General features: G+C 39.5%; 1 pseudogene; it reads left to right on the top strand.

The window, feature by feature from the left end:
* Positions 1–39,615: 39,615 nt before the first annotated feature.
* Positions 39,616–71,156, top strand: LOC106840470 (phytanoyl-CoA dioxygenase, peroxisomal-like; annotated as a pseudogene).
* Positions 71,157–72,089: the final 933 nt, after the last annotated feature.

Raw genomic sequence — 72,089 nt, 5'->3', positions numbered from 1 at the left:
CTCCAGGTATTTTTCAATTAATCCTTTAGTTTCTTCATTGACCCAATTGTTGTTCAGCATCATTTTGTTTAATCTCCACATTTCTGTGGCTTTTCTGATTTTATTGCTGTAGTTGATTCCTAGTTTCATACTATTGTGGTCAGAGAAGATGCTTGGTATTATTTCAATCTTCTCGAATTTATTGAGGTTTGTTTCGTGGCCTAATATATGATCTATCCTGGAGAATGTTCCATGTGCATTAAAAAACAATGTGCAGGGGCCAGCCCTGTGGCTGAGTGGTTAAGTTCATGCACTCGACTTTGGCAGCCCAGGATCTTGCCAGTTTGGATCCTGGGTGCAGGCCTAGCACTGTTCATCAAGCCAAGCTGAGGTGGCATCCTGCATAGCAGAAGCAGAAGGACCTACAACTAGAATATACAACTATGTACTGGGGGGCTTCAGGGAGAAGGAAAGAAAGAAAGAAAGAAAAAAAGAAGATTGGCAACAGATGTTAACTCAGGTGCCAATTTTTTTTTAAAGAAAATAAGGATGTATATTCTATGGTTTTTGGCTGGAATGATCTGTATTTATCTACTAAGTTCATCTGGTCTAATGTATCCTTTAAGGCCAGTGTTTCCTTATTTATCTTCTGCTTGGATGATTTATCTGTTAGTGTCAGTGGAGTGTTAAAGTCCCCTACTATTATTGTGTTACTGTCTATTTCTCCTTTTATGTCTGTTAATAATTGCTTTATATATTTAGGTGCTCCTATGTTGGGTGCATAGATATTTACAAGTGTTCCATCCTCTTGTTGAATTGTTCCCTTTATCATTATATAGTGCCCCTCTTTGTTTCTTGTTACAGTTTTTGTGTAAAAGTCTATTTTGTCTGATATAAGTATTGTTACCCCAGCTTTCTTTTCATTGCCATTTGCATGAAGTATCTTCTTTCATCCTTTCACTTTCAATTTGTGAGTGTCTTTAGGTCTGAAGCGTGTCTCTTGTATGCAGCATATATATGGGGCTTGTTATTATTATCCCATCAGCCACCCTAAATCTTTTGATTGGAGCATTTAGTCCATTCACATTTAAAGTAGCTATTGATAAATATGTACTTATCTCCATTTTTTTGCTTTTTTTCTGTGTGTATTAGTAGTTATCTGTTCCTTTCTTCTTCTCTTTCTTCCTTTGCAGTTTGATGGATTTCTTTAGTATTATGTTTGGGTTCCTTTCTCTTAACTTTCTGTGCATTTATTATAGGTTTCTGGTTTGTGATTACCATGAACTTCATATATAATAACCTACATATATAGCAATCTGTTTTAAGTTGATGGTCTCTTAAGTTTTACCTCTTGCTAAAAGCTCTATTCTTTTATTCCCCTCCTCCCACATTTTATATTTTTGATATCACATTTAACTTCTTTTTTGTGCATGTATATCCATTACCTTCTTTTCATGGAAATAGATAATTTTAGTACTTTTATCTTTTGCCCATCATATTACCTTCATAGGTGGTTGATCTGCTACCTTTACTGTATATTTGTCTTTACCAGTGATTTTATTGTTTTGTTTTGTTTTGATAATTTTCTTATTCCTATTAGTGGTCTTTTCATTTATACTTAAATAAGTTCCTGTAGCATTTCTTGTAAGGCTGATTTATTGGTGATAAACTCCTTTGTTTTTGCTTGTCTGGAAAACTGTTTCTCTCTCCTTCCATTCTGAATGATATCTTTGCCAGGTAGAGTATTCCTGGCTGTAGGTTTTTTGCTTTTAGCACTTTAAATGTATCATGCCACTCCCTTCCAGCCTGTAAGATTTCTGCTAAGAAATCAGCTGATAGCCTTATGGAGTTTCCTTTGTCTATAACTTATTGCTGTTCTCTTGCAGCTTTTAGGATTCTCCGTTTATATCTACTACTTTTTTTTTCTTTTGCTGAGTAAGATTAGCCCTGGGCTAACATCTGTACCTGTCTTCCTCCACTTTATATGTCGGTCACTGTCACATCATGGCTGACAAGTGGCATACGTCTGCACCTGGGATCTGAACCCGCGAACCAAGACCACCGAAGGAGAGTGCACCAGATTTAACCACTATGCCATGGGGCCGGTCCATATCTTTAATTTTTGACATTTTAAGTATAATGTTTCTTGGTGTGGACCTCTTTGGGTTCATCTTCTTTGGTGTTCTCTGGGCTTGCTGAACCTGGATGTCTGTTTCCTTCCTTAGGTTAGGAAAGTTTTCAGCTATTATTTCTTCAAGTAGATTCTCTGCCCCTTTGTTTCTCTCTTCTTCTGGGACATCTGTAATACAGATGTTGGTGTGCTTGATGTTGTCCCAGAGGGCCCTTATACTGTCTTCATTCTTTTATCTGTTCAGCTTGGGTGATTTCCTCGTCTTTCGTCCAGCTCACTCATCTTTTCTTCTGTATCATCTACTCTGCTATTGAGTCCCTCTAGTGAATTTTTCATTTCCATTATTGTATTCTTCATTTATGATTGGTTCTTTTTTACGTTTTCTAATTCTTTGTTAAAGTTCTCACTAAATTCATCCATTCTTCTCCCAAGATCAGTGAACATCCTTATGACTGTTAGTTCATACTCTTTATCAGGTAGATTGTTTATTTCTGTTTCATTTAGTTATTTTTCTGGGGTTTTGTCCTGTTCCCTTATTTGGAACATACTCCTTTGTCTCCTCATTTTGCATCTTTCTCTGTACTTATATCTATGTTGTTAGGTAGATCAGCTATGTCTCCTGATCTTTGAGAGGTAGCCTTATGTAAGAGATGCCTTATGAGGCCCAGCAGTGTGCTTCCCTCTCATCACCAGTTCCAAATGTTCAGGTGTATTCTCTGTGTGAGCTACGTGTGTCCTTCTGTTGTCTCAGGGTTGTTCTTGCTGTAAGTGCACAGGGAGGCTAGGCTGTCCCCCTGACTGACTGGTTGTAATGCTTAGCTCTCTGTAGCTGCTATGGTCCCTTCAGTCACCTTATCTGGCTTGGGGAGGCCCAGCACAGTTGGCAGCAAGATCTAATAGCACATTTGTGCTGCACTTTTTCTGTTAAGTGAGTAGGCCCCCAGTGTGGCTGGTAGCTAGGCTCAGGGGCTTATAATTGCTGTAGGCCTCCAGCCTGCAGGACTGTCATCAGCTTTCTCAGGACTGCAGCTGGGTGGGGCCAGTCCCAGGGGTGGCAGCACATGATCTTTCCAGGTGTTAGAAGGTGGGGTCCATCCCCTATGTGGCTTAAGATTGCTCCCAGCCATGGAGCGCCATGGCTATAATGTGGCTTTTTCCTCTCCAGAAAGAAATTTCTCCTTCCTCTACCTCAGCAAGTGCTGTCCTTTGTTATAGGGGTTGTTTTTATCCAGTTTTCAGTTTTCTATCAGGGATAATTGTTCCAAGGGTAGCTGTAAATTTGTTGTGTGCATGGGAGGAGGTGAGTTCAGAGTCCTCCTGCATCTTCCCGGCAGTCCCTGGACTCAGTTAATTTTAAAACCAAAGCTGTGGAGTCTCTTTGGATGTGTGTACATAGATGTGTGATATATTTTCCCTCCTCTGGATGGTGTAATTTCTAAAACAGCTTCATTTAATTGGCTCAAAGTAAGCTCTTATATAAATGTAATAAAAGCTAATCCAAATGTCTTTCAAATGAACATGATTAAAACAAACTTTGGTAAATTACAGCTTATCTGTTTGTTGGTTTGATTAAAGTAAACATGTTTCCAGAGTTATCAGCAGTGGATATGATACAGATATGTTATCTCTGTTACTAAATTTGTCAACAAGGAAAATAACTTAAAATAATAGCTGATTTTTCCTAAGGCCTCATGAATTTTTGTAGTCAATCTAGATAAGTATTGGGAACAAGTAAACTAAATAGATCTGAAAAAAATAAAAGTTCTGGGTGAATTTTTTTTAACAATAATTATGTATTATGGTATATGTACTTAAAATAACTTCAAAACCTTTGGTAACTTCAAACCTTAGAATTTTACTAAATTAAATGATAAAATTTATTGAATATCTAGGTCATTTCCATATAAGATAAAATATTAGATACTAATTACTAAACGTAGATTTATCCATCTTTTACTTCTTATTACAGAGAAACTAAAAGATCTTTTGGCCTACTAAGATTGTACTATGAAGTAGCATGTTTCTAGAAATTATAAAAGTATTTCTAAATTTGGCTAATGTAAAAGATTGATCATAATTACTTATTTCTTAGTTTTCACCAAAAATTATGGTTACTAGTGATTAAGAATTCTAATAACATATGTGATGAATGCTTCTAAAAATTAATAGGGAAAACATCTTTGTATTCAAGGAAAGTAAGATGTGTATTTTCATTAAGAAAGTATTAGGAATGGAGATACTTTCATTTGTTTTGTTAAAAAGGTAAATTTGTCCTAAGGTAGAAAGAGTAGAAGCATGGGACAAATTCTGAATGTAAAAAAGAACCCAAGAAAAGCTTTTGCAGGTTCAAGTCGGCTAAGATTAAAAGGAATTTAATTAAGTAAATAAGTTTTAATAGCAAAAGTAAGCTGGTACAACATTAGAATTCAGTTTTCTCTTTCTTAAGAAGATAATTTTCTTGAACTTTTAGTCTGCTCTTGATAAGCAAATGATAAAAGATTTTATTTATCTTTAAGTAAATCTGCCTAAAAGACAGAAATTCTATGTTTTGATGCTTGGATGGATGTATACATTGTGAAATAATCACCACAATCAAGCTAATTAGCCTATCTATCACCTCAACCTCTAAGTTTCTTTTTTTTTTTTATTGAGGTCATAATAGTTTACTTAAGTGTGGGATTTCAGTTGTACATTATTTCTTGACTGTCATCACATAAGTGCTCCCGTTCACCCCGTGTGCCCACCCCCACCCCCCTTATCCTGGTAACCACTGAACTCTTTTCTTTGTCCATGTATTTGTTTATATTCCACATATGAGTGAAATCATCTGGTGTTTGTCTTTCTCAGACTGGCTTATTTTGCTTAGCATAATTCCCTGTAGGTCCTTACATGTTATTGCAAATGGGATGAATTTGTCTTTTTTTTCTGACTGAGTAGTATTCCATTGTAAATATATACCACATCTTCTTTATCCAGTCATCAGTTGATGGGCACTTGGATTGCTTCCATGTCTTGGCTATTGTGAATAATGCTGCAATGAACATAAGGGTGCATATGTTATATTGGATTGTTGATTTCAAGTTGTTTGGGTAGATACCCAGTAGTGGGATAGCTGGGTCATATGGTATTTCTATTTTTAGTTTTTTGAGAAATCTCCGTACTGTTTGCCATAGTGGCTGCACCAGTTTGAATTCCCACCAGCAGTGTGTGAGGGTCCCTTCTCTCCACACTCTCTCCAACATTTATTAGTTTTAGTCTTAGTGATTATAGCCATTTTAACAGGCATAAGGTGTTATCTTAGTGTAGTTTTGATTTGTATTTCCCTGATGATTCCAACCTCTAAGATTCTTGTTCAGTTTGTCTGGGGTCTGGTCATCAGTATTTTTTATAAATACTTGAGGTGATTGTAATGAACAGCTAAGGTGAGAACCACTGATACAAGTATGTATATACTGATTGTACAGTTGCACATGTGCATGTGTCTGTATATATATGTATATATATATATATATATATGCATTCATTCACAGACTTATGCAATTTTTTATTAAAAAATACATATACATGCATTGAAAAAAAAACTTGCAGTAGGGGTGGTCTTTATTTTCTTCCTTTAGTTTTGGGGGTTTTTTGTATGTTTCAAGTTTTGTACAGTGACCATGCAGACATTTTATAATCAGGAGGAAAAAAGCCAAAAGTGCTATTTTTTAAAAAATATCTTTACTAATCCTTCTAGATACAGCTTAGCTCTTTATGAGCCATTCTGTAGCGACTCCAACACCCAGCTGTCTTCTCTCCTCTGAATTCCTTCCAGCCTATGATCATTTCAGCACATCTAGCACTTTGTGGAGACTAGCAGATGCCTGCTCTTTGTTCCACTGTGGTATCTGGCTCCCCACCAGCCGAGGAGTGCCTGGGGGGTAGGGTCTGGCACATCTTTTCAGGGACAGAGGTATTACTGATAACCTGGGCCTGAGCTGGTACCAGGAGAGTCGGCCATTTTTCTGGACAAAGGCGCTCTCTTTCTCTCTGGAGATGAAACATGAGCTGCTTTCTGGTTTCAGGATGGGCTGTCTAGGGGAACAGAAAGGAAAGGATGCATTGTCAAGGCCCAAGCATGTAATGAGATCTGTGGAATAAGAAAAAGTATGAGCCAAGCTGGCTAGGGACCCTGGCCATCCAGGAATCAGGTGAATGTATTGCTTATATTCTGAGCTCTCCACAGTTCTGAGCAGCTGCGCATGGCTTGAGGCACGCCCAGGGAGGAGAGGACCTGAGTCACCTCAGGAAGCCTGGGCAGGGGCTGAGCCGTGCCAAAGGAAAACAGGCACACAGACCCCCGTCTTGCCCTCCTCACGGGGATGGCATTGAAGGCAAGCCTGTGTGTGGGGTCTGGGGCTAAGTCCTCCACAACAGGCCTGGGGAACCCAAAGGTACTGGAAAATGGCAGGTAAGACCCCTGGCCTTCTTCCTCCTACTAGATGCCAAAATGCATCTTACTTGGAGGGAGAGAGCGTCATCTATGTGACTTCCCAGTTGCACCTCAGCCCTGAGAAATATATTAGGGTGTAGGTTTGCCAAAGTTTGGACATACTAGTACTACAAGATGCTCCGAGTTGAAAGGGTTCCAGGGCCACGTAAGTTTGGGAAATACTACAGACTATCCCCCTCCTCCCCAACAGATTCACAACGTAAAGGAGCATGTTAAAGGCTCTGACAGGTCCTGCCTTTGGAAAATCTGGTTTTTGTTTAGCACTTTCCAAAATAATTGACCATGCCATCTTTATTCATGGAGCATCTATTAACAGCCCATGGACCATTTTGAGGAGATCTGAACTGGTCATTTTATGGCAAGAGAGTCTATAGTTCGAATGGCATTTGTCAATAATCCAATTCAATTTTCAGGAAAAAGCACAATTTAATAAGTATTACCTATTTGGGCTGCTGCCCTCAAGTAATATACAGTCCAATTGGGGAGATAATATTCACTGGAAGTAGTTTTTCGAAATGACAACATAATAAACTGTGAGCACCAAAGGCATTGGTAGAGACAAGGAACTGTCCAGGAAAGAGAGCAGTCAGTGCAGGCAGGAAGCCCTGGTATAAAGGAAGACTCGAGTTCCTGAAGGATGAACACAGTGTGCCTCAGGAGAGACAGCAGGGGAGACATTCTAAACTGGGGTCATTGGTGTTTTGAGAAAGCAAAAAGACCAGCAAAGGAAGGATAAATATACAACTCACACATGAAAGAAGGAAAATCATCTCCCTCATGTGTCCAACTTTGGGCCAAATTGGAAAGATTCTGGATTCAAGGTCATCTGTTCTGACCAGAGGGAACTTCAGGAAAATTGGCGTGTTGTCCCATGACCTAGTGAGACTCCGATTAGCACAGTTTTGAAAAACAACTGAGCTTAGGGCACGGAAGCTCAAAAATCATTCTCCATTTGCTTATAACCAAAGCATTAAGCATATAACGAACCTGTCCTAAAAACAGCAACGCTTGGCACCTTGTTGCAGAAGCACCGTCCTTCACGTCATCAGTTCTCCTGATGTCCCTGGTAGGACTCGGGGCATGTGGCCACCTCTGTTGCCAGGGCAGGCTCCATGCAAGCTCTGTGCTGCCGGACAATCCCCAAGAAAGGCTGGCTGCCTTCTCGCTCAGGAACTCAAGTCTTGTTTCGATCTGATTTGGTTTTTGTTTTCACTGAAGTAAAGCAAGGAAGTGGGCTACTCCAAGATCTTACAGTACCTTAACAACGTGAGTTGTCAATTCTGGTGAAATTATTGTAATTGGAAAAAAAGAAAGGCTCCCACATCCTTGCCACTTGCTCTTTTTGGCACAGCTAATTCCAGGGAGGGCAGCTCGTGATAGACGGGCAGAGAAGCAGCCACTGGAAGGCCGGGCAGGAGAGATACTGATCTTTGAGGCTCTCATCCTTCTGGAAATAGCTGGGGAGCAACAGAAGCAGGGACTGGCTGTCATGTGACATGAAAGGGGCAGACAGAACTTTCCAAACATAGGGCCAGCTGTTCAAGGAAAAAGATGGAAGGGACCTTATGAATGATTGATTGTTTTCAATGTCCCAGGACCCGAATTACCACATCTGATTCTCAATGTAACACCATGAGGGGATCATCACCATTTCAGAGATGAGAGAAGAGTTGGGGGACCCTTTCTTGTCACAGCAATCCTGGACAAAATTAAAGAATAAAACAGAGTGGATGATGAAGAGTAAACTGTCACCTTTATGACTCAAAAGCTGGAGTGTGAGGGGGCTGGTCCGGCGGTGCAGCAGTGAAGTTCATGCGCTCCTCCGCTTTGGCAGCCCGGGGTTCGCTGGTTCAGATCCTAGGTGCGGACCTATGCACCGCTTGTTAAGCCATGCTGTCCCACATATAAAATAGAAGAAGATGGGCACAGATGTTAGCTCAGGGCCAATCTTCCTCAGCAAAAAGAGGAAGAGCGGCGGTGGATGTTAGCTCAGGGCTAATCTTCTTTTAAAAGAAAAAAGAAAAAAGAAAAGCTAGAGTGTGAGAGCCAGCACTGTATAAGAGTTCCCGTTGCTCTGCATCTTCACCAGCATCTAGTGGTGGTAGGGTTTTTAATTTAGCTGTCGAGTGAGTATTATTGGTATTACCTTAGGGTTTTAGTTTGCGTTTCTGCAAACTGCAAGTCTGCATCTGATGACTAAGGATATCAAACACTTTTTCATCTTCTTATTGGCCATTTGTATGCATTCCTTTGTAAAGCTTCTGTTCAAGTCTTTTGCCCATTTTTTATTGGTTTGTCTTTTTATTATGGCTTTTCTATGTTCTTAGTATAATGCTTTGTCAGATGTAGGAATTGTGAATATTTTCTGTAGGACTGTGCCTTGCCTGCTCATTTTCATAACTATGTGTTTGGACAAGCAGCAGTTTTTAATTTTAATCAAGTATGATGAGTGGGGTTTTAAAAACTGGTTTGTGCTTTCGGTGTTCTATCTAAGAGCTGTTTACTCCAAAGTTTCAAACATTCTTCTTTATCTTCTTATCCATGTTTTTTGTTTAGATCTGTGATTCATCTTGAATTGCTTTTTCTGTGTGGTAGGAGATAGGAGTCAACATTCATTTCTTTTCCTTTTGGATATCCAATGGTTCCATTTGATGAAAAATTTTTCTTTTCCATATAGGATTGCTTTGATGCCTCTGTCAAAAATCAGTTGACCTTGTATCTGTGGGATTATTCTTTTCCATTGATCTGTTTGTCTCCCCTTATGTCAAAATTGCCTTGATTTCTGTAGCTTTATAGTAAGTCTTAGAGTCAGGTAGGGTCAGATCTCCAACTTTGTTCTTCCTTTTGGTATTCTAGGTTCTTCTACACTTCCGTAGACATTTTAGAAACACTTCAGGAAGGTGAATTTGGGGAGAATTGCCATTTTAACAACAATTAGCTCTTCCAATCAATGGGCATGATATCTCCCTCCATTTATTTTTATCCTTCATTTCTCTCAGCAATATTTTACACTGTTCAGTGCAGAGGCCATACACAGCTTTCATTAAATTTACCCCTAAGTATTTTATGGTTTTTTAAATGGAATTTACAACTTTTATTTTCTAATTGTCTGCTGCTACTACATAGAAATGCTATGTATTGTTGTGTATTGTATCTTGCAACTTTGCTAGATTCCTTTATTATAGTAGTTTTTTGTAGCTTCTTTAGTATTTTCTAGGTACACAGTCATGTCGTTTGTGAATAAAATAGTTTTCCTTCTTCCATTTTAATATGTATGCTTTTTATTTATCTTCCCTTATTGCAGCAGCTAAAGCCTGTATTGCAATGTTGAATAGAAGGGGGAGAGAATCATCTTAGGGAAAAGTTCACTCTTTCATCACTAAGTATGATGTTAGTGGTTGGTTTTTAGCAGATGTCCTTTATCAGAATGATAGTTTATTTCTATTCCTGGTATGCTGAGACACTTATTGTTGTTACTGTTATTGAATTCTGTCAAATTCTTTTACTAAATCTATTGAGATAATCATATGATTTTTCTTTTATTCCGTTAATGGGATGAATTACATCGATTGACTTTCAAATGTTAAACCAACCTTGTCTTCCTGGGGTAAATGCTACTTGGTTATAACTGAATTATCCTTATTATTTATTGCTGAATTCTACTGCTCATATCTTGTTTAGGATTTTTCATCTATGTTCAAGGACATTGGTCTGTAGTTTTCATGTAATATCTTTTACCGGTTTTGGTATCAAGGTGATGCTGGCATCCTAAAACGAGTTGGGGAGTGTTCTCTCCTCTATGTATTGGGATTACTTTCTCAAAGAGTGTGTGTAAGATTCATATTATTTCTTTAAACATTTGATAAAATTCACCAGGGAAGCCATCTTAGCCTGGAGTTTTCTCTGAGCCTCTGGTTCTGTGGGAAGTTTTAAATTACAGTTTCAATTTCTTTAACAGATATAGGGCTATTCAGATTTTCTATTTATGCTTATGTCAGTTTTGGAAATTTGTATCTTTCAAAGAATTTTTCCATTTCATCTAAGCTGTCAAAATTTATTAGTGGAAAGCTGTGCATAATATCCTATTGTTAACTCTTTTCTGTTTCTATGACGTGTATTGATGAGTCCCCCTTTCATTCCTAATATTGCAAATTCGTATTTTCACTTTTTTTCATTATCAGTCTTGGTAGGGTGTTTATTGACTTTATTAATCTCTTAGAAGAACCAACTTTTGTTTTCATTGATTATTTTACTGTTGCTTGTCCATTTTCTATTTAATTCACTTACTCTCTTCATTATTCTTTTCTTTTACTTATTTTTTGTTTAATTTGTCTTATTTTCTCTAACTTCTTAAGAAGGAAGTTTAAATCACTGATCTCAGCTTCTTTTCTTCCTTCTTTTCTAATATAAACATTTAAAGTTAGAGATTTTCCTCTCAGCACTGCTTTAATTGCATATCCCAAATTTTGATATCTTGAGTTTTTACTGTCATTCATTTCTAAATGTTTTCTGATTTCCCCTGTGATTTCTTTGATCCATGCTTTATTTAAAAGTGTATTGTTTAATTTCCATGTAGTTGGGTATTTTCCAGATATCTCCTCCTGATAAATTTTATGATCAGAGAATATACTTAGTATGATTTCAGTCCTTTGAAATTTTTTGAGACTTTTTGACCAGCATATGGTGTGTCTTGATGAAAGTTTGGGTTCACTTGTAAAGAAAAAGGGATTTCTGCACTTGTTGGGTGTAATGTTCTATAAATGTCAGTTAGCCTCTAAAAGAACCTTGAAAAATATTATTTTTTTCTCACACATTTTAAGTTGGTATTAAGTTTTGTTGTAAGTTTAAATAATTACAAATGATTTTAGGCATAAAACATTTTTAAGTAAAGTTGTTGTATTGCTTTTTTAAATGTATCCAAGGGAATCCAAAAACAGTCGTGATTTTGGAGCCACCATCATCCATTTAAAAAAAAAATACAGGAACAGACTCTTCTTTAACAGTTGTAAATTTGACATATTTTCCTTTCTCCTTGCCCTCTTATTTCCAGTATGCTGGGATGAAATAGCAAGCGCCAAGTCCTTAGGGCCTGTCCATTCCACTTCTTCACAAAATATTTTCCTAATGCAATATATCTTTAATCTTGGAAGTCTTTCATTTATCGCTCTGTCATACTTCTCTGTCAGTATATTTGTTTTCCGAAACCATAATTCCTAGTGTTCAATTTTTTTCTTCTGGGTTGAGTTGTCATTATAGTTAATATTAGTGCCTAAGTGGTCAAGCAACATAATTAATATATTAAATTATAAACAAATGATTATTTATAGATGTTAAATATACATTAAACATTTCTTCATGACATGAGCGTAGTTTACAAATTAGATTATATATATGTGGATGACATTACTTATTCTAGATTGAAGCAAGATTCATCAACAATATACTCATTATTTTTTCATTTTTAGGTAGAAGAGGTGACAAAGCTTTTCTCATAAAGAAATAGATGAGGTAAAGAGTTTAATATAGATTCTTACTCAATTCTTTGAAAGTTTTCTGAGTTATATGCCAAAAATCACTTAGTGATATATAGCAAATATTATTTGTAAGGACCTATCAGCTGACATGTCTATTAGATTGTTTTTGAATTTTGATGAAAGCAGAAAATTGGAAACCACCAGAGTTGGAAAAAGATTTGTTACCTGTCATTAAAGTCATTTGCTTTCCTAGGTTCTGGAAAATACATGAGAAGGATTTTATCAAGACTTCTAAAATTGTTTATTACTAAACATTTGCTAGTAAAATATTTTAACAAAAATTTCATCACAAGCGTGCCTTACATTAATTTTATCAAACACTGGAGCTGCATATTTTGTTCATTGCTTTAGGAAAAGCCTGCCACCTAAGCAGGTTTCAGAGTGCATTGTGACGTTGCCCCATCTGAAAGTCAAACCAGCCCACACTGATGTTCTGTCATCAAAAGTCTGACTTTATTTTTCAGATTAAATAAATCTGCTAACACACGTCCTGGGACAACTATCTCACTTCTGAATTCTGCTTCTAAGGTAAATAAGTAAGGCAGAGCCTCGCCTTGAGTTTGTCTCTGTGATGAGATCAAACCCCTTGCCTATGACTTTTCCCTCTGACGTTCTCTTTGCTGTATTCTCACCAGACTTACCTCAGAAGCAGATATCCCTGGAGTATTTTACTCACGGGAGCAATAAGGCTCAGAAACGTTGGGGAAGGGGATGCTGGTTTTTTGTTAAAATGTGGGGTGAGGAGAGGAGAACCCACACCTCCATCTGGGCACATTCTTGGATGGAGCAGTTTTGGGAAGGGAATGTGTGGAAGTTGAGGAGCTGGGTCTTGATCCCCTTAAAACTCTTTGTGACCACACACTTAGAAAGACCTCAGGCATATCCGTCTGAAGTGCTCCGTTCTCAAGAATGAGTAGAGAGAGAAGAGAAAAGGTCTGAGGAGCCTAAGGCAGGTACAGATTTAGAGATCAGGGACGTGAAGAAGAACCAGCAAAGGAGATTGAGTAGGAGCTGCCAGTGGGTTAGAAGATTCTAAAGACCATGGTGTTGGGGAACCAGGGAGGAAGGTGTTCAGAGAAGAGAGGGGTCAGCCACTGAGTCAAGAGCTGCTGCTAAGCCAGGAAGATGAGGTGATGGCAGAAGGAACCACATACATCCAGGGAATGTGGGTGCTCCTTGTCAGTGGGACCTCTAAGGGTTTGGAAAGCCCTTCTTTTGGAGAGTCCCAAAGTGGCTTTGCTGAAGTCTCTCAGGTGAATTTGGCAGAGGGACGTGGCAGTGCCCCTGAGGGACCACGGCTCACCCAGGCTCCTCCTCCTCCCTCATCGTTGTATCTAACTCCCATCACTTGCATGTCTGAAATACCATCCACTTTTGTCCAAGTTCACCTGCTCTTATAGAGGCTATCATTTCAAACCCTCGGACACTGGTTTTCCTGACTCTCAGCTCATCCTTCTCAATCTTATGTATCCTGCAAACTTCTGTCGGATTCATCTTTCCACAGTGCAAATCTGATCATATCACACCACCACCTAAAACACTCCAGAGATGCCCAGCATACTGACGACGGCTGCCACCCCTTCCTTTGCCAACAGAGCCAACGTTTTGTCCAGTTCTCTGTCAGCTGTGGGCTTCTGGCACCACTGGACTCCATCTCCAGCCCCAGGGAATGGGTATTGATTGGTCAAGATAATCAAGTAAATCCTCTTGCTTATCATGGACTTAGGAAAGGGCATATGAGCTTGACGGGGTGAGGGGAAGCCTGCTGGAGTCGGATAGTCTGGGAAAGGATTCTTGGTTTTTAAAAACAGACAAAAAGAAAAGGAGACACAAAAAAGAGATATAATTCTTTTATTCCACTGGATGTTGCTGTGTGAGGATGCAGTGCCTGATGCCACTGCAGCCATTTGGTGGTCATGAGATGAGCAAGCAAGGTGATAAGGATAGAATAGGGAACAGGTGAAAATAACTAGAGTCTTTGAGGACATTGAGTGTATTGGGCCCTTACTCTGGGCTTCCAGTTATATGAACCCATTTTATTGACTAAACCTCCAGAATCATCTTTTTCTATCACTTACCACCAAAAGCATCCTGAGTGACTCACTACTGAATATTGAATAAATTCCAGATTTCTTTGCGTGGCATAAAAGTGTTTTCATCATCTGTGCCTGTTGACGTCTCTGACCCCATCTCCCACTGTCTTCCCCTCTGTGCTCTGGCGTATCACACCCTGCCAGGCCTTGCAGATTCTCCCTTTCTTCACATTCTCTCTCTGGTAAACAGCCTTGTCCTCCTGGCCCACCTGGCAATGTCTTTCTAACTTTTCAAGATTATTCGCAAGCATCCTCTTCTCTTCAATGTCTCTCTTCCCTGACCTCTCTAGGTAGGAGCTGCTTTCTCTTCCTGTGTCTTCACTTCCCCTTTTCTCCCCTTTGTCCTCACTTTCCTCATGCCCTACATCAATTTTAGGACCAGCCTCACCCCATGCATTTAAATTTTTACATAGTTTCCCTTCCTCCCCAACCCCTTCTCTGAGCTTGAGAGCAAAGACCACGTCTTACTCAGTTCTGTTGCTCCCAGGGGTCACGGCAGTGCCCAGCACCTCATAGTCACTCAATAAATACTTGTTGAAGGGGATTTATGTGGGGCACTTGGATGGAGGCTGAGAGAAGCAGGAACAGTGGCCAGACACATCTGAGAGAATGAGGACTGGAAGGCTGGTGTGCGGTACGAGTCTGTGTATACATACACACGTGTTGGCTGGGGTCTGGGTTTCTCTGTTGAGGGAAGGCCTGAAAGAGTATCTGTGTGAACAAGACAAGTGTTAACAAGTGGGTGAATGTGGGCTTGTGTGAGTGAAGTCTTCCGTGTAAGGACTCATGAAAGCGGGTTTGTGTGACTGGGGGAGTCTGCGAGACTCTTTGGAGTGGAATTCTGAGGGCTGAGTCAGAAGTGTGGAGGGAACATATGTCAATTTTTCAGGTCACTCAAATGTTTGCTCAGCCTAAGATCTTTTCCTAAAGCTGTCTTTGCCATCTGTTAAGCCCTAGTTTCCAACCCTCTGATTATTTCATTCCCACTCACCCTGCCCAAGTTTTCCACATCCCTTTCAAGGAACCTGAATTTAATGAGGCAAATGTCCTAGTAACAAGCAGATCACCACCTATTATATGTATAACCCTGGTGGGTTTTTTTTTTAATTATGAGAAATAAATGGAAACCATCTGTGGACTTCCAGACCACTGGATGATGGGAGATATGTGGGTGTGTTTGCTTGTGTTGTTTTTGTTTTAGAAGAGAATGCCTGGTCCCATCAGAGCAACAAGGGACCGATACAAAATTATGGGCCCATTGGTCACCTTAACCGACACTGATCTGGAGCACCCCTCTCCCTGCCAGGTTCTAGCAACATCCTAGGCATTGTTGTTACTTAAATGGAGGTAGTTTTCTTTGTTTTTTGTTGGTAACATGGATCTCATTTTTAAGATCTCCTTTACCAAGCGAAGTCTGAATAGGCTTCTCAACAAACAATAAGAATGGAAAAGAAATATACCCAACACTCATATTTAATCTGCAAGATCACCTCATGAAGCCTCATCTTATAAATGAAGCAACTGAGGGCTAGAAATGTTAAGTGCCTTGCACACTGAGTGAATAACGGAGCTGGGACTTCACCTCCAGCCGTCTGTGGGGGATCCTTAAGGAAGTCCCTGAGGAGAGCTGGGGACCGTGTTGGTTTTATTTCTTTGACTCTATCGTTGGTCTGGGAGATGCTCAGAGACCAGGAAACGCAGGTTTAAGACCAGGAGAAGATTCACAAGGCACCTGGTAATTAGAATGCTGTGTTTCCCCAGAATTGAGCCTCATCTCCAGTGACCGGACCCAGAGGGCCAAGTCACAAAGTCCTGGCATCAGTGCTGAACTGCGTGCGGGAAGGACTGACCTAACTCTCTGGGACTGACCTGAGCAGCCGTGGAGTTAAAGCAGGGGCCCAGCCAAAGGCAGATGGGACTCCATCTGGGTGGCCCTTTCTAAGTCTTTCCAAGTGGGGAGAAGCCTTTTCCATCAGATTGCCAAGGTTGGGTGCATACTACTTTCTAGTATCTTATGAAATTTGGATGTGTTTTCTTTTTTCAAGATTAAAAAATTTTTTTGTTTTATTTTTTAAAATTTTGGTAAAATACACATAAAAGTTACCATCTTAACCATTTCTAAGTCTCCAGTTCACTAGCATTAAGTACATTCACACTGTTGTACAACTATCACCATTATCTATCCACAGAACTCTTCATCTTCCCAAACTGAAACTCTGTCCCAATCAAACACTAACTCCACATTCTCCCTCCCTCCTGCCACTTGCAACCACCATTCTGATTTCTGTCACTGTGAATTTGACTGTTCTAGTTACTTCATATAGGTGTAATTATACAATAGTTGACCTTTTGTGACTGGCTTGTTTCACAGAGCTTAATGTCCTCAAGGTTCATCCATGCTGTAGCATGAATCAATTTCCTTCCTTTTTAAGGCTGAATAATATTCCATTGTATATATATATACAGCACATTTTGTTTATCCACTCATCCCTTGATGAACATTTGGGTTGCTTCTGCCTTTTGACTCCTGTGAATAATGCTGCCATGAACATGGGTGTACAGATATCTCTTTGAGACTCTGTTTTCAGTTCTTTTAGATATCTACTCGGAAGTGGAATTGCTGGATTGGATCAGAGTATTCTTAATAGAGATGTGTTGCCTAATATACAGACCATCCTGGCCACAATCACTTTGTCTGCTTAGCTCTCTTCTCTGCCCTTGCCTCACCCAACACACACACCTTTGCCCCTGACTTTATCCCCCACACTGTGACACACACTTGATTGGGGCTGCTAGGTACTACTAGCATTAGTTAAGGGAGAAGCTGATAATGTTAAAAAATAACCAGGTCTGGGCAGGGCGCCTGATCTAAAATGAGCCTGAGATCCCCTTTCTTAGGAATCTGGAATTTAAACCAAGAGGTTTCCACAGTCTGACTGCTCTGTCAGAAAGGGGAGAAACAGGCTCAGAACTGCTGGCGGAAGCCAATTTCTGCCATCAGTTGGGAAGCAGGAGAAGCTGATCTATGATGAGAGAGATGAAGCAGCTGCGCAGAGAGGAGCAGAATTCAGGAGCTGGAGAAGGGGAATCCTGGGTTCCTGGAAGCACTCATGTCCCTGGCCGGGAGGCCTGTGGTCCAGCTCTCTTAGAAGTCATGGAGTAGCCCAGTATCCTGATTGTAAAGGTCCCATGGTGCTCAAGCTGGTTCCTACAGCTGAGGTCCTAGCCAAGTACACAGGTACACACAGCTTAGACAGACATGCCCAACTCAGACTTTCGACTTAATGACTTGTTTCTGTAATAATATCTACTGTTCTCATTAGGACCAAAAAAACCTTCAGACCTCTTTGCTTAGCCTAATGAAATACATTGTGTTTTTACTACCAAGGGTAATTTGAATGAACTTTTAAAAATTAACTTTTTGGTTTTTGTTTTGGTGAGGAAGATTGGCCCTGAGCTAACATCTGTGCCAATCCTCCTCTATTTTGTATCTGGGATGCCCCCAGAGCATGGCCTGATGAGCAGTGTGTAGATCCGTGCCTGGGATCCAAACCTGCAAACCCCAGGGTGCCGAAGTGGAGCACGCAAACTCAACCACCATGCCACTGGGCCGGCCCCCCAAAAGTTAATTTTCAATTACAGTAATATATGAATACATTCTCTTTAGAAAACTAATCAATCATAAACGTTTTAAGGTGAAGTATTATTGGGGGTTTTTAATTCTCCTTTCCTGGATAGCAATCGGTAAATTCCTGACACGTATCATCCCAGAGGTCCCTTTGAGCTCAAGGCTCTCATAGCATAGGGGTGAGTTCCTTGCGGCCAGAAAGAGTGCCCTTGTCATCTCTATGTGCGTCACATCCAGCATATGCCTGGCACATGAAAAGTGTGCAAAGAGTGTCAATAATTGAATGAACGAATGATTGAAATTGAGGTTGGACTATATGATCCATAAGACCCTCTCCAGCTCTTATGTTCTGTGTATTCTATGATTCTATAACCTGTTGATTTGCTGACCATTGTTTATCAGTGGACCACTGGACAGAAGTTTCTGTACATATGGGAGAATCCCTTTATAACACTGGCTTCCATAAACATGACCCATATCTGTATTAAAGATTACTTGTACTGTCTGCCACTGTTAGATTTCAGGAAATATAAGTTGAAATGTAGTATAGCTGCAATTTTGGAAAAATCTAAGGTTCTTAAACATTATACGAAATAAAGTCATTAGCTAAAAATATATAAATGATGTTATATGTGCTCTTTTAATGCATTATTCCAGTGACAAAGTGGCAAGGACTCTGGAGCCTGACTGCTGGAGTTCAAATCCTGCTCCACTACTTGCTGGCTATGTGACCTTAGGCAAGTTACTTAACCTCTCTGTGCCTAAGGTGTCTCATTTGTAAAATGGGGATAATAATTGTATTTACCCTGTAGAGCATAATGAGAATTAAAAGCATCGATACAAGTTAAGGGCTTACAATGGTGCTTGGCACGTAGTAAGATGTAATACAAGTGTAAGTTGCTACTGCTATTATTAGTTAAAGGAGAAATTGATATTTTTAAAAATAATTGACTTCCAAGGTGCCCCTTTCTATGGTGCTGACTGGCCAGACGGGACCCTTGGAGATTCTGACTTTCCCAGCAAATGCCTGGAGGGCCCATAACACAACCCAGAAGGGCAAGGTGTCGATGCTAGAGGAGAAAGGGAAGAGTCAGCAGGTAAATTGCTAAAGTGCTCACCCTTCCTCCTCCTACAGCAGTGATTCCATGGACCTCCCTGTAGATGACCCCGTGACTAAGCACCGGCTGTTTTGTTGCAAAGCCATGGCTAGCTCAGCATCACACCATCTGCCTGGCATTTGCTCCCTCCCCCTTCTAGGCCTGACTTTCCATCCCTCACTCCTGTCTCCTGGAATTGCACTCCCCAGTAAAGAGTTAGCACATGAGAGTTTGCCTCCAGCTCTGATGTTTAGGGAATTGGGCCTAAATAGACATTTCCTGTCACATATCCTCTGAGTTCTACTAAGTAAAAAAACCACAACCTACACTTTTCTTTGTGATTATGAGTGAAGAGCATGAGCAAGTATCATAAGTGCAGTGTGATAGAAAGTGCCTGGCCCAGGAATCTGAACTTTTGGATTTGCCAGTCTCATCTCTTGCACAAATCAACTAAATAACTCTTCAGAGAATGTGTTACTGTTACCGAACCTGAAGTGAGTTCGCTCGCCTGTTGCGCAGCAAGCCAATCTCTGACACCGGGTGTGGTGGAAGAAAGTAGGAATTTTATTTTTGCACAGCACTGAGCAAAGAGAGAGGGCAGCTAACACTGAAATACCAAACTCCACTGAAAAGCTAAAAGGAAGGGTTTTTATTTGAGGTTTTAGGTAGGGGAGGGGGAGCATATGGCCTTATTGGTTGGAGCTTTCCCACGAGCCTGTCTTTTGCCTTGAGACACTTGCAGAGAGGAGGGAGCCCGTGACCTTGCTGGTCAGCAGCTTTCCCACCAGCCTGTATCTCTTTGTGGGGAGGAGATGATCCAGGTGCTTGTCCTTGACGGTGTCTGTCTCCATGGAGGATAGTGGATTCTGGAGCCAGGAAGCCAGAAAGTAAGCAGGGAATGAGTGTTTTGGTTTTAACCCCATATATGCTGGGTTTAATGTGGGGAAACTGAGATCAGGGTCGGTATCATTACCATAAAAGGGAGCAACACATATTTACTCTCGCTGCGTCACATTTGTGACAATTAGAAAGCATTATAATGAGCACTTATTGAATGCCTGCCATGCTATATGATCTCTTTTTTTTAGTTAATTTTTATTGAGTTTATGATAGTTTACAATCTTGTGAAATTTTGGTTGTACATTATTGTTTGTCAGTCGTGTTGTTGGTACACCCCTTCACCCTTTGTGCCCACCCCCCACCCACCCTTTCCCCTGGTAACCACTAATCTGTTCTCTTTATCTACATGTTTAAATTCCTCACATGAGCGGAGTCATACAGAGATTGTCCTTCTCTATCTGACTTATTTCACTTAACATAATTCCCCTAAGGTCCATCCTTGTTTGTTGTGAATGGGTCGATTTTATTCTTTTTTATGGCTGAATAGTATTCCATTGTGTAAAATATATATATATGTATATATATACATACATACCATATCTATCTATCTATTATCTATCTATCTATCTGTCTATCTATCTATCTATCTATCTATACCACATCTTCTTTATCCAGTCATCTGTTGATGGGCACTTAGGTTACTTCGATGTCTTGGCTATTGTAAATAATGCTGCAATGATCGTTGGGGTGCATGGGACTTTTGGAATTGCTAACTTCAAGCTCTTTGGATAGATATCCAGTAGTGGGATGGCTGGGTCATATGGTATTTCTATCTTTAATTTTTTGAGAAATCTCCATACTGTTTTCTATAGTGGCTGCACCAGTTTGCATTCCCACCAGAAGTGTATGAGGGATTCTTTTTCTCCACAACCTCTCCAACATTTGTTACTTTTCATTTTGGTTATTTTTGCCATTATAGTGGGTGTAAGGTGATATCTTAGTGTAGTTTTGATTTGCATTTCCCTGATGATCAGTGATGATGAACATCTTTTCATGTGCCTATTGGCCATCCATATATCTTCTGTGGAGAAATGTCTGTTCATGTCTCTTGCCCATCTTTTGATTGGGTTGTTTGATTTTTTGTTGTTGAGTTGTGTGAGTTCTTTATATAGTATGGAGATTAACCCTTTGTAGGATATATGACTTGCAAATATTTTTTCCCAATTGGTGGGTTGTTTTTTTTGTTTCAATCCTGTTTTCCCTTGCCTTGAAGAAGCTCTTTAGTCTGATGAAGTCCCATTTGTTTATTCTTTCTATTGTTTCCCTTGTCTGAGGAGACATGGTGTCTGAAAAGATCCTTTTGATACTGATGTCGAAGAGTGTACTGCCTATATTTTCTTCTAGAAGCCTTATTGTTTCAGGTCTTACCTTTAGGTCTTTGATCCATTTTGAGTTTATTTTGATGAATGGTGAACAACATTGGTCAATTTTAATTCTTTTACATGTGGCTTTCCAGTTTTCCCAGCACCATTTGTTGAAAAGACTTTCTTTTCTCCATTGTATGCTCTCAGCTCCTTTGTCGAAGATGAGCTGTCCATAGATGTGTGGTTTTGTTTCTGGGCTTTTAATTCTGTTCCATTATCTGTGCACCTGTTTTTGTACCAGTACCATGCTGTTTTGATTACTGTAGCTTTGTAGTATGTTTTGAAGTCAGGGATTGTGATGTCTCCAGCTTTGTTCTTTTTTCTCAGAATTACTTTAGCAATTCAGGGTCTTTTGTTGCCCCATAAGAATGTTAGGATTCTTTGTTGTATTTCTGTAAAGAATGTCATTGGGATTCTGATTGGGATTGTGTTGAATCTGTAGATTGCTTTAGGTAGAACGGACATTTTAACTATGTTTATTCTTCCAATCCAGGCACATGGAATGTCTTTCCATCTCTTTATGTCGTCAGCCATTTCTATCAGGAAAGCCTTGTAGTTTTCATTGTATAGGTCTTTCATTTCCTTAGTTAAATTCACCCTGAGGTGTTTTTTTCTTTTTGTTGCGATTGTGAATGGTATTGTGTTCTTGAGTTCTTTTTCCATTCGTTCATTATTAGAGTATAGAAATGTTACTGATTTATGTAAGTTGATTTTATACCCTGCAACTTTTCTGTAGTTGTTGATTATTTCTAAAAGTTTTCCCATGGATTCTTTGGGGTTTTCTATATATAAGATCATGTCGTCTGCAAACAGTGAGAGTTTCACTTCTCCCCTCCCTATATTGATTCCTTTTATTCCTTTTTCTTGCCTGATTGCTCTGGCCTAAACCTCCAGTACTATGTTGAATAAGAGTGGTGATAGAGGGCATCCTTGTCTCGTTCCTGTTTTCAGGGGGATGGGACTCAGGTTTTGCCCATTGAGTATGATGTTGGCTATGGGTTTGTCATATATGGTCTTTATTATGTTGAGGTGATTTCCTTCTATCCCCATTTTGTTCAGAGTTTTTATCATAAATCACTGTTGGATCTTGTCAAATGCTTTCTCTGCATCTATTGAGATGATCATGTGGTTTTTATTCCTCAATTTGTTGATGTGGTGTATCACGTTGATTGATTTGCAGATGTTGAACCATCCCTGTGTTCCTGGTATGAATCCCACTTGATCATGATCTATGATCCTTTTGATGAGTTGCTGAATTATGGTTGCCAAAATTTTGTTTAGAATTTTTGCATCTATGTTCATCAGCGATATTGGCCTGTAGTTCTCCTTTTTCATGGTGTCCTTGTCAGGCTTTGGTATCAGCACAATGTTGGCCTCGTAGGATGTGTTAGGATGTGTTCCATCCTCCCTAATTTTTTGGAATAGTTTGAAAAGTATAGGTATTAAATCCTCTTTGAAAGCTTGGTAGAATTCCGCAGGAAAGCTGTCTGGTCCTGGGGTTTTATTCTTTGGGATGCTTTTGATTGCTGTTTCAATCTCCTTCCTTGTAATTTGTCTGTTCAGACTGTCTGCCTCTTCTTGACTTAGCTTTGTGAGATTGTAAGAGTCTAAGAGTTTATCCATTTCCTCTAGGTTATCCATTTTGTTGGCCTATAGTTTTTCGTAGTATTCTCTTATAATCTGTTGTATTTCTATGGAGTCTATTGTTATTTCTCCTCTTTCATTTCTGATTTTGTTTATTTGAGGTTTCTCTCTTTTTTTCTTTGTAAGTCTGGCCAGGGGTTTGTGAATTTTATTTATCTTCTCACAGAACCAGCTGTTTGTTTCATTGGTCCTTTCTACTGTCTTTTTTGTTTCCATAACATTTATTTCTGCTCTGGTTTTTATTATTTCTCTCCTTCTGCTGACTTTGGGCTTTGTTTGTTCTTCTTTCTATAATTCAGTTAGATGTAATTTGAGATTGCTTATTTGAGATTTTTCTTGTTTGTTAAGGTGTGCCTGTATTGCAATGAATTTCCCCCTTAGTACAGTTTTTGCTGTATCCCGCATGAGTTGGTATGACATGTTATCATTTTCATTTGTCTCCAAATATTTTTGACTTCTTCTTTAATTTCTTCAATGATCCATTGCTTATTCAATAGCATATTGTTTAGTCTCCACATCTTTGTCCCTTTCACAGCTTTTTTATTGTAATTAATTTCTAGCTTTATAGCATTATGGTTGGAGAAGATGCTTGTTATTATTTCAATTTTTTAAATTTATAGAGGCTTGCTTTGTTTCCCAACATATGGTCTATCCTTGAGAATGTTCCATGAGCACTTGAGAAGAATGTGTAATCTGGTGTTTTTGGATGGAGTGTTCTATATATGTCTATTAAGTCCAACTGTTTTAGCTTTTCATTTAATTCCACTCTTTCCTTGTTGATTTTCTGTCTGGATGATCTGTCCATTGATGTGAGTGGGAGGTTGAGGTCCCCTACTATTATTTTGTTATTTTCAGTATCTTCTTTTAGGTTTGTTAATAGTTGCTTTATGAACTTTGGTGCTCCTGTGTTGGGTGCATAGATATTTATAAGCGTTATTTCTTCTTGATGTAGTGTCTCATTGATCATTATATACTGACCCTCTATGTCTCTCGTTACCTGCCTTATCTTGAAATCTACTTTGTCTGATGTAAGTACTGTGACACCTGCTTACTTTTGTTTGACATTAGCTTGGATTATAGTCGTCCACCCCTTCACTCTGAGCTTGTATTTGTCATTGGAGCTGAGGTGTGTTTCCTGGAGGCAACAGATTGTTGGGTCTTGTTCTCTAATCCATCTTGCCACTCTGTGTCTTTTTATTGGAGAGCTCAATCTGTTTACATTGAGGGTGATTATTTATGTATGAGGGCTTAATGCTGCCATTCTGTCACTTGTTTTCTAGCTTTCCTGCATTTCCTTTGTTTCTTTTCCTGTGTGTTTTGGTCTACCCATTGACTTATGCAGTTTCTTATGCTGGGTTTCTTAGCTTTTTCCTTATTTATTTTTTGTGTCTGTGTTCTCTTTTTTAGTTTAGTCACTACCCTGAAGTTTGTATTCAGAATTTCGTGGATAACACAGTCCATTTTCTGATGGCCTCTTATTTCCTTAGTCTAACCTGATTCAGTCCCTTTCCTCCTCCCCTCCTAATTTATTATTGTCATCTCTTATTCCACCTTGTGTTGTGAGTTTGTGGTTAAAGTGATAAGATTGTCTTTGTTTTTGGTGTTTTCCTTCCCTTTATCCTAATGCTATAGTTGAATATTTGCTATCCTATTCTGATTCTATCTGTCTCCTTACTCTGTGTTTTGTGACCTCTTTCTCCTTTTTTTTCTTTTTTCATATATGAGGGCCTTCTTGAGGATTTCTTGTGGGAGGAGGTCTTGTGGCTATGAAGTCCCTTAGCTTTTGTTTGTCTGGGAAAGATTTAATTTCTCACTCATATCTGAAGGATAGTTTTGCTGGATAGAGTATTCTTGGGTGAAGATTTTTATCTTTTAAAGTTTTGAATATGTCATTCCAATCTTTCCTAGCTTGTAAGGTTTCTGCAGAGAAATGTGCTGAAAGTCTGATAGGGGTTCCTTTGTAGGTTATTTTCTTCTGCCTTGCTGCCCTGAGTTTTGTTTCTTTGTCCTTCATTTTTGCCAGTTTTACTACTATATGCCTTGCAGTAGGTCTTTTTACATTGACGTATCTAGGAGATCTGAAAGCTTCCTCCACACACATTTCTCTTTCATTCCCTAGATTTGGGAAGTTCTCTGCTATTATTTCTTTGAGCATGCTTTCTGCTCCAGTCTCCTTTTCTTCACCCTTGGGGATATCTTTAATTCTTATGTTGCATTTCCTCATTGAGTCAGCTATTTCCTGGAGATTTTCTTCATTTCTTTTTCTTCTTAGTTGTCTCTCTTCCTCTGTCTGGAGCCGTTCAACCTGTCTATCTTTGATTATGCTGATTTGCTCCTCTATGGTGTCCACACGGGAATTCAAGGAATCCGTATTATGTTTTATTTCTTCCATTGTATTTTTCATCTCTAGCATTTCTGATTGATTCTTCTTTATAGTTTCAACCTCTTTGGTGAAGTAACTCCAGAACTCGTTGTCTTGTTTCTCTATATTTTCCTTTACCTCATTGAGTTTTCTGACGATAGCTATTCTGAATTCATTGTCATTTAGTTTATTTATTTCCAAGTCCTCAGGACATAATTCTGTGTTTTCATTGTTTTCCTTCTGGTCTGGAGCTTTTAGGAATTGTTTGATGCCAGAAGAACGATTTTTCCTCATAGTGACATTATTCAGTTGCAGTTACAGCCTGTCGCCACTAGATGGCGATAGAGAGCCACGTATTCTGATCCCTCCGCCCTCAGAGGAGATGGTGTGGCACAGCATGGGTTGCTGGGGGGGAGGGCACTTTCTCTTGCGCACAGACTCGGGTTTCCCCATCAGCTCTTGCTATCTGGTTCTGGGGTCTTGGCTTGATGAGGTCACCCCACGTGAAAGCTTTCACCCTGTTAGAGGGCTTCCCTCTAGGCTGCAAGGGCACTAGGGAGTCCTGAGTGATCCTGTGGTCGCACGACCTCTCCCCTACTCCTTCCCTTTGGAGCCTCCCAACAGCAGTGATCCCAATCTTTAGGGGAGGGAGCAAAGTTCTCTCTTACCCCATTCCAGCTCCTCCAATGGGGGCCTCCAGCCACTCTGCCCTCCGTCATTAGGCTGCTGTGGGTCTCCGAGGATTCCTGTGCTATTAGGATATTTTTTGTTGGAATATCATTGCTCCTTTTTGTTGCATGTTGGTGGGAAGAGAGTCCTGGGCAAGCTCACTCTGCCATGACGCTGACCTTACTCTAGGTTTTACTATTTTTAAGGAAGCTGAATTGTTGTGAAAATATTGTATGTGTGCTTTTGTGTGGCTTTTTGCGATCACATTGTTTGTAACATTTATGGAACAGTTTTAGTAACAATTATAAGAAATCAATAATAATATTTGAAGTAGCCAACAAGGAATAGTCACAAATATACTGAGACTAGCAAAGAAGCCAAAGAATCCATTACAGGTATTTTGGTAATTTTATATTAATTCAAGTATTACTTTGCCTCCTTTATCCACTGTTATATATATCTTATAGTAAGTTTGGGCAGACTCTTTTAATATAGTAATAAGATCTTTAGTCACCACTTGTAATGTTTTTTCAGGCCAGTTAGATTTTATTGAAATTGTGTCTTGTGGTTGATGTAGTTCTAATTCCCAAACCATTTGATCATCGATATCAATATTAGTGTAAGTCTTATTGTTTCTATGCAGTTGTATTTGACTAGCAAAGCCAGTATTACACCATATAGCAGTAGAGTTATGATAAAAAGTACTTTGATTATAATACAGGTCAGAAGGTTATGACAGGTATTTTGTAAACCTTCCCAAGAAAATTTTTCTTTATGCATATACTGTAAATTTGTCTGCATGGGTGCTGTTGTTATAGGCTGAGGAGAAGTAAATCTGGGTCTCTATAGCTGTTCAGGGCACAGCCACACCTTGCCAGAATTTGCAAATTTGTGTGGATAGAAGGTTCCAGTAGGAATTATTTGATATTAAGGGCCGTCTTCCCCTAGCAGGGGGAATTCAATGTGCTCCCTATTCCTACTAATTGAACAACATCAGAGTTTGTTGTAAGTTTAGGTACTCAACTGTGAATTGCAGGCTCCTTTAACAAATTTCCATAAGTTGGGCTATATAATTTCGATAGATATATATTGTGGGCTTCTGCCACGTGCAATAAAGGCCATTGGCCCATTGCTACTTCCACTTCTATTTGAATTGAGATATCTAAGAGCCCTTGTCAGGTTACAGTACATGCTCTTTTCCATTGTTGGTTATGGGCATTTTCTGTCAAAATACATTCAGTTTGGTGCAACCATCTTATTAATGCTAAATCAGCCCAAGCTGATTCCAAACCTTTAGCTTTTTCTTGGAATAATAGTCCTTCCAATTTCCCTTTTTGTATTAGAATGTTTTTTTCTGATTGTCCTTTCTCATTAAAGATAAACTCAGCCTGTCCAAGAACACCTAACTCTGAGCCTATAGCTCCTAAAGCTCACTTTTCCTTTGGGTCCAGTGCTGATTAATCCACCAAATATGTTGTTGCCATTGGAGACTAACAGCTTGGGTACAGTTAGGACAAAGGTTTTGGACCCAAAAATGTTGAGCTACCCTCAGATTAATGTTAAATGGGTAGTATAACACCTGAGTATAACTTTGTTTGGGTATGCCATAAAGCTTCCCATACTCTTTCTGGGATTACAGTCAGATAAATTTAGGAGGGGAGGATAGAAAAGTGAGTCCACTATTGTCCAAGGTAGCAGGTGTAGTAAAGTGGTGTAAAAGTAAGAATACAGGTCTCGTCTTGAGTGCTGGGTGTGCTATCTCACACGTCCTCTGCTTCTTGGCCATGAGAGGGCGCTCTGGTTTTGGTTATTTTCAGCCACTTCTCTGACAGGTTCAGCAATGCATTTAGAAGTAGGATCTGGAGGGGTTTTTAGATGAGAAACAGGTATCCATGAATCAATGTCTTGTAATTTAGATGTGCATGGGTCAGTGAAAAGTACCTGATATGATCCCTTCCAGTGAGGCTGGAGGGAGTTCTTTAACTGATATCTTTTCTGGTCTATGAAAACGCCTGGCTCTAGACTGTGGCCAACAGGATCCTTTAAATTGAAATCTAGGTAAACTTTTATCCTGTTGATGATAGGCTTGAGTATTAGACATTAGAGACTTAGAGTAGCTGGTCACATTAGCATAAGACAACAAGAGACCAGCAGAAGGTTGTGTACCAACAGACACTGACCTGCCAGTGACCATCCCATGTGGGGTCAGTTCATGTTTTCTAAGTGGGCACTGTGAGCAGTTGGCAAGACCAAATGCAATAACCTAGGCGTGGGGAATCCTGTCTATAGGTATATATCAAAACCTAAAAGTCAATTAATAGGACTAGAATCCAACATCTACAAAGGTGTATCATAGTGCTTTTTGCACAACTACCCTCATTTTTTGCCAAAGATAATCACACTAAAACTAATTTGTTTGTATTAAAAACTTGGCCTGATTATTTATACAAGTGAAAATAAGAATACTCACTGAGAGTTTCTGAGTTCTGGAGAGATAAGGTAGGGAGAAAAAGTAAATGTTTCATCTTTGTTCACAAAGATGTGTTTTACCAAACTGTTCATAGCTTAAGAGAAAAGATTTCTTTAAATCTGGATAAAACAAAACATTAGAGCATCCTCCTTGCTTCATGTTGTCCTATGTTATTAACATTTGATCTTGATCTTTTCTTAGCAGTTTTATGAAGCCATCAGTTTCTTTGTTAGAGTTCTGTAATTTCTTACCCAGCTCAGCTTTATGATCTGAAAGTTCATCAGAAACTTGTATTCTGGAATAAGTGTCAGAGCCCTTTCTATGAATCTTTCTGAAGATGAAACTTATTTGCAAAAGCATCAGAATAAAACAATAATTATCTATATAAGACAAAAGACTAAATATTATAATACAATTGACAAGGAAATTTGGCTATTTCTATAACAAATGTTTTACGACAATGACTCTATATCAAGACATATCAGAGTTTTAGAAATTTTGTATAATTTTTAGAACAGTTATATTAAAAACATTTACCCACACAATATAACCTAAAAAGATTTATTATCATTTATTTGACAGTGCTTCCAGTGCAATTTAACATACCAAATAAACCTAGTTAGTTTAGTATCTCCTTCTTTATTGAAAGACAGAGCAAATTCCTAGAGAAGTCACATAGGCTTGCTGGAAAATCTCAAAGTTACTTAAGGTCTAAAGAAGGACTTTATTTTTAATTTGAATTTTGGGAAGCTTTAAAAAATTATAAAAGGTTTTAGAACACTTGCTCAAATAGGATCATATGTCACTGTGAAACAGTGTTTAGTTATCCATTTAACCATGGTGATAATTAAAGATTATCAGGAAAATATAGAAACTTAAATCATTGTAAGAAAATTCTTAGCTCTTACAATAAAACACCTGATAAAAACAACACAGGAAATTAATTTTCATAACACATAAAATCCCTGCCTTTTTGGTAGACTATTCAAAGGTAAAGAAAAAACCTTTTATAATGTCAGTATCAAGAGCAGACTAAAAGTCCAAGAAAATTTTATTTTAAGAGAAAGGAAACCAAATTTAATTTTTTCACCAGCTTAGTTTTGATATTAAAACTCATTTGCTTAATTAATTCATTGTAATTCATTGTAATCTTAGCCAGCTCATTCCTAGTTCTTTAGGGAAAATTTACCTTTCTTAACAAAACAGAGAAAAATATCGCCATTCCTTACACCTTCTTTACTGAAAATGTACATCTTACTTTCCTTGTATACAGAGATATTTTCCTTATTCTTTCACGTTAGCATCCTGTGGATGGGCAGACCTATAAATAATGTCTAGAAACATATGATTTCTCATAGAAAATTTCTCAGCATGGCACAAAACATGTTTATTAATAAACCCAAGTCTTTTACCAGTTTCCAGGAAATAAGAAGCCAAAGGTAGAAATGACATGATGGCTGATAACTCGGCCATCAATGTTTAAAAAGCATCTGTAAGGCTCCTCCAAAGATAAACAGAACTACCGTATAACCCAACAAGTTTACTGAAAGGTAGATACCTCAGAGAATTGGAACAGGAACAAATGAATGGGTAAACAAAATGTGAGATACATAAATAGATGAATGTATATATATGGGTTGTGTTATGAGCCATAAAAAGGAATGAATTTCCGATACAGGCTACAATGTGAATGAACCTTCAAACATGCTAAGTGAAATACATGAGACACAAAACGACAATATTGTGTGATTACACTTCTATAAGCTATCTAGAATAGGCAAATTTGTAGAGACAAACGTATTAGAGGTGACCAGGGCTGTGGGAGGGGGAGATATTGCATAATGGGTACAGAGTCTCTGTTTGAGATGATGAAAGTGTTTTGGAAATAGATAATGGTGAAGGTTGCTCATCACTGTGAAGACACTAACTGCCGCTGAATTGTACACTTAAATATCGTTCAAATTGTAAATTTACTGTTATGTATATTTTGCTGCAATTTTTTAAAAAAAATATTTCTGAAATATGTTGGGAGGACGAGAAGTCCTAACGGAAGAAGATAATATGAAGGATTCAAAACGAAAATGTATTCCTCACCTCTCATTTTTCAAATGTAGGCCTCACCAAAAAGCCTGTGAACTTGTCTTTGCTTCTACTGAAACACATCGTCTGTGGCACTGAGCTAACAGGACAGCCTAGTGGCTTCAGGGTGTGGAGAAAATGGGTGCCCGTGAGAGCCAGGTGTCCTTAACAGGAAGGGGCCCTTGTTACCACTGGGTGTTCAGATACCATGGCCACTGGGAATGTTGCCTTCCCCTGTGAGCTTGGAGTTGGTGCTGTCCTTGGTGCAGAAAATCCCCTTAGGGACTTGGTCCCCAAGGACAGCCTGGAGTTCACAGCGTCAAGCCCAGGCTGGAACTTTTTGTGTTAGCCACATCTGTTTAGAGCTTTCTCGGGCTGGTAGACCAGCTACTCTTTGCCAATATTGAGAGCATGATATTGACATCGAAGTTGGTTTTTCCTCCCAAGTCTCTTCTTAGACCATTTCACTCAGACGAAGTGAAGGCTTCCCTGATGAAGACCTAAGAGCTGTATTACTAGAATTGGCTGTCAGAAATGCTACCATATATTGTTGATGCAAAACTCAATGCACTCTGAGTTTCAAAGCATTCACTTCTGTTTGGGTAATGACTTAATTGAATGTAAGAATCTGGTTTAACACACTTCAGTGATTCACCAACCACCTTTATTAGTTGCTGCCCTAAGTTAGTTTTCCTTAACACAGTAATATTTCACTTTACTGTTTTGACATCCATAAGGCAACATCACTTCACTGCAACACTACCCATGTGCAAATGAGTACCTGATACATGCATCCTGATGTTGTGAATAATGATAGAAAAGATTACATCATCTCTTTAACACACCATTTCCTTGGACACCTGGTTTCATCTTGATTTTGTTTAAAAGATTTATAGCAAAGGGCTCTTTCAAAGGTGGATTCTTTCTCCTTTCACTAGTCATGCTTGCAATTCCCAAACACCCTGAAAATAATGCTAAATAGAAAGAGCTTGTGGGACAACCCTATTTGTCCATTCACCATAAGACAAAGTAGATTCTAGCACCTACAAATCAAAATATTTTTTAAAAAAACTCCTTCATAGTCATATCAGCTAGTAAACAAAGCATATTCCTAGTCTCCAATCAGTTTACTTGCCAACATCTAAAATGGTGTTAAATAAACTAAGACGGTGAGTCCCCAGTCTGTCAGGCCTGTTTCAGGTGGCACTCTTGTAATCACAGGTATCCAACTGGCTGAGTTGAAGTTTGCTCAGAAACAAACAGTTTCCTGGCCAATTTTCTGCTTTCCTTTCCTGCTGACCCCATCCTGCCTGGTGCACGCCTGACTAGACACATCATGAAAATGACGTCCTGGGTGACTGGTTTGTTCTTTTCTTTTCTTTGTTCTTAAGAAAATAATTCAGGCTTCATTATTTATTTCTTATTTCTGGTTTATTTTTGAGGAAACAGCAAGATATGGTGAGAAAAACAACTTGGAATTCGAATTGACTCTGAAATCTAACTCTGCCACTCACATAGCTCAGGCCAACCTCTGGCATCTTTGTTTTCTCACTAAGACCACACAGCCATAAGGACTGCTCCATTATGTTTTAGTGAAGAAAATAGAAAAAGGTATATGAGACTGCTTTCATACCTTACAGAGAGCTATACAATAGAAGCCAGTATTGTTATTCTAAGTAAAGTTGATAAACTGTAACTTAAAGAAAATGAAAATAAACAAAAGAGGACTAGATGTCGTCAAGATGGCAGTGTAAGCAGACTCTGAACTCATCCTCTCCCATGAACACAACCAGGTTACAACAATTTTTGGAAAAATTAGCCTGGATAGAAAACTGAAAACTGGATAAAAAGAACCCTCACAACAAGGGACAGTCCTGACTAAGGCAGAAGAGGCAGAAATTCCTGCTGGTGAGGAAAAAAGCCACCTTTGGGAGCAGCGGTGCTTCTCATCTGGCCAGGTGGGAGACACCCTAAGGTACGCAGCCCTCTCTGGAGGAGTGAGTTCCGGAGCGGGGGCCAATACTGCTCTGAGCGTACGTCAGACTCAGCCCAACTGAGATGAGGGTCTTATTATCTGTCCTCACTGGCTATTAACTGCAGCGAGGATACCCCTAGAAAAGCTGTCAGCTGAAAGCCGAAAAGACCCGAGCCTTAAAGAGCCCACTCACAAACTCACTCATTGCAGCAACCTAAAATTACCAGAGAGAAGGCTGACAGGCTTTTGGTGAAACGAGACTCATCTGGTGGGCCCTGGGGTCATTTTGGTCAGAAGAGGGACCTCTCCAGAGATTGAGACATTGGTGGGGGCCATTGTTCTGAACTGGTCCAAGTGTGCTGACACAGACCCTAGTGGGCACCATTGAGGTTCTTCCCTTGGCCTGTTAGCCTAGGGATCTGCCACACCCACTAGAGCACAGATTCTATCCAGTTCGGGCAGGGCAGGCAGCCCACCCTAGGGACTGGCCCCATCCAACAGTAAGCCCTCAGGCTACTTTTTGACCTAAGTTGACTGGGTGGCTTGATCCTCTGTAGGCAGGTGAGTGTGTCTGCCTCTGTGGGGCAGGGTCTGTGTGAGGACCAGGTGAACTGTGGGGGCCATTGGTGGAGAGGTGGGGGCCTCTGCAGTGTAGCATTGGGGTGCACTCCAGGGGGTTTGGAAGTGTGCATGGACCAGGACTGTATTGACAGTGTGTGTGGTCCTGTGGGGGGTGAGGCTTATCAGCAGCAGAAGACCTATGCTTCACAAATAGCCATAGAAAGGATCAGCCCCACCTTCCAAAGCCTGAAACAATTGAGTGCTCCCATGCCTAGGGCCAGCCCCACAGCCTTGTAGTCCTGAGGCCTAGAGCAACTGTAAGCCCCTGAGCCTAGCAACCAACTACACTGGGTACCAACCCAATTAAGAGGAAAACTGCAATAGGAGTGTGCTGATAGACTTTTGTAGCCAATGGTGCTGAGGCTCCCCAAACTGGATTTACCTACAGCTGGCCAGGGAAGGAAAGACTAAACTCCCTGTGTACCTGCAGTAAGAGCAACCCTGCCACAGCAGAAAGACACAAGTAGCCCACAAAGTGGTCACTCCTGGATCATTTGGACTGGTGACAAGAGGGAAGCACACTGCTGGGCCTCATAAGGCCTCTCATACATAAGGCCACTTCTCCAAGATCAAGAGACACAGCTGACTCACCTAATACATAGAAATAAGCACAGAGAAAGAGGCATAATGAGGAGACAAAGGAATACTTTCCACCCAAGGGAACAGGACAAAACTCCAGGAAAAGGACTAATGAAACAGAAATAAGTGACCTACATGACGAAGAGTTCAAACAAACTATCACGAGGATGTTCACAGATATTGGGAGAAGACTGGATGAACACAGTGAGCTCATCAACAAAAAACTGGAAAATATAAAAAAGAACCAATCAGAAATGAAGAATACAATACTGGAAATGAAAAATTCACTAGAAGGACTCAATAGCAGATTAGAGAATGCAGAAGAATGGGTCAGCGAGCTAGACAAAAGACTAGAGGAAATGACCCAAGCTGAACAGAGAAAAGAATTAGACAGAAGGAGAACAGTCTAAAGGAACTCTGGGACAATATCAAGTGCGCCAACATTCGTATTATAGGTGTCCCAGAAGGAGAAGAGAGAGACAAAGGGGCAGACAATTTATTTGAAGAAATAATAGATGAAAATTTTCCTAACCTAAGGAAGGAAACAGACATCCAAGTACAGGAAGCACAGAGTGTTCCAAAGAAGATAAGCCCAAAGAGGCCCACACCAAGACATATTATAATTAAAATGTCCAAAATTAAAGATAAAGAGCAAATCCCAAAAGCAGCAAGAGAAAGGCAACAAGCGACATACAAAGGAAAGCCCATAAGGCTATCAGCGGACATCTCAGCTGAGACACTACAGCTGAGAAGAGAATGGCATGCTGTATTTAAAGTGCTAAAAGGAAAAAAGCTATAGCCAAGAATACTCTATCCATCAAGGTTGTCATTCAGAATGGAAGGAGAGATAAAGAGCTTCCTAGACAAGCAAAAATTAGAGGAGTTTATGACCAGGAAACCATTTCTACAAGAAATGCTGAGGGGACTTATTTAAATGGGAAAGCGATGACCACAAATAGAGATTAAAAAATCATCAAAAAACAAAAAACCCCAAAAAAACCCAGGCAATAAAATCTCTTGTAATGGTAAAAATATAGTAAAGCTGGCAGATAACTACCTATGAAGATAAGATGAAGGTTACAAGACAAGTGTACTAAAGTCAGCTATTTCAATGATAAGAGGGTAATGACTAGACACACACTAAACAAGAGACTATATATGATTTCAAAAACATAAAATGTGGGAGGAGGGGAGTGAAAAAGTAGAGCTTTTAGGAAGAGGTCAAGCTAAAAAGTCTATCAACTCGATATAGACTGTTATATTCATAGGATATTAAATAGGATCCTCATGGTAATCACAAATCTGAACCTATAATAAGTAAGCAAAAAAGTAAGACAAAAGAAATTCAACATATTACTAAAGAAAGCAATCAAACCACAGGGAAGAGAGCAAGACAAAAAGAAAGGAACAGAGTAGAACTCCTAAAACACCCAGAAAAAAAGTAACAAAATGGTAATAAATACATATTTATCAATAGCTACTTTAAATGTGAATGGACTAAATGCTCCAATCAAAAGGCATAGGGTGGCCAATTGGATAAAAAAACAAGACCCACATATATGCTGCATACAAGAGATACACTTCAGACCTAAAGACACTCACAAACTGAAAGTGTAAGGATGGAAAAAGATATTCCATGCAAATGGCAAAGAAAAGAAAGTGGGGGTAGCAATACTTATATCAGACAAAATAGACTTTAAAACAAAAACTGTAACAAGAGACAAAGATGAGCACTCCATAATGATAAAGGGAACAATCCAACAAGAATATATAACACTTGTAAATATCTTTGGACCCAACATAGGAGCATCTAAATATATAAAGCAATTATTAACAGACATAAAAGAAGAAATAGACAGTAACACAATAATAGTAGGAGACTTTAACATTCCACTTACACCAATGGATAGATCATCCAAACAGAAGATCAATAAGGAAACACAGGCCTTAAATGACACATTTGACCAGATGGACTTCGTAGATATATAGAGAACATTCCATCCAAAAATCACAGGATACGCATTCTTTTCAAATGCACATGGAACATTCTACAGGATTTATCACCTATTTATCCACAACACAAGTCTCAATAAATTTGAAAAGATCAAAATAATACCATGCATCTTTTCTTACCACAAAGGTATGAAACTAGAAGTCAACTACAGAAAGAAAACCAGAAAAGCCACAATAATCTGGAGATTAAACACAATGCTACTGAACAACGACAGGGTCAATGAAGAAATCATAGGAGAAATAAAAAATTCCTGGACACAAATGAAAATGAAAATATGACATGCCAAAATCTATGGGATACAGCAAAAGCAGTTCTAAGAGGGAAGTTTATAACAATTCAGGCCTACCCCAACAAAGAAGAAAAATCCCAAATAAACAATCTAACAGTGCATCTAAAGGTACTGGAAAAAGAAGAACAAACAAAGCCCAAAATTGGCAGGAGGAAGGAAATAATAAAAACTAGAGCAGAAATAAATGAAATAGACACTAAAAAACAGTAGAAAAAATTAATGAAACCAAAGAGCTGGTTCTTTGAAAATATAAAGAAAATTGACAAACCCTTAGCTAGACTCACCAAGAAAAGAGAGAGAAGGCTCAAAGAAATAAAATCACAAATGAAAGAGGAGAAATTACAATGGACACCTCAGAAATACAAAAGATAATAAGAGAATACTATGAAAAGCTATATGCCAACAAATTGCATAATCTAGAAGACATGGATAAATTCTTAGAAACATACAACCTTCCAAAACTGGAACAAGCAGAAGTAGAGAATTTGAATAGAGCAATCACCAGTAAGGAGATTGAAACAGCAATCAAAAACCTCCCAAAAAATAAAAGTCCAGGACTAGATGGCATCTCTGGTAAATTCTAACCAAACATTCAAAGACAACTTAATACCTATGCTTCTCAACCTATTCCAAAAAATTGAACAGGATTCGAAGCTTCCTAACTAATTGTACAAAGCCAACATTATCCTGATATCAAAACCAGACAAGGACAACACAAAAAAAGAAAATTACAGCTCAATATCACTCTTTACCATCAATGCAAAATTCCTCAACAATCAATAGCAAATTGAATATAACAATACATTAAAAAAAAATCATACATCATGATCAAGTGGGTTTCATTCCAGGCATACAGGCATGGTTCAACATCTGCAAATCTATCAACATGATAGACCGCATTAACAAAATGAAGAATAAAAATCACATGATCATCTCAATAGAAGCAGAGAAAGCATTTGACAAGACACAGCATCCATTTATGATAAAAACTCTAAATAAAATGGGCATGGAAGGAAAATACCTCAACATAATAAAGGCCATATATGAGAAACCCAAAGCTAATAGCATTCTCAATGGAGAAAAAGTGAAAGCTATCCCTCGAAGAGCAGGAACCAGACAAGGATGCCCACTGTCACCAGTCTTATTTAACATAGTATTGGAAGTCCTAGCCAGAGCAATCAGGCAAGAAAAAGAAATAAAAGGGATCCATATTGGAAAAGAAGAAGTGAAGCTGTCACTTTTTGCAGACGACTTGATTTTATATACAGAAAACCCTAAAGAATCCACAAAAAAAGTTTAGAAATAATAAATGAATACAGTCAAGTCACAGGATTGAAAATCAACACACAAAAGTCGGTTGCATTTCTATACACTAACAACGAAGTAGCAGAAAGAGAAATTAAGAATACAATCCCATTTACAATTGCAAAAAAAAAGAATAAAATACCTAGGAATAAACTTAACCAAAGAGGTGAAAGATCTGTACACTGAACATTATAAAACACTGTTGAAAGAAATGGAAGAAGACACAAAGAAATGGAAAGATAGTCTGTGCTCTTGGATTGGAAATATTAACATAGTTAAAATGTCAATACTTCCTAAAGCAATCTATAGATTCAATGTCAACCCTATCAAAGTTCCAGTATTTTTCCCAGAAATAGAACAAAGAATCCTAAAATTTATATGGAACAACAAAAGACCCTGAATAGCCAAAGGATTCCTGAGAAAAAAAGAACAAAGCTGGAGGTATCACACTCCCTGATTTCAAAATATACTACAAAGCTATAGTAACCAAAACAGCATGGTACTGGCACAAAAACAGACACACAGATCAATGGAACAGAATCAAGAGCCCAGATATAAACCCACACATTTGTGGACAGATAATATTCAACAAGGGAGCCAAGAGCATACAATGGAGAAAGGAGAACCTCTTCAATAAATGGTGTTGGGAAAACTGGACAGCCACATGCAAAAGAATAAAAATAGACCATTACCTACACTATGCACAAAAATCAACTCAAAATGGATTAAAGACTTGAATGTAAGACCCGAAACCATGACACTTCTAGAAGAAAACAGGCAGTATGCTCTTTGACATCGGTCTTAGCAGCATATTTTCAAGTACCATGTCTGACTGAGTGAGAGAAAAACAAAAAAATCAGCAAATTGGACTACATCAAACCAAAAATCTTCTGCACAGCAAAGGAAACCATCAGCAAAATGAAAAGACAACCTAACAATTGGGAGAAGATATTTGCAAATCGTATATCAGATAAGGGGTTAATATCCAAAGTATACACAGAACTCATACATCTCAACAACCAAAAAAACAACAATGTAATTAAAAATGGGCAACAGATTTGAACAGAGATTTCTCCAAAGAAGATATACGGATGGCCAACAGGCATATGAAAAGATGCTCAACATCATTAGCTATCAGGCAAATGCAAATCAAAACTACAATGTGATATCACCTTAGTCTGGTCAGAATGGTTATAATTAACAAGACACAAAACAACAAGTGTTGGAGAGGATGTGGAGAGAAGGGAACCCTCATACACTGCTGGTGGGAGTGCAAACTGGTGCAGCCACTATGGAAAGCAGTATGGAGTATCCTCAGAAAATTAAGAATAGATCTACTTTATGATCCAGCTATTCCACTGCCGGGTATTTATGCAAAGAACGTGAAAACACAAATGCATAAAGATACATGCACCCCTATGTTCACTGCAGGATTATTCGCAATAGCTAAGACTTGGAAGCAACCTAGGTGCCCATCAAGGGATGAATGGATAAAGAAGACGTGGTATATATACCTGATGGAATACTACTCAGCCATAAGAAATGATGAAATCTGGCCACTTGTGACAACATGGAGGGACTTTGAGAGTATTATGCTAAGTGAAATGAGTCAGAGGGAGAAAGTCAAATACCGTATGATCTCACTCATAAGTAGAAGGTAAAACAACGACAAGCAAAGACATAGCACTGGAGATCGGGTTGGTTCTTACCAAAGGGGAAGAGGGGAAGGGAGAGGGCAAAAGGGGTGATGAGGCTCCCATGTGAGGGGATGGACTATATTTAGTTTTTGGGTGGTGAACATGATGTAATCTACACAGAATTCAAAATATATTACGATGTATATCTGAAAGCTATATAATGTTATAACCCAATGTTACTGCAATAAAAAAAACTAAATATAAAAAAAGAAAATGATCAAATCTTATTAGCTGGGGTCTGGAAGTACAACTTTTAGGTTTCCAACATTTCAAGGATCAGTATTCAACAAAACTTAAGGAAAGACAACTGGAAACAACTGGAAACCTCTTCAATATCTATCCAAGTATCCTACAGCCATACAATGCTTACTAACTAGGAGTGAAAACTAATGGGGATGTTTCTACCATAAAACCTGATAGGAAATTATGTCCAAGATATCTTAATAAAAAGAAAAAGTTGCACAATCATATGTGCAGTATATTTCAATTTTTAAAAAGACTGTCTCTCACTTGGTATTTCTCTTAGTTTTCCTCACCTCAATTATTTTATACCCTGGAAATTCTCTTTCATTCTTCCCTTAAAATTGTCAAAACTGCTGTGGAAACACTATGGCTGCATGCAAGGCAATCTGATCACCTAAGGAAAGTACATGCTGGTATAGTATGGATGTCGTCCACCTGCCACCCGTCACAATGTCTGTAATTGCCTTCTGTGAGTGGCTCAGCCTAAACAGAAACAAGGCTGCGTATCTACCTGTATGGAAGCTGCACAGGTTATATGTGGAGAGAAACAGACTGTGGTAAATATCAACAACTTCACGTTGCTAGGAGGATCCATTCTGCTATTTCTTCAAGTTTCTGTATTTAAAATTTTTCAAACTAAAAAGTTGGGAAAAGAAATAAATGTCACCTGGACTTTAAACACCTCAAGACTTCTTGGTGCAAGTGGATTTACTAGACCGATTTGACTGGTTTAGGGGCATAATGGCCACTCAATTTTAAGACGTTTAAAGTTGTCCAGGTAAATTGTCCTATTCTAATATCTGAGAAATTATTTACAAGTATGTGTCTTCCTGATTCCTTTGTATTATTTCTTGATGTGCTAGAATAAAATCTAGCTTTTATTTAAAAAATAAAAACAGGAGACTTCAACTAGTATAATTTCCTTAATGTTTTAAAATGGGCCAAAGTAAGACTATGTTCTACACACCAATTTTATGTAACTCTGCTTTAAGAGCTAGGCAAGGGGCTGGCCCCATGGCCGAGTGGTTAAGTTCGAGCGCTCCACTATGGCGGCCCAGGGTTTCTCTGGTTCGGATCCTGGGCACGGACATGGCACCACTCATCAGGCCACATTGAGGCTGCATCCCCACATACTACAAATAGAAGGACCCACAACTAAAATATACAACTATATACTGGGGGGCTTTGGGGAGAAAAAGCAGAAAGAAAAAAAAAGATTGGCAACGATTGTTAGCTCAGGTGCCAATCTTTAAAAAAAAGAGGATCGGCAACAGCTATTATCTCAGGTGCCAATCTTTAAAAAAAAAAGAGCTAGGCAAAATATAGGGCTTGATCATTGATAATTATCAACATAACATTTCATCGGTCTCTATCAACTTCTATATGCATATGCTTAAGTTCTTGAAATACAGAGAGTAGAAAATACTTTGGCTTTTCTGCAGTCAGGTCATTGATAAAGTGACCTAGGGGGCCTTTCATGGTCCCGTCATACGAAGAGTCTCCTGAAAGAAGAGGAAGCTGCCTTCCCTTTGGGCAACTCTCCACAGCTTTGGTTGAAAGAAGGGCATTCCTGTCCTTCCCAGTTGATATCTCATAGAAACTCATACCTTTCTTGCAGAAAAGCTGGCTAGCTTTCCAGCTGTCTCCAAAAAGCCTGTTTAATTCAGAGTATTGTAGATTTCCAATTGCTGATTTTTTCAGGATTTTTTGCAATGTTGAGAAATACCAATTTTTTTTTAACTATTGCATCTTGATTCCTGTGTCAATAGTTGTACTTTGTGCCACTTGGCCTGTGCATCTGATTTCCCATGAACTTTTTTTCCCTTTTCCCTTAGATTCTGAAATATGTGAAGTGCTTCGCTGGACCCAATATTATGGCCATGCATACAATGCTGAAAAACAAACCTCCAGATTCCAGTAAAGGGCTCTTGTTTGTTAAAGAGAAGCAAAAAAAAGACTGTTTCCTTAGTGTACATAAAGATGATGTTCTGTCCACACACATGTGCAGAACTGCTAAACTTTGCCTGAATGAATACACATACTTCTATTTGATTCTTCAAGTAGCTTCCATCACAGCAACTTTGAAGTGTAATGGTGATTTCAGATGTTCACTGTAGAATTATTGCTGGATTTTCAGATGAATAGCTTCTCAAAAATGCAGTTCTGTGAACAGGACTGCTGATATGCTGCAAATGCCTATTATTGAGCATCTCTGAGCTTTGTTAACCATGTCACCTGTGATAGTGCGGATTTTGCCTTCCTGATTGGAAGACATTACTGGTAATAAAAAAAATTAAAATTATTCTTAAAATCAGTTATTACAGTTGTTCTTAAAATTTTTGTGCTTGCTAAAATGGAGCTTCTAAGACCTCACCCCCTGATAGACTGATTCAGAAGGTAGAACCCAGGAATCTGCATTTTATGAACCATCAGCAGAGAGTCTAACGCAGGTGGCTCTTTGGTTACACTGGGAAATTCAGCTCTACCGGCAGTAGTAAATCGGCCGTTAGAGATCCTTCCTCCTTTTCTACCTTTTCTTCCTCATGATGCCTGGAGTGTTTCTGTGACAGGCCTGCAGCTTAACATCACCAAGTCCGACCCTCCCCGAATGTCTTGTCCGGAGAGCAGGTGGCCAGAGAACCAATTCAGAGAGGAAAACTAGGGGAAATGTAAATGTGGTCATGGTGTCTCCAAAAAAATTTGGCCTTTTATTTATTTAGTTCATTAGTTAATTAATATTTTTCACTACACAATTAGAAGGCTATCAGAGTACCTCTAATTTGATCACTGTCTTCAATTTAATGAATCAAACTTGTTTTGGATACTAGGCTCTGTGCCCAAACCACAATTACAAAGAATAAATAACAAAAGAGCTGATGACATATGTACGACCTGCTAGAAAATGCTGTGTGTAAGTCCTCAGCTACCAAAAACCCGGAGAAAAGTATAGGATCTGGATCACCATGTTGATTTGATTTTCCAATTTGGTGTTTATCTCTTGAAGCTGATTTTCTAAGTGGGTTTCACTGTTTTTTGTTTTTTTTTTTTCTTTTTCCCCGCAGGGATAGTCATTGCTCTGGTTTTTCAGCTGGAGGAGAAGAATTCTAAGATTTGAGCATCTTTTAAGAGCAGATTCCATTTCAGGCAAGGAGACGTCTCATCAACCCTTGCACCAGGATCTGTACTATTTCCCCTTCAGGCCCAGCAAGAACATTGTGCTTGGACGGCCATGGAGCACATTGACGGGAACCATGGCTATCTGGCTGTGTTCCCAGGCTCACACAAACGCTCCCTGAAGACACAGGATTATCCCCAGTGGGAGGCAGTTCTGCCTAGGGGCTGAGTCTTGATCAGAATCTTTTATTGTTTTGATTTCACACAGTACCATAAAGAGCTTTACCAATGAAATGAAAGAAATTTATTTTCTTTCAGATCAAAACATTGTTCTAGGATTTCCAATGAGGTCAGGGAAAATTGAAGGATGTCAGATAAAATAATGACCATTTTTGTTCTTTCAACAGGTGTTTGAAAGCCAACCAACATGGGCAACTTTGGTAGGTGCTGGTAGGACCTGAGATTATAAAACCTCATTGCAGAATAAGATATAAACATGGCCTCTCCAGATGTGTGTCACAAGTGCCAAGCAAGTCTTACATCGACTGATGGCCCTCAGAGTAAGGAAGAGGGAGGGTTCATCTCCCCCAGCTGGAGAGACCAGTAGAGGCTCTGAGGAGCCACCACTTCTATTTGTGGCTGTTCCACAGTTTATCAATTCAGCTGCTGATGCTGGAGGACTATTAAATGCTTTGGGGCCCATGAGTGATGAGATCGAATTTGTTCATTGATAATCTTGGGGTCTGGGGCAGGATGTATTGAAGGTGTAGGAGTCCAGACGCAGAGAAACCAGAGAGGAGATGATTAGCATTTTAGGTATAAGACAACAAGGTCCTGAAACCCCATAATGGTGGTCAGAATGGAGAGAGTACTTGTTGTTAAGTCAGGACGAATGAATGTGGTTCTGGAAGAAGTAAAGAACATGGCTTTAAGGACTTCTGTCTCAATTACAGACATACCTCATTTTTGTGCTTCACTTCATTGCTCTTTGCAAATGTTGCATTTTCACAAATTGAAGGTTTATGGCAACCTCACATGGAGCAAGTCTATTGGCGCCATTTTTCTAACAACATCTATTCATTTTCTGTCTTTTTGTCACATTTTTGTAATTTTCCCAATATTGCAAACTTTTTCATTATTATTCATTATGGTAATCTGTGATCTTAATGTTACTTTTGTAATTGTTTCATGTCACCATGAACCATGTCCATATAGGACCCCAAATTTAATCGATAAATGTTGTGTGTGTTCTGACTGCACCCCCGACCAGCTGGTCCCCCATCTCTCTCTCATCAGGCCTCCTTGTTCCGGAAACACAACAGTATTGAAATTAGGCCAATTAATGACTCTACAATGGCCTCTAAGTGTTCAAGTGAAAGCAAGAGTCACTTGTGTCTCACTTTAAATCAAAACATAATAATGATTAAGCTTAGTGAGGAAGGCATGTCAAAAGCTGGGGTAGCCCCAAAGCTACACCTCTTGTGCCATGCAGTTAGCCTTGTGATGCCAAGGAAAAGTCCTTGAAGGAAATTAAGACTTCTACTCCAGTGAACACACGAATGAGAAGAAAGGGATACAGTCTTATTGCTGACATGGAGAAAGTTTTAGCGGTGTGGATAGAAAATCAAACCAGCCACAACATTCCCTTAAGCCAAAGCCTAATCCAGAGCAAAGCCCTAAATCTCTTCAATTCCATGAAGGCTGAGAGAGGTAAGGAAGCTGCAGAAGAAAGGTTGGAAGCTAGCAGAGGTTGTTTCATGAGGTGGAAGGAAAGAAGCCACCTCCATAACATAAAAGTGCAAGGTGAGGCAGCAAGTGCTCATGCAGAAGCCATAGCAAGTCATCTGGAAGCTCTAGCTAAGGTAACTCATGGCGGTGGCTACACTAAACAACAGACTTTCACTGTAGACCAAACAGCCTCACACTGGAAAATACCATCGAAGACTTTCACTGCTAGGAGAAGTCAATGCCTGCCTTCCAAGTTTCAAAGGACAGGCTGACTCTCTTGTTAAGGACAAATGCAGCTGATGACTTTAAGTTGAAGTCAGTGCTCACTTACCATTCCGAAAACCCTAGGGTCCTTAAGAATGATGCTAAATCTACTCTGCCTGTGCTCTACAAATGGAACCACAAAGCCTGGATGACAGCGTATCTGTTTACAAGGTGGTTTCCTGAATATTTTAGCCCACTCTTCAGAACTGCTGCTCAGAGAAAAGATTCCTTTCAAAACATTACTGCTCTCTGACAAAGCACCTGGTCACTCAAGAGCTCTGATATATAGATGCACAATGAGATTAATGTTGTTTTCCTTCCTCCTAAGACAACATTGATCCTGCAGCCCATAAATCAAGGAGTAATTTCAGCTTTCAAGTCTTATTTAAGAAATACATTTCACAAGGCTATAGCTGTCATGGAGTGATTCCTCTGATGGATTTGGGCAAAGTCAGTTGAAAACCTCCTGGAAGGGATTCCCCATTCTAGATGCCATTAAGAACATTCATGATTCATGGGAAGAGGTCAAAATAACAACATTACCAGGAGTTTGGAAGAAGTTGATTCCAACCCTCATGGATGACTTTGGGGAGTTCAAGACTTCTGTGGAAGAAGTAACTGCAGATGTGGTGGAAATAGCAAGAGAACTAGAATTAGAAGTGGAGCCTGAAGATATGATGTAGTGCTGCAATTTCATAATCAAATTTTAACAGGTGAAGAGTTACTTATGGATGAGCACAGACAGCTGTTTCTTGAGATAGAACCTACTCCTAGTAAAGCTGCTGTGAAGACTGTTGAAATGACAACTAAAGATTTAGAATACTGCATAAACTTAGTTGACAGAGCAGTGGCAGGGTTTCAGAGGATTAATTCCAGTTTTGAAAGAAGTTCTACTTTGGGTAAAATGTTATCAAACAGCATTGAGTGATACAGGGAAATCATTCATGAAAGGAAGAGTCAATCGATGGGGCAAAATTCATTGTTCTTATTTTAAGAAATTGCCGTAGTTTCCCCAACTTCAGCAAACACCACCTTGATCAGTGAGCAGCCATCAACTTCGAGACAAGATCCTCCACCAGCAAAAAGATTACAACTCACTGAAGGCTCAGATGATGGTGAGCATATTTTAGCAATAATGTTTTTTTTTTTCCTGAGGAAGATTTGCCCTGAGCTAACGTCTATTGCCAATCTTCCTCTTTTCACTTAAGGAAGATTTGCCCCAAGCTAACATCTATGCCAATCTTTCTCTATCTTGTTTGTGGGTTGCTACCACAGCATGGCTGGCAACGGGTGGTACAGGTCTGCACCAGGGAGCTGATCCTGGGCCGCTGAAGCAGAGCACACCAAACTCAAACACCAGGCCATGGGACTGGCCCCAATAAAGTATTTTTTAAATAAGGTATATACATTGTTGTTTAGACATAACACTATTGCCCACTTAATAGAGTACAGTATAATATAAATATAACTTTTATATGCACTGGGAAACCAAAAATTCATGGGACTTGCTTTATTGTGCTATTTGCTTTGCTGCAGTGGTTGGAACTGAACCCGCAATATCTCTGTGCTGTGCCTGTACTTAGAATCCGTGCATGGATGATTCGTACCAAATGAAATGATCTGAGTCTGGATTCTGATATAAATTCTGAAATTACAAGAGTCACGAATTATGTTGAGGTTTAGGGACTGTTTGGTGCAAGCAATGGAAGCAAGCTGTGGCTCTTAAGCCAAAGGGAGCATTTTGGAGAGCTGCAGGCACATGGTGAGTCCATGGAAAGCCTGGCTAGTCTGGTGGGCAGGAGGGGGGAGTCACTGCTTGGTGGGACAGTCAGGAAGGGGCACCTGGTGTGGTCAGTAGAACCCTGAGTGTATTTGGTCTCTGATCCTCTGCTCAGATTCCAAATGGCTCCACTCAGAGGTCAGATGGGTTTCACGTGGGTCACCTATCCACCATGGCCAGGAGCAAGCACACTGGATCAAAGTGCCAACACAGTCCAGTAGGAAAGGAATCCTTCCCGAAAGGAATTTGACATAGTGTTCAGAAGGGAAATGGGCTGCTGCCCTGCTAAAGCAACAGCAACCACCAACCCATTAAGGCTCGTAAACTTGAAATCACTTCTCACTTTAGTTTCTTTAAGAAAGACATTATCATACCTAGAGTGATAACAACTCTGGAAATAGTTGTAAATGATCACAATTCTTTAATTTACTACCCTTCTTTCTTTTCTCTGGATGTGACATGAGCAGTTTTTGAACTCAGAAAAAGTGAGCATTTATCTCCTCTAGTTTGGAAAAATAGTTCACTTCTCAGAGATATTTCTGAGTAATAGAAAAATGATTTATGCACAGTGCCAGGTGAAAGAATGATTATGGATTCAGGCTGAAAACGTGGTCTCCTGCATTAACTGCAAAATGCAGTTGATCCAGATCTTCATTTATAACTTAGCAATGCAGGGTGGAAATTCCAAATTTTTCCTTTGATCCAAGAAATCCATGATTTTGATATCAACATGTGACTTTCTAAAAGCAGACGTCTGACAAATTTTGTATATTAAAATTATTTTTAAGAATCTAATTTGCGTATCTTTTTATCTAAGCTATGTATCTTTTTCTCTTGGAAGAGTGTAGAGAAGCTCGCCTTTCCTGATGAGTCATTGATAAAGTTTTTAATTATTGGCTTCCTCACCTACAGACTTGGCTTCTCTTATGCATTCTAGGGTGGAGTTAACGTAACGTCCCACGGCATCAGAGACTATGACAGTCACAAGGCCCGAGTGCACCTCATGATGAAGAAGGCAAACACTGTATTCTTTCATCCTTTGCTCACCCAGGGATCTGGTCAGAACAAAACTCAAGGACTCCAGACAGTATGCAGTAACATCGCTGCACTCTCCAAAGGTGAATGGGTTAGAAACGAAAATGTTAAGTATACTAACATTCAAAAGATTTGTGGCTTTTAACTGAGTTTAGTCTGGTTTATTTACCAGGAAATATATTTGCCTACCTAATGTTATTTATTTAATTTTTCTGCTAAGAAAGATTCACCCTGAGCAAACATCTGTGCCAATACCTCCATTGTTTTTGTATGTGGGACACCTTCACAGTATGGCTGGTGAGTGGAGTAGGTCTGCACCCAGAATCAAACCCAAGAACCCGGGCTGCCAAAGCAGAGTGCACAGAACTTGAACCACTCAGCCAGAGGGCCAGACCCTCCCTCATGATTTTTACTCATGGCAGTAAGAAGCCAGGTGACATTAGGATTCCAACTCTGTTGATAGTGAATCACGAACATACACAGAATTGCTTTGGAGCAAGAGTTTACTTTGTAGTTGAGAGTCTGTGCTCTTGGAAACAAGAACAATGGCTGATATACTAAAACCATAAAATTTGGAACGTATAAAGCTCATAGGAACCCTATAAGGGGAAAGCTTATAATATCATTGCTACTGCAAAAATATTGCTGATCTGAAAGTATGGCTCTGAACTGGCAACCCAGAAATCAGATTCAGCAAGCAGCCATGTTTTTCACCCCTCAGCCTCAATGTGTTTGAAACAATGATTCCATTGCTTACATTAAAAATGGACAATATTTTTCATAAATTCCCAGATTTCTCACTTCTCTAAAACTCAGCAATCTGACAGCACTGTGGGCTCACATTTACCCTTGGTAACTTGGCTGCCATTATTAAATATCGGAGGCTACTTTGGGGCTGAGTGAGGCTTTCCAGTTTGTCACACCAACCCTGCTGTCTCCCTGAGACCAGGGCTTGGTCATCTTCCATTCATTCATATTTCCACCAGGCTGAAAAGGACAAGGATGAAGGTGAGGCGAGAAGACACTCTCCTCGGGGGAAACATTAAATGACTGGGGGGGAGGGGGGAGGGCACCAAAAAATTCAGAAGTCAAATTAAACGATATTTTTAAAAATCAAAATTAATGCAAAAAAAGTCAATGATGAGCACTAATGTCAAAATTTTAAATAAAGACAAGATCAGACTCTCTACTAGCATGACCCTCAGAAATGTGCAAATAGTGGGTATAGGCAAAATGATTTAAGTAATGTGAATTTTAATTTACTGATATTGCAGTTTTTCAGTATTTATTGAAGACATTGTGTTTGGAAAAATATTAACTGTTAACAAAATATAAAACAGGTCTATAGGAGTGCTCATTTTCGCTTTTGCCTCAGGTTCTAATATGGCTTGGCATGACACTGCGACTCACATAGGAATCAGAGTTTGTAACTCCACTGCCTAGAAAGTTGATGTTTTGGGCAAAGTAGGAAGCCCTTCTGGCAGGTGTGGTCACCTTAAGATAACTAACTTGTGAGGAGGAAGGTGAGCTTTAAGTACTGCCTTGCAGCTTAGATCTGTTTCTAACTTTTCAAGAATGGGGAGAATCAAGCAACTTCTCTCTTGCCTTCAGAGGGAAACAAGGGAGATATTGTACGTGAATGCTTTTGGACCATAAACATCCTTCTGATGCTAGAGGGGGGAATATGTATATTATTTCCCTTTGCAAAGTATTTTTGGATTTTTTTTCATGATATGGACCTTGAAATAAGAACCCATCACAAACTCGATTGAGTTATGGACTTCTGTTACTAAGAAGATGATGAAAAACCCCAGCATACATTTCCTTTAGGATGTGAGGTTATCCACTCATTATAAAAATCAAATACTAAAAGCTAAAGACCTCTTACTTATGTAATTACATTCCCTGCCCCATATATACCTTCTGAAAATAAACATCACAGCTAGTGAAAAACCTCTTGTAACGTCTCAGTTAGCCTATGGGAGAAGAAAAGAGAGAGAGTGAGCCACAAAGAGACTGATTTACGATGCAATGGAACAGCTTTCAATCTAGAAATCAAATGTTAGTGAAATAACTGACTTTCTAAAAGAAGACTCCTTGCTTGGTTGCTGGGGCGAGGGGGGAAGGGCGGCGATGTTCTTTTCTCATATCAATTGGTTCAGTTTTCACCAATGAATTCCTGCCATTTCACCAATGCCAATTGCCACTATATCCTTGTGAAGGGCACCAGGTAAGAAAACATTGGGAAGGAAATGGTAGGATTAGCAGCTAAATTCTATGAACTTAAAAATTACGTCAATCAGAAGGCATGTTTGTATGAAATGACAAGGTAACATTTCGTTTTTTTCTGTTCTTCAAAAGCCTAAAAATTCTCATATCCGATTTAATTTGAAAAGCATGAAGTGCAGGAGTTTAGAGCTCATTGGAGAAACCCGTGGAGACCCATTAAGAATGACAGTGGAATTCAGGTTGTTCTTGCTTCCCCAGTGTGGGGGACCGGAGAACCGTGTGCTTCATCTTTAGGTCTTTGGGTTGTCCTGTGGTATGCGGGCTATCCTGTTCCAGGATGGACAGGTACGAAACGAAACAGAAAACAGATTTAGAGCAGAGGAAATGAAGGACACAAGGCTACCTTCTGAATACGCCCAGGAAAGTTAAAGGTCTGGGCTGTCAATCATAGGCCTCCTTTATTTGTACAGAATCGAGTATTTATACATTTGGAAATCTAATAAGACTCCCAGCAAGCAAATCTCAAGCAGGTTTTTTGGGGTCCACTTGCATCTGGAGTTTAATAAGAGGCATCGCCTGCATGTAACAGAGACTGAATATCACTGCTGCTTATCAATAGGGGGTGTGAGACAACATGCCATATGCTTTCCTAATAAACACACATCACTTGTAAAGTATTTGTCGTTAACTACTGAACATTCAATGCTGCTGATGATTAATAGAAAAGTTATCAGTCAAGACAAATAAATACACATAGTTGATTTGTAGACTACGTACATTTTAGCCTCTGAACCAAGAAGCTGATCCTATTTTCTATATTCACACTGGATAACCATCCATCCATGCATTTCCCATGGGGGTGGCATGACCCCCAGGTGGACTGAGTGGAATGATGACTCTGTACCTTCCGGTACTTTGAAGAGCACTGCACAGCAATGGTAGCTACATGCTGGTGGGAGTCATCTTCTGAAACACCTTCCCAGCTCAAGAATCTTACTTCACGCTTTACCCCTGCTCCCTTAGGATCCATAAATAAACCCCATGCATGAAAATGCTCTGTGTCACACTTGCAGATCCTGGAGAGTCTTGTCCTTCTCCCTTTGGTCAGTCCTAAATGCATTACAAAGGCAATTGATTTAGTCAGTTGGGGCTTCTGAACAACAATCTGAGTTTCAGGCAGAAAAAAATTGTACATATTATGTTTCAGGTTTGTCAATGAATTACCTTCTGAATTTATCTTAGTTATTGTCTAAGTTACAATTGATCAGTTTTCGCTAGAACAACACTAACTTCTGCTGTATAGTTCTTCATAAGGTACTACAGCACTCTCACGTTCCTTTTCATATTGTCTTCATCCAAACTCCTTATATATAAATAGACTCCTTATAGCTGTGTGGTCTCAATGAGAAAATCAGTAGTCCAAGAAGTTGGCCTAGACTATGTGACTGGTAGAGCTACATTTCAGAGTCAGGTTGAAGTCAAAAATTGTTTTTCCCGCCATACTTTGCTCTTTGCTCAAAAATGGACAAGAAATAAGAAATAAATAAGAAAGTCTCAATTGTTTTATTAACATCAAAACAAGCAAACAAAAAAATCATTAACGCAGGACATCATTTTCTTGATGTGATCTAGTCAGAAAAGGACCAGCCAGAATGGAGCCAGTGAATAACACAAAGGAAAGCAGAAATTTGGGTAATAAACTATTTGTGTCATAAGAAAACATCACACTAAGCCAGCTCAATACCTGAGATCAACAAGAGTACCTCATAAAACAGGACTGACAATTTGGGAGCGCACTGTATTAGCTTATTTAATCAATTAATAATAAATTAATTAACTTAATAAATTGACTAATTAAATTAATAAATTAATCTGAAATGCTGTTTTAGATGTTGGCAAGTAAATTAATTGAATTTTGTGAGTATGATTTATTTACTATTTTATATGACTATTGTGGATTTATATTTTTACTAGTTAACCATTTGCAGACGCTAGAAATGTACTTCGTCTTATGGTGAATAGGCAAATTGAAGTGCCCCATAAGCTCTTTCTGTTTGGCATTGTTTCCAGGATGTTTGGAGATTGTGAGCATATCTTGTGAGAGGAGAAAGAGTCAGCCTTTGAAATAGCCCTTTGCTATAACTCTTTTAAAGAAAACCAAAATGAAACCAGGTGTCTAAGGACATGTTTTCTTAAGGAGATGATGTAATCTTTTCTATCTCTTGCTCACATAATCAGAATGCATGTATCAGGTACTCCATTTCATGTGCGTAATTTTGCAGTGAAGTGGTATTGCGTTATGGATGCCAAAACAGTACGAGTGGAATATTATTGTTTTTAAGAAAACTAACTTAGGGTTAGGGTTGTATCTAATAAAGCTGGTTGATGCATCATTTAAGGGTGTTAAATCGGTTTCTTTCATTCAATTAACTCATTACCCAAGCAGAAATGAATGCTTCCAAACTCAGGGTATGTTGAGTTTTGCATCAACAATATATGGTAGGATTTCCAAAAGTCAGTTCTAGTAATACAACTCCCAAGTGTTTATCAGCGAAACCTTCCCTTTCCCTAAGTGAAACGGTCTTTCTTAGACCATTAGAGTGTTTCATGACCTGGGAGGAAAAACCAACTTCTCTGTCAATATCATGCTCTCAAGTTTGGCAAAGAATAGCTGGTCTTGTTGGCTGAGAACGGTCTGAGCAATTGAAGGCTACTACCCAAAGCTCCATCCTGGGCCTGACTCTGTGAGCTCCAGGCTGTCCCTGGGGACCAAGTCCCTAAGGGGATTTTCAGAACCAAAGACAGTGCAAACTCCAGGCTCACAGAGGAAGGAAGCATTCCCAGCAGCCATGGTGCCTAAACACCCAGCGGTAACACGGGGCCCTTCCTGTTGAGGGCATCTGGCTCTCACGGGTGCTAAGAACATAGGGACACCCCTTTTCTCCAAACCCTGGAGCCACTAGGCTGTCCTGTTAGCACAATGCCACAGAGGATGTTTCACTAGCACCAAAGTCAGGTTCACAGGCTTTTTGGTGAAGCCCGCATTTGAGAAAAGAGAGGAGAGGGTTACATTTTGGGTGTTGAATACTTGATATTATCTCCTTCTCTTAGGGAATTCTCAACCTCCCAACGTTTTGCACGAAGCCATTTTTTTAAATTGAAGTGAAATATACGTAACAGAATATTTACCATCTGAACAGTTCTTAAGTGTAAAGTTCAGTGGCATTTAGTACCTTCACAATGTTGTGCAACTACCACCACTATTTCCAAATCCTCTCAACACCTCAAACAGACACTCTGTACCCATTATGCAATAACTCCCATCCACAGCCAAGGTCACTTCTAATACATTTGTTTCTGTAAATTTTCCTATTCTAGATATTTTATAGAAATAGAATCATATGTTCGTCTTTTTATGTCTGGTGTGTTTCACTTAGCATGTTTCAAGGTTCACTCAGGTTGTAGCCTGTATCGGAACTTCATTCCTTTTTCTGGCTGAATAATACATACATACGTATATATGCATTCATCTATCTTTCTCACAGTTTATTTATCCATTCATCTGTTCCTGTACCAGTTCTCCCAGGTGGATATCTAGGAGTGAAATTGTTGGGTTATGTGGTGATTCTATTTCTCTTTTGGAGGAGCCTTACAGATGTTTTTCAACATTTAAACAGAGATAGGATATCTCTTCAAGCTTTAATGGCACTTAACACTAACAGGCAGTCTTGAATTGGCACTGGCTGCCTAATTCTACAGTTGCACAAAGGTATTGCACAGGAATATGTCTTATCAAGGACAGAAAAATCAAGACTTTCTCACTGATTAAAAATCCCCTTGTATTCTTTTTAGCCTTTATTGAAAAATTTCAAATACATGGAAAGGTACATAGTACAAAGAATGTCCATATAACAATCACTGAGAATCAACAATTATCAAATTCTCCCCATTTGTTCCATCCATCCATTATTCCAATCAATTTTAAAAGCATAATTTTATTTTCAAAGCTTAGAAAATGCAGAAAAATATAGAGGAAAAATTAACCATATTCCCATCTTTGGAAGTTGACGATTATTTCCTTCTATGATATTTACTTCTGGGTATGGCGAGTAGTCCAGTTTCATCCCATTTCTATTTTGGTTCTTAGTTGTTATATCTTTGAGCCAGTTTCTGCATAAGGCTCTTCCTCTTTGCTACTCATGCAGGGAAAGAGGGCTGACCTGGAATGCCAGACCCTGGTCTTGCCTCTCTTGGCAACCAGCTCTGTCAAGTTCACCTGTATGGGCTTGACCTGATAACAATGCCTATGGACTCCATGTTCTCTCAGGCCCACCTAGGTTAGACATTCTGTGTCTGTCACCAATGCACACAGGCACAGGTGGTTGATGTCTCCACAGTGTTGGCAGATAGCGTTGACAGCTGCCAAGAGGGCTCAGTGCCTCTCCTCAGCTCAGAGTCCTCTCCATCCTGACATGATGACGTCATCTCTCCTCCCCAGAACAGGAGGAGAGAAGCTGGGAAGCTATTGAGCAGTGGTCCCAGTGGCATTATGGAGACCTGTACCCGTCATATCTCTGTAACCACCACCACATCTGACCTCGTCTTGACAGACCCAAAAGGTGGAACTTGAAATAGACATAGTCAGCCCAGATCTTCGAGCAACTCTTTCCCCACAAACAGACCCCCTTACAGGTTTCAATTGGGGGCCTGCTGTGTACTCACACATGCCTCTGGTTTTTTGGGCTGCAAATGCCCTGTCTTTCACTTCTTTGTAGAAGATTTTCTGAGGTGACAAATGTCTGTGTGGCCTCCCAGCACCAAGCCTACAGTGGTTTCCCTGGCTTGGCCACTGTTCCCAAAGTAAGACTCTTGTCTGATAGAACAATGGAAAGAACCACAGCAAAGAGAAAACATTACATGTTTGCTTACAGCTTAGAAATTAAAAATCCTGAGGCAACACTGTGCATTCCCTTCTCGAATCCCAAACTGAGCGGCATCAACTTGTCTCCCCTGAGTGACAATGTTCCTCTCACCGACTGGGGTGTTTGAAAGTTGGTCTCAGGAGCACTGCTCACTGTGTGCTCAGTGTGTCTCAGTAGTCACACGAATGAAAGAACAATGCTAGTACAGCTGTTCTGGTGAAACAATTCTCTGAGATGGTTACTGGGCCCAGGTCCTTCACACGTCTCTGAAAAAGTTTAAGGTTCTACTGTGGTTTCTGAACCGTATAAATCATTGCCAGGGTTACAGCAAGGCTAGTTGTAAACATGACATGAAAGTAGGTGAAATTGAGTTTTGGTGTCATCTTTTTTTGTTTCGTAGCACTGTCTTAGTTCGCTAGAGCTGCCATAAGACAGTACCACAAACTGGGTGCCTTAAAACAATAAAACTTTCTCTCACAGTTCTCGAGAGGATTTTGAGCCTTGTGCAGAACCAAACTAAGCAACAGAGGAACGAGGTGTCCTTTGTGATTCACAACCTTCCTGTCCTGGCCAAATGGCTGCTGTGGGCAAGGCCTGTGCAGACATGTTTGGCCTCAAGCATGGGACCTGCCCGGAGACCTCAGCTACAAGGATCCTGGCCCCAAATCAGAGGATTAAACTTGTGAGGCTAATGGAAAATTCCATGCGAAGAAAGAAGTCAAGTGTATGAGCTTGATCCCATTTTGTGTGAGGTCACTTCTGATAACCTTGGCCTTCGTAGCAAGGAATGCTCTCAGTGCCCTCCAGTGTCATAGGTTACCAGTCTCCTGCCATCCTGTGTGGGATCTATTCATTTTAAGGGGCTCATTTTAAGTCCAGCATTTCTGCGTTTGGTGAGATGTCGGGAGGGAGGGAGAATATGGGAAAAATAAGTCGTTGCTCGATTTCATCAGAAACTTAGCATTTGAAATAACTGTAAAACCCATAGGTTACACTGAACAGGCTGTATTCTTTCCTTGAAAAAAATGTCTGTGACATCTGTTTTAAGAATGAAATAGTATAATATGACTCCAAGGTGCCATTTTTCTTTTGAGTCATCTTTTTCTCTCTTCCCTTTACCTTGACTCCTGTGTTTCATCCTTTAAGTGCCCCCTTCTCTTTCGTTTTCAATTTCTTGTGTTTCTATTTTCTTTCCTCTATAACTCAGTAGTTTCCCTACCTTGGAAAAAAAGTCAAATCATCTAGGGATTTAAAGAGTCTCCATGGCTAGCCAAACACCTAAGAAGCCCGATTAAGTCAGTCTGGGGCGAGCCTGATCATCAGTATTTACAGCAGCTCCCAGAAGACTCGAGGGTGCAGCCAGAGATGAAGACCACAAATCTCTGCCCGTGTGTCAGCCCTGCAGAAGGGCTTGTGGTTCTCCTGTAGGCCTCACAAGCCTTTAAAGGGGACCCTTCAACTTCCTGTCTTTAAAGAAATCCCTAAAACTATTTTCTAGACATAAGCTTCAAAAGAGCAGCTGAACCATTAGTTCAATGTCTTGCTAGAAGGATGCCTGCCACCTGGTGGGCCAATTAATAAAATAAAATCCATTGCCCCTTTTTGCTGTTCCATTATCTGAAGATGCACCTAATCCTGAGGCTGCTTCTCCCTTGAGAATCAGATTGCTATCCAATACTGTGGATTCATTTTGAATCTTTAGACACATCTCCTGTTGCATAGGCTCTTTTGAAAGGTGCTTTGACATAGCTCAGACATTACCAATCGTAGAGGCAAATAGCAGTTGGTATCTTTTCACTTTATGGGTGTTTACATTATCAGTCTGATCGTGTTTAGGTGTCTCAAGTGGTGCTCTGGAAAGATGGAATTGATAAGGGACACAATGGCATTCCATTGGAGTATCCCAGTAAAAAGAGGGTTGCGTGATTCCTTCAAGTCTTTGACATGTAAAGCCTCTTCATCTAATTCTTAGAATCTCTTTGACCCAGGAGATTTCCTGATGGTCCTTCAGTTAAACAAGGCAAGTGCTTAACTCTCCATGAAAATCACTTTGAAGATGAACAGGAAATTTTCTCTCTTTTTTTGGAACCTTCCTAATACTTCAGTGTATCAACTGTTTCATTGATGGATGGTCAAAAAGGATACTTTCTGCAGTGTCATGAGATGTTCTATAGTGCAACAAGGAATTGCTTTCCAAAAGGGGTTCATGTGTAATACTCATTTACAATTCCATATATAATTAACTACGCAGGTAATTTTTAAATGCAATCAATAATAAAGAGTATTCTGTGGATGGTAGTGTTTAATATATATCATATTTTGTATAGTGGTTTCAGGTCTTTTGGTTTCTTGAAATAAACAGCTATTTAGCATAATTCTTAGCATTATTTTGTCCTTTGTACCTGTATCTTTTTGTGCACGCTTTTTGTGACCTCTGTTAAAATTCTGCATATCCAACATTGCAGCAGCTCCAAATTAAACTTGTTCAAATCAATTTAATTTTTTCAATGCTCTTGTGTAATCAGATGCCTCCTTTAGAATTATTTTTGAAGCATTGGGAAGGTTTTGGCTAAAGTACAATTTATTGGTGCAAAGTAAGTTTTGATTTTATAAAACTTTTGAGTCTTTCATGGGACCTATATTTTCTTGAATTAAATTTTATCCATATAGAACAAATAAGCAATATGAAAAGGTGTTATTCAGTGTTACTTAAAAGCACAGGCTTCCTTATCTTTAACCTTCTAAATGATTAGGAGGGTTCCTATCGTGAAGCACAAGGGCACTGACCCCCTAAGTGTCTGCGTCAGAGAAAAACACCCCATCACTGCAGGTTTCTGGATGCTTCCTGCTCTCAGGCAAGAAAACCCTGTGATGCATCAACTTCTTGCCAAAGGAAACCACCACTCAGGGGTTGAAAACTGGAAGAGACTTTACCACGGCCTCACCTCCTTCAGGAGCCAAAGGGCAGCCTTTCCACACAGGTAAGTGGAACTCAAGACAGAAGTATGGTGTGTGGTTTCTGAGAGGCGGCCACAGAACTGAAATTCACTGGACATTTTATTGGGATTTACAGTGATGTTGGTCCTCAAGAGCTACAGACCAATGGTCTGCAAAGTACCTTGTGTTGAAAACCACTGAGTAAGATGAACATACTTTTGAGCTTCGTTTAAAAAAAAATCACTAGCCATGCCTGAATCTGAACTACTTTCAAGGTCAGTCATGTCTTGAATGCTAATGTTTTCCTTGGTGCCTGGTCTACTGAGACGAGTGAGCTAAACAGATGATGTACTGGAAATCATCTTCATGGGGATTCAAGGAAAACAGGATTGAAACAAAAAAACAGCCCACTAATTGGGAAAAAATACTTACAAGCTACTTATCCGACAAAGGGTTAATCTCCATAATATACAAAGAACACACACAGCTTAACAACAAAAAAACAAACAACCCGATCAAAAAATGGGCAGAGAACATGAACAGACATTTCTCCAAAGAAGATATAAGGATGGCCAATAGACACATGAAAGGATGTTCATCATCACTAATCATCAGGGAAATGCAAGTCAAAACTACACTGAGATATCACGTTACACCCGTTAGATTGGCAAAAATATCCCAAACCAAGAGTGACAAATGTTGGAGAGGTGGTGAAGAAAAAAGAACCTTCATACACTGTTGGTGGGGATGCAAACTAGTGCAGCCACTATGGAAAACAGCATGGAGATTTCTCAAAAAGTTAAAAATAGAAATACCTTATGACCCAGCCATCCCACTAGTGGGTATCTATCCTAAGAACATGAAATCAGCAATTCCAAAAGTTCCATGCACCCCTATGTTCATCGCAGCATTATTTACAATAGCCAAGACGTGGAACCAACCTAAGTGCCCAGAAATTGATGATTGGATAAAGAAGATACGGTGTATATATACACAATGGAATACTACTCAGCCATAAAAAAGGACAAAATTGTTCCATTCGCATCAACATGGATGCACCTTGAGGGTATTATGTTAAGCGAAATAAGCCAGACAGAGAAAGACGAACTCTATATGACTCCACTCATGGGTGGAAGTTAACATATAGACAAGGAGAACTGATCGGTGGTTACCAGGGAAAAGGGGGGTTGGGGGGAGGGCACAAAGGGTGAAGTGCTGTACCCACAACTTGACGAACAACAACGTACAACTGAAATCTCACAAGGTTGTAATCTATCATAATCTTAATTGAAAAAAAAAACACTTGTGATGCCTGAATCTGAACTACTTTCAAGGTCAGTCATGTCTTGAATGCTAATGTTTTCCTTGGTGGCTGATCTGCTGAGACAAGTGAGCTAAACAGATGATGTACTGGAAATCATCTTCATGGGGATTCACATATATATAAGGAGAAAATGTTGGGTCCTTAGAGGACCATGTAATTCTTGTGATTTGAGGAGGAGGAACCGGTCTTTACAGCGGTGTTTCTCAGAGAGCAGTCCAGACCACCCAACTTAGACTCTCCTGGGAAGGCTTGTCAAAGGGAAATTCCCAGACGCCAGTGAATACCGCCTGAAGAGGCTGGGCCCTGGTGGGGTCAGTAATGCCTTCAGGAAACTGGAATTATTTGCCAAGGGATTCACAAACTGAGCTTGTCGTTTCCACAGGCTGCATTGAAGCAGTTCTGGTGAGTCAGTCCAGGTACTGAAATAGTGCGTGGCCCATATGTACTTTTTCTTTTTGGCTCAGTATTTTAAAATAACTTACTATATTGTAGCCTCCAAGTTCTGCATACCTCGTGAGGAATAAATGTGAGTGTTGTAAATTGTTCTGATTTTCGATGTAGGAGGCAGCGGCTTTCAGTCTGTATTTATCATTGTCTTTAAAAGAGTTATTTCTGAATTCTATTTTACACTATGATTCTGTCAAAGGAGATCAGAATGTCTATACTATGTTATTTTTTATTTTTAGAAATAATAAAGGTCCCATTGATATTGATGCTTCAGATACTGAACTATCACATATGTGCATGTGCATGTGTGTCTATGAGGATATATGTGTATTTATACCTCCTTGAGCTTCTCATCAATTCCTCCACCCAGCCCACTCTTCTGTTCTAGATTGAGTAGTGGTTTTGTAGACAACATAATTTACTGTCAATAGTAATTTGTACCTTTTCTCATTAAAAATCCAGGTATGAACCATGCAAATATTAAACACACGAGGGTCCACAGGAAAACCAACATATTCAAAGTCCTATTCTTCAAAGTGGAGCATGACAGTATCATTTTGCCCCTGGTGATTTGCTGTGTCTTAAATGAGAAATAGAGTCAATGGGTGGACCGGACAGGCTTTGCCAAGTAAAACCATCGGTAACACGGTGCTCATAGATAGGATCAAGGGCTGCTGGAATCCAAGCTTGATGCCGATGCCAAGGGCTTTGCTTAGTCAGTGAACACTGGGGGAACAGGTCTTGAACCTGTGCTCTGTGGGATTTCCTCTATTTCACAGTCTTAAATATTTGATATTCAACTCTGAGTACCCAGCTGATGTTGCCAGTGGGTTTTGATTGTGCTTCCTAGTCCTGCTGCCTTTGGAGGAAGTTTAATACTTGGGAGGACTGTGTGTGATGAAGCCCATCAAAGCTTCATGGAAGGAAACAGAAAATTCACTCTATCAGTGATCTGACTGCAGAAAAGTAAAGTATTTTTACTGTCTATATTTCAAGAACAAAAGCATATGCACATAGAAGCTTATGGAGACCTTTCAAATGTCATATTGATAATTATCAATGATCGAGTCCTATATTTTGCCTACTTCTTAAAGCAGAGTTGTATAAATTTGGTTTCTAGAACACAGCTCTACTTTGGTACATTTTAAAATACTAGGAAAATTATAAGTTGAGCATTCCTGTTTTTAGTTTTTAAAGAGAAAACTTGATTTTGTATCTAGCACATCAAGAAATAACAGAGGGGCCAGCCGCGGGTGCCCTGTGGTCAAGCTCGGCACACTCCACTTCAGTGGCCCGGACTTGGTTCCCTGGCACAGACACACACCACTCATTCGTCAGTGACCATGCTGTGGTGCTGGCTGACATCCAACAACAGGAAGATTGGCAACGCATGTTAGCTCAAGGCAAAGCTTTCTCAGGTGAAGGAGGAAAATTGGCTGAGGATGTTAGCTCAGGGTGAATCTTCCTCAGGAAACAGAAGGAAATAACACAAAGGAAACAGAAAGACATATACCTGTAAATAACTTCCCAAATATTAGGATAAGACAGTTAACTGGGATAAATTTAAACATCATAACATTAAGTAGCCGTTGTCCACCTACACCAGTTGAATAGGTCTAGTGAAGCCACTTATATTAAGGAATTTTGAAAAGCATAAAGTCCAGGTGACATTTGCTTCTTTTCCCAAACTTTTTAGTTTGAAAAATATGAACACAGAAACTTGAAAAATACCAGAATGGATCCCACTAGCGACGTGAACTTGTTGATACTTTACCACACTTCCTTTCTCTCCACATATAACATTTGCAGCATGCATACATGAACATGCACAGTCTTTTTCTGTTTTGGCTGAGCCGCTCACAGGAGGAAATTGCGGACATCACGACACAGTTAAGTGGCAGGTGGACGACATCCACACTCTACGAGCATGAACATTCCTCAGCTGATCAGATTGTCTTGCATGCACCCATGGTGTTTCCAAAGTGGATTTTATAGTCTCTGGGGAAGTATGAAAGAGAATTTCCAGATATATAATAACATACTTGAGGAAAACTAAGAGAAGAACCAAATGAAAAATGGACTTTTTAAAAACAGGCATGTACCATTCATATAGTTGTGCAGCTTGCTTCTTTTCACTTAGTATATCCTGGACATAATTTCCTTTCATATTTAAAGATAGAAACATCCCCATTCATTTTCACCCTTAGGTAATATCCATTGTATGACTGTAGGATACTCAGTCATTGAAATGTAGACAGGTATTGAAGATGTTTCCCATTGTCTCCATTTCTCTCTCCTTACGTTTTGTTGAAGGCCAATCCTTGAAATTTTGGAAACCTAAATGTTGTACTTCCGGACCCTAGCTAATAAGACCTGAAGATTTTCTAAAGTAGCTGTTTACATAGCCCTCCATGACAGCCAGCGTTCATTTCCATTCGAGGGAACAGGTATTGGCTCAGACACAGTGCTTTTCAAATCTATTCACAACAACTGCTTACATGGTCCTGCCAGGTGGGGCCAGCAGGGAGGAAGATGTCTCCACTACTCGCTGCCCACCTGTGCAGACAGTGATCCTGGGCTTCCAGGGAGATTTTGGTATAATCTGGTTTTCTGTGGTGCAAGAATAGGCCCGCAGATTGCAGCAGTATTTTAGAGAAACATCTAATCCTGAAATACTTGAATGGAGAAACATCATGGAAATTCGGGACATGCCACATCTTCTACGGATATTTCCCTCTTCTGGTCCATAGTATTTTTCTCTGACCCACCAGCTTCCAGACTCCCACTTTTTTTACCCCTTAACTCCATTCCCAATTCTCAGACATTGGGCCCTTGCTCCAGTCTCTTGGATTCTGTCAGCGCCACCGTTACTGTTGCTTCCCTTTCACTGGTGTCCTCAAGGGTCACAGGTTTGGGGAGGCAGCACTACACAGCATCCATTTGGATGTGTGGACCCTGAATCTCTGGGTGAAGGAGAGTTGTCCAACTCACATTAACTGTGACATGTTGAAGATAAACTTTTATTTTGTCGAGCCATGAACATTTCAGGGTTTTCTTGTTACTACAGTACTGCTTTACCTACTCTAATACAGAAATCAACAGGCAATCACAGAAGTGCAAATGTCAATACATATGTACATAAGTGTTCAATCTAATCTACCTATACTGTCAAATTAAAACAACGTAAATCTTTTCTTTAACCTGTCTAAATGGCAAGGATTTTAAAATAGATAAAGTCTAGCATTTTTTTGGATCAATATTCATGATTACTGTCAAATGGTTGAAAACACAATGAAAAATTTGCTACTTGTTGATAACTCTAGAGAGCAGAATGGTGGCTGCCGTGGGGGCGGGGACATAGTTGGTCATGGTGTTGGTGAAATTACAAACTTTCATTTACCAGATACATAACTTCTGGGGATCAAATGTACAGCACGATGACTGCAGTTCATAATAATGTACTTTAAACCCGCCAAGAGAATAGATCTTGTGTTCTCTTCTCACACACAGAAAGAGACCTGTGTGAGATGATGATTGTTAATTAACTTGATTGTGGTCACCATTTCACAGTTATTGGCAAGTTAAATCATCCCATGGTACACTTTATGTGTATGAGTTCTTATTTGTCAATTATACCTCAGTAAAGCTGGAAAGAGAAATAAAATAATCTGCAACTCTACATGCCAGGAAATTGTGCTTTTGGAGAATATTTACTCATGGGAAAATACTTATGTTATAAGGTGAAAAGGATACCAGTTTTGTAAAATAGATACATGTTATATTCCAGCTATATATAAAGAGTGAAAACTGCATGAAATTTTAACAATGGTTTTCTCCTGGAGAGCAGAAGCATGAGGGAATTTTAGTTTTTTAAAATTCTCTCTATATCTCCAATTTTTCTACAACACTTACATGTTATATTCTATCACAATACTGCTACTTAGTACTTAAATATTTAATAATAATTATTTTAAAATTTTAAATAATAAATATCATTTAATAATAAATATTTAATATTAAATAAATAAATCAGACTACTTAAACATTTATACTCATTTGTTACATCTATTGAAATGTATACGCTAATATGATTAATGACCAAGGAAGCACAAAATTTCCAGGGAGACGGCTAGGTCCCGTTCTTCCATTATTTTTGGGCAATTGAGCGTTCCCACAGGAACTCCTCTTGCCCCAGCAGTGTCCCTGGTTCCTCCTCCCTCCTTCTCCTCTGGCCACACTCAGTCACTTTAAGAAATTTCTCCTGCTAATGGCTAAGCCCTTTCTAGGTACTTACCTCTTTCGCTCCAGCTAGATTGTCAACTCTTTGCTAACACGAACAGTTGCTTGCTCCCCTTTCCATTTTCCAGTTTGCAGAGAGCCCTGCACAAAATAGGTACCCGAGATGTGTCTAAAGCTTTGTTGGTTGGTTGATCTTCACACCACCCTAGATAATTTACCCTGGTCCTCTTGACATTTCTCCATCCAAACCACAAATGACCATTTTTAACCTTTCATGTTCTCCCGGTTCATACATATATATCTTTTAATTTCTAGTTCATGCTGAAAGGTGAACTAGGACTCTTTACACCACACTTTGTCTCAATTCTTCAGACTTGTTTTTCTCATGGCTGACATTAGAAATGGGCTTGGAGAAAATAAGCTTGCCTGGAAATGAGTTACAGAAAGTTTGTCTTATAACTACCACACATAACTTCATTATATTTGTGAGCCTAGAAATATTTTTATCTTCTTTTTCTTAAAGTATTTTCATAAGAGAAGACCATGATCTCTATGGAACAGGTTCTGAAATTGTAATTCAAATCTAAAGGAATGGAAATGAGTGGAGTGTGTGTACGTGTGGCTCAGACTTTTCAGAGAGGTGTTTAATGAATACTTTCTAAAAAATGACCAGCCAAACAGTTTGTAATATTTCAGACTGGACTCCAATTAAAGTAAACACCTGTTTTGAAAAGCACACATTACATCCAGGGCTGAATATTTGAATTTTTATTCCTTCTGCAGCTTTGTGGAAGGAAGAGCCTTGTGGAATAAAATAGATGGAAACTATGCAGTTAAGAGTGTGGGATCAGTTTCTCATTGGTTGACCTTGACCCAGTTAGTGAGCCCTTCAAGAGTAGGTTTTCTACTCTGTGAGGCAGGGATGATCTCTGTGAGTCTTTGTATGCATCCTACTCAACCACTTCGGCCGGTGCTCAGAAGGGATTTTGGTATCCTTTGGGCTGCTCGGGGTTTAGGCTGGAAGGGGCACCGCCACCTCTCTCTCTGGACTGGGCAGCGGCCCTGGTGACCCTGGCTGGGGTGGTGGTCTCCAGGATGAGTTGCACACCTGCCAGTGAGCTCTCCTCCTTCCTCAGACCCCACCTTGTCCCTGTGGTGGTTACGTCTCCTCTAGGCACTCCAGGGAACAAGGAGGAAGGTGCATCAGCAGGCTTCTATGGCCCCCAAGACCCCATGGGGTCCTGGTTGCTTGGAGTTTACCTGAGTGTCCCGACCTCAGTGGCTGAAGGTGCATCCCTCCAGCATTCCGGGTCCACTTAGGGCCTCTGCTCCCTGCATTATGAGAGGACAGTGAGATGTCTTTACCAAGAAGGTCCTCATGCACTGCTGGTGGAACTGCAAATTGGAGCAGCCATTATGGAAAACAGTGTAGAAACTTCTCAAAAATTTAAAAATAGAAATACCAAATGACCCAGCTATCCCACACTGGGCATTTATCCAAAGAACTTGAAATCAACCATTCACAGAGGCTTATGCATCCCTATTTCATTGCAGCATTGTTCACAATAGCCAAGACATGGAAGCAACCCGAGTGCCCATCAACTGTTGAATGGAGAAAGAAGTAGTATAAATATGCAATGGAATACTACTCAGACATGAAAAAAGACAAAATCTTCCCATTTGCAACAACATAGGAAGAACTTGAGGGCATGATATTAAGCAAAATAATCAGATAGAAAAAGGCAAAGACTGCCTGGTTTGCTCATATGTGGAAGATAAATAAACACATTGACAAAGAGAACAGATTAGTGGTTCCCAGAGGGGAAGGGGGCTGAGGGTGTGTGTGAAGGGGTAAATGGGCACATATGGATGGACGGATAAATATTAGACTCCCGGTGGTGAGCACAATTAAATCTATTCAGAAATTGATAAATAATAATGAACACCTGAAATTATACAACGTTATAAATCCTTATCCTCTCAATAAAATAACTGAAATAAGTGTAGAACTTTGACAATATTTTGAGTTGAAAAATAAAACTTCCTGGAAATGAAGCAAAAAAAAAAAAGACCTGTGTCGGTTCTCAGTGATTCCAAATAAAAAGGATGCAAAAAATTGAAAACTTTACTTTGGAGATTTGTTGCCAGGTATTTCAGGAAACTAGAAGAATCCACGATCCAGGGCAGCTTGCAGCTAGAAAACAAAACCTCAAAGACAATTAGCAGAAGTAGAATTTGCATTATATTTTCTTTAGAAACTGTACATACTATATATATATATATAAAATATACAATTTTTGTTCTAAAATCCCCTTCATGTTTACCAAATTAGCCAAATTTAGATCGACTGGCTTGCAAAATGTCTAGTTTCAAACATGGCCCAATTATTTACATAAGTACATTGAGAATAACAATTGATCATACAGTCTCTTTTCAATCTGCTGAGCCTCTAGAGAAGTAGTCTAGGTGGCTGCTCAGTCGGCAATGAGAGCTGACATCCTGCTAGGTGGTGCAGAGCCTCAGGTGGGCAGTCACAGGACCGTGTTCCCTTCATGGTCACCAGAAATGGCTCCCAAGCAAGGACCTGCTGCCCAATGCATATAGAAGCCGATATTATGGCTCTGGCTTTTGAGATAAGAAAAGGCTTTACTGTGAGGTTAGCTGGAGACAGCAGGCAAGGCTCTCAAATCTGTCTCTCTAATCCAAGGTTTGGGGCAAAATTTAAGGTGACAGGGGCTACTAAGAAACAGGTGGGCAATGTAAGCTTTTTGGCTAGTCTTGAATCAGTCCAAAATGGTAATCAAGCCATTTGGATGGCTGGAAGCCAGACTTTCCTAATTGAAGGAAGATTCTTGGTTCCAGGGTCATCCTGGGGCTATAGGTTCCCTACTGGCATGTGCACAGTATTATCTCTGTTATTGCACGTGCTTTAGTTAATCAACAACCTATTATAAGGAAGCAAAAGTAGTTTAAGTGGGTTGGTATCAGCTACCGTTTCAACATCACTGCACTTTTCAAAGATGAATGGGTTAGAAACAAAAATGTTGATATATTAAATTTAGAAGATTTTTGTCTTTTAACTGTACTGGCATTTAGTCTGGTTTATTTACCAGTAAATACGTTTGCCTATCTCATGCTTTTTTCCTCATATCAGTAGAAACCAGGTGACCTCAGGATCCCAACCTAGGATTGAGATAGTCAATCACGGACATTCATGGAATATTCTCAGATTGACTTCATAGCTGACAGCTCATGTTTTGGAGGCAAAAACAAGGACTGACATACTAAAGTAACAAAGCTTGGAATGTGCATAGCTCATAATAACCGTAGAAGAGGAAAGTATTTAATATCGTCACTACTAGAAAACTATTGTTGAGCCAAAACAAAGATTCTGAACTAACCACTGAGAAATCAGATTCAGCAGGCAGCCATGCTTTTTACCCCCTAGCCTCAGAGTGGCTAAAACTTAATGATTCCATTGCTTACAGTAAAAATTGACAAAATTCCTCACAAATTTCCAGTTGTCTCCTTCTCTAAAATATAGCAGATCTGAGAGTACTGTGGGCTCACATTTCCCCAGGATAACATGGCTGTTGATACTAAATATTGAGGTCTTCTTTGGGGCTGAATGAGGATTTCCAGTTTCTCACACCAACCCCTGTTGTCTACTGAGACCAAGGCTTAGTTGCCAGATTTCATCTTCCATTCACTCATGTTTCCACCTTGCTCAACAGGACCAGGATAAGGGTGAGGTCTCGAGGCAAAATTTATCAGGGTAGGGGCCTTGCCAAAAAAACTCAGCAATCAAGTTAAATATTTTCTTTTTGAGGAAGAGCAGCCCTGAGCTGACATCCATCTCCAATTCTCCTCTTCTTGCTCAGGAAGATCGGCCCTCAGCTAGCAGTCATGCCCATCTTCTTCTATTTTATTTGTGGGACTCCCACCACAGCATGGCCTGACGAGCGGTGCGAGTAGGTCCACACCCAGGATCTGAACCAGTGAACCCTGGACTGCCAAAGCAGAGTGTGCGAACTTAACTGCTAAGCCATGGGGCTGGCCCCAAGTTAAATCACATTTTAATGTAGTATTATAAAAAGTTAAAATTACTTGAAAACATCCATGATGAGCACAATGCCAAAATGTTAAATAAAGACAAGATCAGACTCTTCACTAGCGTGATCTTCAGGACTGTGCAAATGAGGAGTACAAGCCCAATGATACATGTAATGTGACTTTTAATATACCAACTCTGCAATTTTTAAGTATTTTTCCAACCACTTTAAGGTTTTGGAAAAGTATTAACCACTACAATATAGATAAATGGGAATGTGAATTGGTGCAGTCACTATGGAAAACAGTATGGAGGTGCCTCAAAAAATTCAAAACAGAACTACTGTATGATCCAGCTATTCCATTTCTGGGTATTTATTCAAAGGAAACAAAATCACTATCTGGAGCAGAATCTACACCCTCATAGTCATTGCAGCATTATTCACAATGGCCAGACTTGGAACCAACCTCAATGTGGATCGATAGATGGCTAGATAAAGAAAATGTGGTCTATCACATTGGCATACTATTCAGCCATAAAAAGAAATTCTGCCATTTTCAACGACATGGATAGAACTTGAGGCCTTTATGCTAAGTGAAATAAGTCAGACAGAGGGAAAAAAGCACTGTATGATCTCAGTTATATGTAGAATTTCAAAAAACCAAATTCATACAAACAGAGAACAGATTGATGGTTCAGGGGGTAGGGGTAAAGTGTGAAGGTGGTCAAAGGACACAAACTTCCAGTTGTAAGATAAATAAGTACTAGGCATGTAATGTGCAATATAGTGACTATACTTGACACAGTATTGTGTATTTGAAAGTTGCTAAGAGAACAGATTTTAAAAGTTCTCATCCCAAGAAGGAAAATTGTAACTGAATGTAGTGATGGATTTAAACTAAATTTATTGTGGTAATAATTTTCCAATATATACATATACCAAATCATTATGTTTTCTATCTGAAAGTAATTCAATACGACATGTGAATTATATCACAATGAAACTGGAAAAGTATATGAAAGCATGCATATAGGAGTGCTTATTTTTTCCCTGTTGCGTCAGGCTGCCCTATGGCTTGGTATGACACTGGGGTTCACATGGGAAATGGAGTTTATGACTTCACTGCATAGAAAGTTGATGTTTTGGGCAAAGTTGGCAGTCCTTCTGACGGGTGAGGAGGGTATAGTGAGCTTTAACTACTGCCTTGAAGCTTAGATCAGTTTACAACCTTTTTAATGGGGAGAACCAGTAACTACCATTTTATCCTCAGAAGGGAAAAAGATGGGTAATACATATAAATGGCATAGGACTTTAAGTGACTTTTTGATTCAAGAGGAGGTGTGTTTGTGTATTATTTTCCTCCACAAGGTATTCTCAGGTTCTTTTTTGTTTCATAATCTCTGGCCATTGAAATAACAACCTATCACAACTTTGATTGGGTATCTAACTTCTGTGACTAAGAAGATGAGGAAAACCTGGAATACATTCCTTTTTAGGACTGAGGAATATCCACTCATGAGAAAAGTCAAATGCTAAAAAGTTAAAGACCTCTTACTTACATCATTATGTTCTCTGCTCCACATATACCTTATGAAAATAAGTATCACAGCTAGTTGAAAACCTCTTGTGATTTCTCACTTAGCGTTTTGCTGGAAAAAAAAAAGATACTGAGCCACCAAGAGACTGATTTAGGACACAATGGAACAGCTTTCAATCTAGAAATCAAATGTGAGTGAAATAACTGAGTCTCTAAAAGAAGACTCCTTGCTTGGTTGGTGATGTTAATGGGATGTTTTCCCCTCATATTAATTTGTCCACTTTGCGGAGGCAACTTCCTGCCATTTCACTAGTGCCAATTGCCACTACATTGATGTGAAGGGCACTAGTCAAGAAAATGTTGGGAAGGAAGTTGTAGGGTTGGCAGATAAATTGTTTGGAGTTAAAGAAGACATCAACCTGAAGGTAAGTTTGCATGAAATGACAAGGTAAAGGTCTCAGTCTTTTCTTTTCTTCAGATATTAAATAAATGTCATACCTGAGATTTTGAAAGTAGAAAGTGCTGGGTCTAGAGCTCACTGCAGAAACACTGCTGGGACTCACGAAGAATGACAGTAGAATTTCAGTTTGTTCTTGCTTCCCCAGGGTTGGGGAACTGAGAACTGTGTGCTTCATTTTATGTCTTTGTGTTGTCCTGTGGTATGCAGGCTCTCCTGGTACAGGACACACAGATGAGAAAGGAAATAGAAACCAGATTTAGAGCACAGGAAGTGAAGGACAAAAGGCTGCCTTCTGAACACACACAAGGAAAGTGAGAAGTTTGGGCTATCAATCATACACTTCATTTATTTGTGTAGAATAGACTATTTATGCATTTGGAAATCCAATAAGACTCCCAGAAAGCAAATCTCAAGCAAGGTCTTTTGGATCAGTTTCCATCTAGAGTTTAATGCTAGGCATAGCTTGCATGTAGCAGAGACTAAAGATCACTCCTGGTTATCAAGAGGGGGTGTGAGAAAATACATAATATGCTTCCCTACTTAAGACACATCACTTGTAAATCATTTGTTTTTAACTAGTGGATATTCAATGCTGCTGATGACCGATAGACAATATTAGTCAAGGCAAGTAAATAAACATTGTGACTTTGTAGCTTCTGAACCAAGAAGTTGATCCTATTTTTTGCATTTACGTTAGAAAACTATCCATGCCTGCATTTCCCCTGGGGGATGACATGACCCCCAGATGGAAGGATGACTCTGGGCCTTCCAGTACTTTGAAGAGCATTGCACTACAATGGCAGCTACCATGCTGGTGTGAGTAATCTTTAGAAACACCTTTCCAGCTCAAGAATATTTCTTCACCCTTTACCATTTCTCCCCTTTGGATCTATAAATATATCCCTGTGTGAAAATGCTCTAAGTTCGCATATGCAGATCCTAGAACGTCTTGTCCTTCTCCCTTGGTCTAGTGCTTAAAATTCCTTACAAAGGCAACATATTTGGTTAACTGGCACTTCTGAACAACACACTGAGTTTTAAGGCAGGAAAAAATGTGTACATTCGGTTGGAGGTTTGTTAAGCTTGTACTCGACGAATTACCGCCCATATTTATTCTAGTCACTCTCCATGTTATAATTTATTGGCTTTGGGTAGAATAAGAATACTAACTTCTGCTGTATCGCTCTTTGTAAGGTACTAATGCACTTTCCTATCCCTTTTTGTATTTTCTTCACCAAAACCCAATGGAGCAGTCCTTATACCTCTGCGGTCTTAATGAGAAAATAAAGGGTTCGAGAGTTTGTCCCACACCATTTGAAGGAAAGAACTAGATTTCCGAGTCAGGTCGAATTCCAAAATCCTTCTTCTCACCATATCTTGCTGTTTGCTCAAAAATAAACAAGAAACAAGAGGTAAATAAGGAAGTCTGAATTGTTTTATTAAGTACAAAGAAAACAAACCAGTCATCCAGGACATCATTTTCATGATGTGATCTAGTCAGGAACGGACCAGTCAGAATGGGGCCAGCAAATAACAAAAAGCAAAGCAGAAAACTGAGGAGTAAACTGTTTGTATTCTGGGAAAACATCACACTCAGGCAGTTGGATACCTATGATTAACCAGCGTGCTCCATAAAAGAGGCCTGACAGTTTGGTGACTCGCTGTCTTAGTTTATTTAACATGATTTTAGATATTGGCAATTAAATTAATTGGAGTCTCAGAATATGGTTTCTTTACTGACTGCTATGACTATTGTGCAGGGTTGTTTTCTCTGTAACTATTTGTGGATGCTAGAAATCTACTTTGTCTTATGGTGAACAGACAAATTGAAGTGTTCCATAAGCTCATTCCGTTTTGCATCATTTTCAGGATATTTGGAGATTTTGAGCATGACTGGTGAAAGGAGAAATAATCAACCTTTGAAATAGCCCTTTGCTATACTCTTAGAAAGAATGCCAAAATGAAACCAGGTATCTAGGGACAACGCCATCTTAATGAGATGATGAAGTCTTTCCCGTCATTGTTCACAAAATCAGAATGCGTGTATCAGCTACTCAATTGTACGTGGGTAATTCTGCAGTTCAGTAGTGTTGCTTTAGAGATGTCAAAACAGTAAAAGTGAAATATTACTGTTATAAAGAAAATTTACTTCGGGTTACATCTAATAAAGGTGACGGATGCATCATTTAAGTCTATTCTATCAGTTTCCTTCGTTCATTAGCTCTTTAGCCAAGCAGGAATGAATGCTTTGACACTCACGGTGTTTTGAGTTTTGCATCAAGAATAAATGGTAGCTTTCCAAAAGCCACTTCTAGTAATACACCTCTTAGGTCTTTACCAGGGAGGCTTTCCTGTTACCTATGTGGAATAGTCTAAGAAGAGTTTGGCATGACCTGGGGGAAAAGAATCAACTTCAGTGTCAAAATCATCCTCTCAAGATTGGCAAAGAATAGCTGGTCTACCCAGCTGAGAATGGTCTGAAGAGCTGAAGGCAAACACCCAAAGCTTTAGCCTGTGCCTTCCTCTGGGAGCTCCAGGCTGTCACTGGGGACCAAGTCCCTAGGGGGATTTTCAGGACCAAGGACAGCACCAACCTCAAGCTCACAGAAGGCGGCAACATTCCCAGCAGCCATGTTGCCTGAACATTCCTCCAGCTGAGGGCATCTGGCTCTCACAGGTGCTAAAGGACCATAGGGACACCCATTTTCTCCACATTCTGAAGGCACCAGGCTGTCCTGTTAGCCCCATGCTGCAGAGGTTGTGTCTTTCGGTAGAACTAGAGTCACGTTCACAGGCTTTTTCGTGAAGCCCACATTGTGAAAAGAGACACAACGAAGACATTTTGAGTTTTGAATC

Source organism: Equus asinus, chromosome 29, assembly GCF_041296235.1.
Source record: "Equus asinus isolate D_3611 breed Donkey chromosome 29, EquAss-T2T_v2, whole genome shotgun sequence".
Classification (NCBI taxonomy): domain Eukaryota; kingdom Metazoa; phylum Chordata; class Mammalia; order Perissodactyla; family Equidae; genus Equus; species Equus asinus.
This window is presented reverse-complemented; position numbering and strand designations above follow the sequence as displayed.